This window comes from Ixodes scapularis, unplaced genomic scaffold (assembly GCF_016920785.2).
Source record: "Ixodes scapularis isolate PalLabHiFi unplaced genomic scaffold, ASM1692078v2 ptg004235l_1__unscaffolded, whole genome shotgun sequence".
NCBI lineage: Eukaryota > Metazoa > Arthropoda > Arachnida > Ixodida > Ixodidae > Ixodes > Ixodes scapularis.
Window position 1 is genome coordinate 1 of NW_024610386.1, and position 67,999 is coordinate 67,999.

The 67,999-nt window shown below is 47.3% G+C and overlaps 1 protein-coding gene across 1 annotated transcript; it reads left to right on the forward strand.

The window, feature by feature from the left end:
- Positions 1 to 2,506: 2,506 nt before the first annotated feature.
- Positions 2,507 to 49,789, forward strand: LOC121834707 (maternal protein tudor-like; the record flags this gene model as incomplete). Its single annotated transcript, XM_042288441.1, is given in 7 exon segments — positions 2,507 to 2,639; positions 3,123 to 3,364; positions 12,271 to 12,534; positions 28,554 to 28,682; positions 30,961 to 31,198; positions 44,028 to 44,260; positions 46,643 to 49,789. Coding segments are annotated over 7 exon segments (3,915 nt in total), but the record flags the coding sequence as incomplete, so codon positions are not given.
- Positions 49,790 to 67,999: the final 18,210 nt, after the last annotated feature.

Consider the following 67,999-nt stretch of genomic DNA (forward strand, 5'->3'; position numbering starts at 1 on the left):
AGGAAAAAAGTATTTACAGAAAGAGGGAGTATGCATTGGGTCGAGTGTAGCACCGGCGTTAGCGGAAATTTACCTAAATTCTTTGGATTGCATTGTATCTGATAAGTTGCAAGAACTGACGTCCGAATCCTGTTTTGTGAAAAGATATGTCGATGACATTTTGATCTGTTCTTTTCGGGAGGGATTATCTGACACTCTGGAAGCATTGACCAGATCGGCTGCCCCGGAACTGAGGTTTACAGTCGAACGACCCATGAATGGTAAACTGCAGTTTTTAGAGCTTATGATTCACAATGAAAAAGGGCTATGTTGGGAATATGGAAAAGAAAACGTAAAACCGCTGCTATCAAAAAACAGTTGCCATTCAAAAACAGTCAAAGCAGGTATTGTCAAGTCTTTAATCACAAATGCAATGGACAGATCATGTACTCATTTCTTGGCTGAATCAGTGAAAAGGCAGTGGAGAAGGCTAAACAGTGCTGGTTATCAGGATGAATTCGTAGGGAAACAGTTATCCGTAAAATTCGCAGACAAATGTAGAGCAGAACCAAAGCAAAGGCCAAAGCATAGAACTACTGTAATTCCGTACTATCACAAAATTTCTCACAACTTGAAGGCTTGTGCAAAAAAGTTCGATGTTGATCTGGTTTTTAGTTCCGACTATAAATTTAGTAAGCTCACGCCCTTCCACAAGAGTGTAAGGGAATGCACAAAAATGCATCGAGAAAAGTCTATTCCGTGTGATAATGGAGTGGTATACGAAATTCCCCTGGAATGTGGTTTTAAGTATGTGGGTCAAACGTCGAGGTGTATAAATGATAGATTGACTGAACACAAAAGAAATGTCAAAAACAACGCGACTGATTCGGAAATAGCGAAACATGTTCAAGAATGTAATAATTGTATACCACGCTGGTCCGAAACAGAAATAATCCACAGGGAAGTAAACGACATCAAAAGGGTTGTAAAGGAAACAATAAGAATGAAATCGATGGGCAACTGCATTAGTCAAGTGTCGTTACAGCTTAGCAGCAGTGCAAAAACCTTCTTGCGGATTTGAGAGTTTTGTTAAGTGGTTGTTGATTGTGAAAGGGGTGTAAGTGGTTTCCTCCTTTGTGTCTTTGGTTTGGGATCAGGCGGATTGGTATCTTTTGTTGCCGGGTTGTTTCGGGATTGTGGGCCAGGGAGGAGAGGAGGAGGGTGTGCTATGTACGCGAAGGTCGATCGTCTTCCGGGAGAGAGGAGCTAGGTTGTGTTGGTGAGGCCGGGGGGGGGGGGGGGGGGGGGGGGGGGCTTTGTAGGATTGTCAAGGTCGTTTGATTATTGTGGTGGAAAGAGATGAGTTCTTTGTTATCTTTTGGCTTTGGAGGTCGCGAAGGTTCTGTGGTGAAGATTGTGGAGTGTATATAAGAGGGTGACCGAAATAAACTTGTCTTTAGCTGTGTTAGAGACGTATCCTCGACTGTTCCTTTTTCTTCTACTTTGAAACTTCCTCTTTTCCTGCCTCAGTCTCAGGCTAACATCAGAATGGTTAATTTCCACCAGCTCGCCTGCGCACTCACTACAATATCACTGCTATAACATCTAAGCAATTTTTGCATAGCACCGAGCACGGGAAAAGAGAAAACAGTTTTTAATTCACGTAAACGAAGCAAATTTATATAAAGCCCAGACACTCCGTACGTTCACTCTACCTAAGGTTATCAATAGACTCGACCTTGTCATTTGTCGAAACAGATAAAATACGTTGGCAAAAATGATTACACTGAATAAGGGAATCTAACGCACGTATTTTACGAACCGACGGTCGAGCGCCTTCAATACCATTTCCAATTGTCACTGTGCACCTTGGACACACTTTGGGGAGTAACATATTTTTACATCGCCGCCCGAGGTCTTCATTGAGCGTGTAGTGCTGACCAAAAATAAAATGCTAACTTGACACTCAATCGTTCGCCTCAAAGTATGATTTCGAAAAGACAGTACTGTTTGTCACTTGAGATAAAAACCCAAGCAACCGTCGTAAAAAGGGGACCGACATTTATATTCCTACCTCCGAACAGAAACGAGTGCCACCCACTTCATCACACAGCGCAGAGGCCGGACTCGGCCACCGCTCGTTTTATCACTGACGTTCGCTGCAATGCACACTGAGCTGACTGACAAGACATACCAAACGCGTGCGGGGGGGGGGGGGGGGGGGGGGGGGGGGGGGCATTTTTTGTTGGAGAGGAGCGTCACACGACACGTTTCGGGGATCTATTTCACGCAGCGGATAACGCGGACCTTTTCACTTTTCGATATTGGCGCCATTTAGAAGTCTCACGTTCAACCACGTGACAAGCTGCGCGCCATCTGGTGTCTGAAACGGATGAATAAATAGAGAATAGAGGTACCTCGCCCTCTTAATGGGTTTCTTTTAAAGTTTAAGGAATGTCAGTGGTAAAATATTTTCACCAGATTAACTAGTTGTCAAGGTGGAATTTATGCTCGTCTCGATTCGCAGCTCCTGCCCCGCTTCGCGGAGCTGCCGGCCCAAGCGATCCGCTGCCGACTGCGCGGGGTGGACCCCCCCGGAGGATCTGCAGCCCCCTGGCCCCCGGCAGAGGCAGGAGGCCCGCTGCAGAGCATCTTTGAAGGTGAGGACCTGACGTGCAAACCACACTTCCTTGCAAGTCTCGTTTTCGTACACTTGGTAGATTCAACAACATCCGTCTGCTAGTGTTTCTTTTTTTTTTTTTTTTTTTGCATCTTGTTTAAAAAAAAGCACTAGGGCATTTTTTTTTATTGTTTTGTTATGGGTTTAAAGAGGTGGGCTTGAAAGTCTGAAAATTGGCAAGTTATTTGCATGAACATTCTGCTTCTACATCATGTGTGGGACCAAAGTAGAGCCCTTACCTCTCTTTACAGTGTGAAAGGAAAGGATTTGTTGCATTTTCTTCTCGACTCAAAAAACCCACATCCTGAAACTTCGATGAAGTTTCAGGATGTGGGAATTTTTGGATTTCATAAAATAAAGGTGGAATTAAAAAACGGGGCTCGTAGAATCGTATGAATTGTACGAAAGAATGGATGACCAAAAGAGATGTGGCTCTAACACGAGGGGAGGGCTTTACTCGTAGGGCCACTGTGGTGCCGCCTGGTGGCGCAGCGCGACGGCGTTCACGTGGTCAACCTAGAGCGCACCGGGGGCAGGTCGGAAGTCAGCCTGGTGGATGCGCTCGTGTCCGCGGGGCTCGCCAAAGCGGTGCGCGCAAAAGACGAAGGGGGCTCGGCCTCGGAGGCCAGCTTGGGGTCCAAGCTGCGGGCCGTCATCTCGCCCGCCGAGTTCTCCTTCCAGCAGGGCCAGTTTGTCGACGTGAAGGTGAGGGGATTCATCATTCCTTTGTTTCAAGGGGGGACGCCAACTTTGAAAACCAGAAGAATGCGAAAAAGTTGATTTTTAGAAAACCATGTTTTTGGGTTGTATATCTCATAAACTACCTTGTTTGTAATTATCAGCACCTAATACAAGGAGGAAATATTTAAAAACAAATATTTACGAGGCTGGGTAGCGTCCAAGTGACGGTCAAACGTCAGAATCAACCCCAACTCTACGCTCTCACCATTCCCGACGCGTTCGGATGGCAGACGCCATCTTGGTCTTGCTTTGAAGGGGAATTCTTTTTCTATTATTTTCCTGCCCCCAAAATAGCATTGGCTGCGTGGTTACTGCGTGGTTGCCATTCTTCCATGTTGCGATTGCGAGAAAGTGATTGGATAGAGCGTGCTCTCGATTAACCATGACGCAATTTCTCCGCTCGCAGAGAACTCTCCTCCTCTCTCTTCCTTCTGCTGTTGCCGCTCGCGTCGTCTGCTCTCGGCAGTGGTCTGCTTGCTCATGCTCTCGCTTTGTCAGTTCCATCTTTACGATTGTTTCATGGACCTTTGAGTATTTTCGTGCAGCATGCCCATCTGTTTCCGGGTCGCAAACGATGCGACGTTCAGAGTACGAGACGGTGCACGCGTTTGGCGTGCGGAAGCAGCCCATGAGGTTACCACAGATGGCGAAGCTGGAAGTTTCTGTGCAGCGTGCCGTCAAGGGTGATTGTGTCAACACTTCCAGTGATGGATTTCCTGTGCCATCGGCTGTCATCGAAGAAGAATGCATCGCCCTGCCTAGCGTAGAGTACCGAGCGTGTCGACTGCTCTGATTTCTCCCGAGATCACAGGTCCCAGTGCTCGTCTTCCGCCTGCCACGACGAGTGGGAGCGCGTCGTCCAGCACCCAATTGCGGATGCATTTTTTGACGCTCAAGGAGGGCATCAGGCCAGCAAGCGACATCAAGATAAGTTGGATAGGCGTAACAAGAAGCAAGTGCTCAAGAACACTTAGGACTACTCTGCAGGGTCGTTCTAAAGACTAAGATCTGTGTGCAACTTTCAAGTGCTATTTTCTCAGAATGGGTTTCTTCACTGCCATGGCTGCTCGTCCCAGCGATATGTCGGGAACTGCTCAATGGATTTTCGTGCTGTCTTTTTTTATTCTGTTCCTATACAGCTTTGTGAGAGCATACCAGAGCCCTTTTTTTAGAAAGCGGTGTTATAAGTTTATAAATTATAATAAAAAAATTAAATTTGATCAATGCAAGTTTTTATCGACTACATAAAATTCAAAGTTGTGCTAAAATTTTTCAACGAGGAAATTTAAAAAAATGGCTCTCTTATGCCGTGGGGAACCTATCCAGGGGTCACCATAACAAACTTTATACAGCTACAGCCTTTTTCAAATTCTCCAGGCCTGGGATAAGGAACGGATATGGACGATTTTGGTAAATATTTCTAACTTAAGAAAATAATATGCACAGCTCCATGAAACTTTGTGGTTACGCTTATGCCTGTGTTATAAACACACCCTGTAAATTTTGGGTGTGTTTATAACACAGATATGAGAGTACCCTAAAGTTCCGAGAGAATGTCCGCCCCGAGAGATTGCCCATCCCGTTTTTTCTGGCTAAATATCTATAATATAAAAATTTTAAAACATTGCCTACTCCTCGATTCCCATCGGACGTCACGCGATGGCCGACGGAAATCAGATCAACTGCACAATTCGCTGTACCGGCACGTCTGACAAGTGAGTTCATAGCGGGTGCCCGCATTTTGTCCACAATCGGTGTGTGCGTTTCGGCACCCGTAACACACGAGTTGTTCGAGCGTGTATGTTGCACCATGAAATGCAAAGCATCCACAATCTGCGGTATCCGTTCCTGTGACGTAGCTTGTAGCAGATTCCCGCGTTTTTTGTCCGCGATCTGTGCACGCAATCACAATTTCACACAGGTTGGTCCTGCGTTTATACAGTCAAACCCACTTATAACGATCCCACATGTAAGGACCTATCGGTTATAACGACCAACTTTCAGAAAATATACGAATTCAAGGCCCTGCCCATTAAAATTGGTCCAGATAAAACGACCGTTTTTTAAAGCATCATGCTGTTACAACGAACACAAAGTCTGCTTTCGAAAGAGAGAAAAAAAAATAATAATAACCCGCGCGCAAAAAACAAAAACAAAAAGAAAAGAAAGAAAAAAAAAAAAAAAAAGATTAAGAGAGATCTCGGGCGCGGCGAAAACGCGAGACGCTCAAGGTCATTTTCACAGCATCGCCGGCAGGGGAGAAAACAAAAGCACAAAAGCAAAAACATCCTCTCGGGTCGCGTAGTCTGCTCATTGTGCGCGCGCGGGAAGGAGAAGAGGACGAGGGTCAACTCTCCTGCCGTGCTGCGTTCGTTTGTTCGCGTTAGTTCTATGCAAACTGTATGCAGCTCAAGAAGAGCTCAAAGCTCTGTACAAGTTGGCTAGCCCCATCGCCATTGTTACAGTTTGTTTACGTTCGCCATTTTGGTATCATGCACATTCTCGCGCGTCTACGGACTCGTGTCTGTCATTTTAAGATGGGGGAAAAAAAAAAAAATCCACCAAGAGGCTTCACTTAAACGAAAGGGCATCACGCTGGCGGAAAAAGATGACAACGGAGCAGCACTGCGTGGCTCGCGATCCCAGCCACCCGACAAGCTCGCAAAGTGGTGTTTGAAAGACGACCCTGCCAGAAGCGACGGCCGCGCACTCGTACATGCGCAAGAAGCACGGCACTTAAAAGGTTTTAGACCAAAGCAAGTATTAATTATCTCTGTAGACAGTGAAGAACCATCGTGGGGCTAGTGCTCGGCATTTATTTTTGTGGTGGAGTGCGTTTCATAAAATCTGTTCTATGAGGTATGTGGTCAATATTCATTATTTTACTTGTGCAGTAGAATCGGCAGCAATTTACTTTTTATTTATCGGAAACCTAAATCTGCAATCGCGTTAGAATTGGGACCCGTCAGAATCTTGCAAACAGTTTCTTTAAATAAAGAGCTGACAGAGTGAAACTACCAATACCAGCTTCATTTTCCTTATTTATAACGTTTTAAAGGGAAGTCCAGATATAACAAACTACTGATAAAACGACCACTTTTCGCGGAACTATCACGTTCGTTATAAGTGGGTTTGACTGTATTGCATCGTGAAATACGAATATGCTGCTTTTGCGATATGCAATATTTGTTCCCGGAACATGAGAGTTTAAAGCGGATTCTTGCATTTTTGTCTGCGATCTGTGCACGCAATATTGGTTCCCATGACTGGCATGTTCGTAGCAGGTTCCGGTGTGTTTATTGCGCCATAAAACTTGAATCTGCGGCATCCACGATTTGCGGTATTCGTTCCCGTGAGATGGGAGTTCTCTGCGGGTTTCCGCGGGTCCTTTGCACCGTGAAATGCGAATCTCCTGAATCCGCAACCTGCAGTGTCCTTTCCCGTTAAACAGGAGTTTGTAGCAAATTCCCTCGTGTTTATCTCGTAAAACGCGAAGTGTGATGTCCGCGATCTGCGGTATCGGTTCCCGTGTCACATGGTTTGTAGCCAATGCCTGGGTGTTTATCATTAATTTTTGCTCTGGCATCCCCAAAGATGGTCCACCTGATTTCTTTTCATGGTTAACTGGTTTTCACCATTTATCTTTTCATTTTGGGTGAGTGTTCTTTTGAAACTCTGCGGTAGTTGCAAAGTTTCATGGAGCTGTGCATATTATTTCTCAAGTTAAATATTTATCAAAATCATCCATATCCGTTCCTTATCCCAGGCCTGGATAATTTGAAAAAGGTAGTGGCAGTATAAAATTTGTTATGGTGACCCCTGAAGGTTCCCCTGGGAATAACAGAGCCCTTTCTTTAAATTTCTTTGTTGAAAATTTTTAGCACAAGTTGCACACAGATTTTCAGCTTGAGAACGATCGTGCAGAGTAGTTCGAATAGTTCTTGAGCACTTTCTTCTTGTTCCGCCTATCCAACTTTTCTTGATGTTGTTTGCTGGCCTTGTGCAGGCATAGGGCATCTTTTTGGGCAGCTTGCTGGAAGGCTAGATGGACCAACTGGAGTCCCACTGCAGCCGAGATTTCTGCTGTTGCCCTGTAGCAGCTGGCGCTGAACCGCAACACCGCTTCATACAGTGCAGTTTCGGCAGCGATCAGCGATGCATGCTGTTCCTTAGGCATCAAAGACCACAGAACCGAGTGAAAGACTCGGATGCATTCTGAGTCTTTGCTCCCAAGCAGGGTTGAAGGAGAGAAACCTGCGACAGGCTTTGATAGACGAGCATCATAGCTGTAGCGACATAGTCTGGGAGTTTGTGCTTGTGCTGGGTCTGTGGATCACGTTTTGCTTTGGCAACTCTATGATGGCACCATGATTTAGCTCCCTCCGGGCAGAGTTCATGGTGAGGCTCCTGGTCAATCGACGTGACATGATGGTAGGTGGCCATAGCAGCACGCTGCTTCGCTGCCACGGCCTTAGAGTTTTTTCGGAGGGACCAGCCATAGTAGTCAGTGAGCTTGTTGATGAGGGCCTTCATCAACCTGCCCTTAACGCTCAAAGGATTGTGGCTCTTCTGGACAAGGTTGCAGAGTGTCGTTCCCATCATCTTGGTTCAAACACTCATCTTTCACAATGGCGACTAGCCCATAGCCAATCTCTTCTGTAAGGGCAGAGACGGTCCTGCTGTCCCTGTTGGAGACGAGGGCCGTGTACTGCTAATCATGATTGGAGACGGAGCGCTTGAAGAGCGCTCCGTCTCCGCAGGCCTGCCTCGACCTCCACCCTCCCGGATTCGGCGTCTGATTTCTTATGGCAGACATGATGCATGCACCAGCTGTTATGCCCTCAATCTCCAGGCTTGGGTCCTGTTTGGCACCCCAAGGCACAGGTCGGACAAAACTATGGTGTCCAAGATGAGGGCTGTGTGGTATTTTATGACTGACCTAACTCCGATGTGAGATGTGTGCCCTCTCTTGTGCCATGTGCCGTAGTGCACTGCAGTGATATCCTTGAACAACCCCGGGTCCATCTTCTGACAGGCTGCCTTCACAGCAACTGCTGACTTGGCATAAAACTTGTCCATACACAGGTCTTCTTGCTCTGAAGGTCTTTTTCAGGTGCTCCCAGAAAGTCTTGTGGTGGAAACCTCTGTGGGAGACGTTCATAGCTGCCCAAAAATCATTGAGAGCTGTCTGCCCCTTTCCGATCTGCTTGATCGCCATGGTGGAGCAGACGTTGACTTCGAAGGCCCCCGAGTCTCGTTGGCGTAACAAAGTCCAGGAACTTGCAAGAATGCCGCAATGGGGGCATACATCCTTGAGTTTTGCTGCCAGTTCAAGTTTGGTGCCTTCTAAGACAGTCCATCCAGTTCCCAAGCAATACTTACACACTGTGCTGCAGAGAAGGTTGCTCAAAGCGTCGATTTGAACAAGGCAGAACTTTGCACCTTCGCTCGTATCACAAGTATGCATGGGATCGGGCAGCATGGTTTACAACTTCCTCTGAGCTGCTTGCATAGCTCCACAAGTTTTGCTCAAACAATATCACGACGTCTGGATTCTGCTTCTATCTCCTCGCGCGTCAGGAAACTTGTCCACATATGGATGCTAGACGACGCATTCCTACTCGTCGTGGCAGGGGGAAGACGAGCGCTGGGGACCCACGATCTCAAGAGGAACTGCGGCGTTTGACACGCTCGGTACTTCACGTGTGAGCAGGGCGGTGCACTCTTCCTCGGCGACAGCTGATGACACAGGAAATCCATCACCAGAAACGTTGACACAATCACAATTGACGGCACGCCGTGCAGGAACTTCCAGCTTTGCCATCCACAGTAACCTCGTGGGTCGCTTCCGCGTGCCAAATACGCTCACCGTCTCATACTTCGAACCTCGCGTCATGTGCGACCTTGAAATAGACGGGCACGCTACCAAAGAAGGTCCAGAAAAGGATCGTAAAGATGGCAAAGAATGAAGGGGAGCTGACAAAGCGCGAGCAAGCAGACCACTGTCGAGAGCAGACAACGCGAGCGGCAACAGCAGGCGGAACAGAGAGGAGAAGGGTGCTCCACGAGCGAAGAAATCTCATCCCAACCAACCAAGAGCGTGCTCTGTCCCTCATGTTCTTGCAATTGCAACATGGAAGAAGGGCGACCATACCATAACCGCATGGCCGACGCCATTTTGGGAACCGGCAGATAAGAAAAGAAAGAATTCACCTCCAAAACAAGACCAAGATGGTGGCCGTCGGGCAAAGGCGTCTGGAATGGTATGCGTGCAAAATTGGAGTTGATTTTGGTGTTAGACTGCCACGCGGACGCTACCCAGCCCTCGGAAATATTTGTTTTTAAATATTTCCACATTGTATTAGGTGCTGGTAATTACGAAGAAGGTAGTTTATGAAATATACTACCCAAAATATGGTTTTCTGAAAATCGACCTTTTCGCGATTTTTCGGTCTTCAGAGCCTGTGTCCCCCCCTCAAACGGGTGGCATTTGTGGGATGGATGGCATTTGTCACACTGCTCATTCACGACACAAAAGGTGCGGTGTTTGCAGCAGACGCGATGACAGGATCGTCTGCAGACGTGTATCGTGCGTGTTTGAAGCACGTCCGCTTCACACGTATGTGCTGTGCTTCAAACGTCTCTGCAGCCAGTTTTTGTACACCATTTTGACAGGAGCGTCGTATAAGGGAGAGGTGCGCCTCAGACAATCTGCTTACTGTCTTTTACGTTAGGTATTAGCGGTGTGACCATGGCTTTAGGGTGATTGTGCCTGCGAACGGGACCTCGCCCATGTCAGAAGTATTGCGCAACGCCGATGCCGTCCCAAAGGCGCTTGAAATCCGCGGCGCGTATTGGTCCTTTGCGACGCTTGGGCGTCGCAGATTTTTATATTCGCGAACCTCTCCCCTGCCTTTGAGGATACCAAACCGACATCAAAGGTGGGGAGCCCTCGAGCCAGGTGTTGGGGACAAACGAAACACGTCCCTATTGTTCCCACCCTGTAGGTGGTTACAGCTGCACCTGCAACTCAGGTATGGGCTGGCTCACACTCGAGATTCCTGTACATTGCCCGTTTATTTACGCGTGTGGCTCTTTGTTGGCTCGAAGAGCTTTTGGAAGTGTCAAACGTCCGTTTCTCGTACCGTAAAATCCTGTAAGGGCTCATACGGTACGACGGTACGGTACGAGGGATCGCCCATCCCATTTGTCTGACTAAATATGTATAATTTGAAAATTTCAAAACATCGCCCACCCCAGTATTCCTGCGGACATCGCGCAATTTGCAACGGGAGTCTCATCCACTGCACAATATGCGATACCGGTACCGATGTGCGTGAGGAGGGAGTTTGTGGCGGTTTTGCGCATTTGTATGCAATCTGTGCCGTGCGATATTGGTTTCCGCGACGCACGAGTTCTCCCCGCGTGTTTGCCGCACTTTGAAGCTTAAATCTGCTGCATCTGCGATTTGCGGCATCGGTTCCCACGACAGGGTCCCACATGTTCTTCGCAGCGTGAAAGGTGAATCTGCTACGTCCGCAATTCACGATATCTTTTACCGTGACACAAGAGTTGGTAGGCGAATCCCCGCATCTTTATTTGGTCGTGAATAGCAAATTTGACTTGTTCGCGATCCGTGGCATCGGTCCCCACTTCACGTGGTTTGTAGGGGATGGCCCAATGTTTTATCACTGCGTTTTGTAAAGTTACGCTGTTGCATCCTCAATGATAGCATACCCTATGTTTTTCACCATTTACATCTCTTCGTTTTGGGTGGGCGTACTTGCTGGATTTTGTGGTAGATTGCACATACATTTGATCTTGCAGGTACTGCGAAAGTTCGCTCTAGTGAAGCTCAGTTCCAGGGCCATTCCATAGACGGCGCCAGCGTGCGAGTGCATTCAGCGACGCCTCCTATGTGGCTATGATTGTCACACGAATTGTAACTTTAGGTTGTCAAAAATTGTAGACGAACACTTGCGCTTGGCTGCGGTACGAGTTTCTGTGCCCTTCTTCATTAAATCAAAATTTAGTTGGAGATCAGTTAATTGCCGGAATCGGAGGCTTTTGCTAGGCGGCGCAAGCCGCTGCCAGATTAAAAAGGTTCAGTGGTATCCGTCCATCCATCCTATGGTGCCTTCATGTGCACTTTGCTTGGGCTGATGACATCTGGCCACTTGTTTCGAACGCTCATTTTTCTTTTTTACAGCGGAGGGAGCTGTTGGGGAGGGCTAGTTTCCCCAGTTTTGTATCCGTGGACGAATAAATCCCGACACAAAACCCTGGACAGCTACCGCCATCTATAAGCGACGGCAGCAACCTTTCCAGCCTTTCCACTTTGGTTTACACCAGAGTGGAAAGGCTGAATTTGTCTAGGCGTCATTTTAGAAGTCGTTCTCAAGGTCGTCCGAGATGTCGTCGTTGAGGTCATCCTATACGTCGTTCGAGAGGTTGTCCTAGAAGTAATCCTTGAGGCCATCCTAGACGTCGTCCTTGAGGTCGTCCTAGAAGTCGTCCTCGAGTTCGTCTTAGACGTTGCCCTCAAAGTCGTCCTTGAGGTCGTCCCAACATAGTACAGCTCCGCTGGTCTTTCTTCTTCACGAGAGTGGAAAGGCTGAAAGTTTTTGTTAAAAATCGCATGAATGAGTGTGACTCTGCACGCGCTCGTGGCGCTGACCATGCTACGGCAACATTTTGTTCTCGGCGATTTTTTGTTAATTTTCTTTGTGAGCATGTGCTGTTGGCATCGGGTACTACAAACGATGGCTTCATTCTAAACAGGACATTGAGGCATCCTAATCCATTGATCCACTCTCATTCTTAACCTCTGCTGTCATAGCACTTTGGACGAGTCTCTGGCCGACCCGCAGGTGGTTTCGGTGGCCTCTGCGAAGGAAGTGTGGTGCTGCCTCCCCGAGGGCCTGGACGCCTTGCTGGAGAGCCTGCAGAAGGCCGGGGAGAGCGCCAAGAAGTTCAACAACCCAGTGCCTGGGGAGGCCGCGGTGGCCCGCTGCCCGTTCCCGGGCATCGCGGGCGACTGGGCACGCGCCCTCATTCGGTCCCGGCCATCCCCCGCTAAGCTGGAGCTGTTCTTCGTCGACCTGGGACTCGTCAGGGTCCTGCACCACACAGAGGCGAGTGCTTCTATTCGTTTTTTTTTTAACACAGTACAAACACGGCCGGTAAACCATGTGACCCCGATCCATTTGGCTCTCTATTTGGCAACAGACTCAGTGGCACCGTTTATTGGGTAGCCCTAGCACACTTCCGGTCCGCGTATATAGTTTTTTTTTATACATTTTTTTCTTTAAGGGCTTTTTGCACACTGCCATCACCACGTCTCAGCTTGCTCAAGAAAGAGCAAATACCCCGTTCCACCTTACCATAGACCACAGGGGACACCATATATATCGGGCACGTAGCCAGGGGGGAGGCCCATGGGGCCCGGGCCCCTTCCCGAAATAGTCCCATTTTGCTGGGGCCTCCTCTCCCCCCTCCCCCTCATACAGCATTTTGTCAAAGGCAACCCCCCCCCCCCCCGAAACAAAATCCTGGCTACATGCCTGATATATATATATACTATATACTACATACATACAATCGAGACCGGTTATAACGAAGTCGGTTATAACAAAATAGCGGCCGCAGTGAAGCGATCACGATTTCCCATTCCCTTTTGCACTTCGTCATAACCGGTCTCGACAGTATGTATATATATATGTGTATATATGTATAAATACACACATATACACAAACACCACGCACGGACACACACACATAACTACACTAGCCATCGGAACCAATCCAGCTCTGTGAGCGTATCATTTGTCTGTGCATCCCACTTGCAGCTGCAGGCCAACTGAAGGTCACGTGACAGGCTATTGTAAGGTTAAACGGAGCATAGCCGTCAGGTTCCAGACTGGTTATCAGCAAAGTGCTGGGTTAATCGAAGCTGGGCATTATACTTAAAAAAAGTGTCTCAAATACCGATACCCGATTCCCTCAAAAATTGTGTTTCTGATACCGACGCAAGATACAGAACCGAATTTATGTCTGATACAGGTACTCGATACCTGGATATTTCGCTGAAATACCAATATTAATTAAGCTGGTTCAGTTAAACCTGTTTATCTCAAACTCTCAAAAACCCGTCTACCAGTTCGATATATTGGGTAATTCAATATAAAAGTTCTAATGAATTTGACAACAAATATGGACGCCACATGTAGAAAAGTTGTGTACTCTCACAGGAGCGTCTGTACGTCATGAGGGATGCGCCACGCGGCTGTTGAGTGGTCGTTTCTTGTTTTTAAGGCCCACCGGCTCACCCTCTCCCCGATCTCTCCGCGAAAAAGAATTTTGTAGCGTGAGCTACTTTGGCCAAGGTTGAGCAGTTTCGCGTAGCTTCCAAAGAGCCGTGCTGCGCAAGCGCGAGGACCAGTGACGTCGCACGGCGCACAGCTGGTGCGCCGGAGACACCGCCGCCATGCTCTCCGCTGCCACCGCGCGCACCTTGCCGGTCTGCACATTCTAGAGGAGTGACGTCATAGCCGCGGCAGACGCACTGGTGCTGCTGCGTGCCCAGCTGTCCGCCTCCGTTGCGCAGTAGCCAAGCCTGACGCTGCACCGGAGCCGCTTGATGGTGCCTCTCATTTTGTGCGCATAAGCTCGTGCTACGTATATCCTGGCATAGCCGAGCTAAGCCACCACAATTTTTGGTTTTCCTCCGGGCGGTCGACGCGGCCGCCCGGAAGTAAAAAAAGTAGGGATGGGTGAATATTCGGTTATTACGAATAGCCAATCGAATTCTATTCTATTCGCATTCACTTCGAACAGACTTTAAGTATTCGACAATATAGAATGATTCAACCTTTCTAAATACAGTCAATCCCGACTATATTGAACCCGTTTACATTGAATTATTCCTTATATCGAACAATTTTTGTGCACAGTTATGTTACAGTGATAATATATAGCAGGGGCGGCCAAACCGCGGCTCGCAAGCTGCATGCGGCTCTTTGCTGGTTCAAGTGCGGCTCGCGGATCCCTGGTAAGGGACCCCCCCCCCGCGCCCCTTTCCGCGTTTCCCCAGGAAAAAAAGAAAGAATTTCAGAATAAAGCACGGCTCACGATTTGGCATCCTTGTACCGCCTGTACTACGTACTGACTGTACTATGTACAGTCGTATAGCCTTGTGCCCCCAAACGTACAGTCACACTCAAAAACAAAATTTAAGTTTGCCCCCCCCCCCCCCCGCGGCTCTTAGAAGTTTCGTGGCTTGATTTGCGGCTCTTAGGCCGGGTCAGCCTGGCCACCCCTGATATATAGCAAAAACTATAGTTACATCGAACAAAAATAGCAGCCGCTACCGATATATCGAACTGCCAAGAGCGCCGCTTTGCTCTGTAAGCTGGCTTTCCCCCACCGAGAGCAACCGCATTGGGGGAAAGCCAACTTGCAAAGCACGCTGGCTTTCTTGGAAGGGGGGGGGGGGAGGGGAGGGGGGAGGGAAGGGAAGGGGGGAAGGGCTGCGTCGGCCGCCCGGAAAAAAAAGAAAAAAAGATCTTTTGCGGAGAGAGGGTGCGCTACGCTCCCTCTCCCCGATCCGTCCGCAAAACAGAATATTATTTTTTTCTTCCAAGTGGTTAACAAGGCCGCCCGGGAGAAAAAACACAAAACAAAAGCCAGCTTGTTTTCTTAGTTGGCTTCCCCCAACGCAGCCACCTTCCTTAGGGAAAAGCCAACTTGCAGAGCGAAACGCCACTCTGCAAGAGAAGGTGCTCCTGCTCGGATGTGCTCCGTGCTGTCGGCATAGTTCGGCGCTAATACGCGAGTATAGAAGGCTGCGGCCTCAGCATTTTGGAGTCCGTCGATAGCGTAGAAAAATATCGTTATTGCAGATGCAATAAATAAAGAAAAAGCAGCAGAAGATGCAAGACTACATTGTGTAATATTTCAGCAGAAAGTAAATTTTTGACAGTCAGATTCATTAAAACCTTATATCGAATTACCCGCTATATTGAACTGGTACACGTTGTTTTGCGAGTTTGATATAAACGGGTTTGACTTACTCTACCTTGGATTTCCGGCCAGGTGGCGCTAGCTTCTGACCATTTCGTGCTCCCGGACTCAATACACTTAAAAAATTAACAATTAGAGTACTTCTAATACCAAGTAAGGCAAATATAAAACTATGGTTTAAACGTATCTTGTGATATTTTTGCTTGTACTATTCGAAGTATTCGATTCAAAATTATTCGGCCAAAATCACTATTCGCTTCAAATTCGATTCGGACCCAAAATCCTCTATTCGCCCATGCCTAAAAAAAGAGCCAGCTTGCAGAGCAAAATGACGCTCTTGGCAGTTCAATCTATTGAGATAATGCAGTTTTCGGTCGATGTAGCCGCATACTTTGCTATGCATTTTCATTGCAGCTACTAGTCTGTTCAGAAACAGTTTCATACAAAGGATAGTCTGAATTAACCGTTTTCAATATATTGTAAACTTAATTTTCGCGAGGACCCAATTTTCGCGAATCGCTTAAAAGTCGCGAAAAATAGGTCCCACAAACAATTCCGTTAAAATGTAAACACATTGGAATCTATATTGAGATCCCATGGCCTTTGCGAAAATTAGGACCCGCGAATTATTAAAAAACTTCACCTTTGACCCAAATCACGAAATATTGAGCCCGCAAAAAATAAGTCGTTTACAGTACTTGGGTTCGACTGTAATATGATTAGCTAAGTTACAATATTTATGCGAGGTTTCAGGAATATTTAGTGTATTCAATAAAGCAAACTGTTTTTGAGGGGGCTTGGACGAATGCGGCCATACGGATTCCTTTAGGCTCCCTCCACTTACGGCGCAGCTGGTTTCGTTGGAACTTTAGCAATGGGCTCAAGCCATGGCGATGCTTAAACGATCACTTCCATAAGCAGCGTGGCCAATTTTGTTTTAACTGGTGTTCTCTGTGCGAACCGGTCTCTGGGTACTTGACTTTACACACGAATAAACTAGGAACTTTTTCTGATGCTCTTTGTTTGTTACTGCTGTATTTACTGGGTTGCCTCTGCCTTTGTCCTGCGCTGAAAGGTTCAAGTTCCGTGCGCTTAAGAAAGCCGAACAGTTACTTCCCCAGCACTTGTGTTTAACAGACGTATGAAGTTGAACTTTCTTGCTTTAAAAGCTAGAGGAAAAACAACAAAACTAAGAAAACTGAAAGTGTTGATTATGCAAAACATCTCGCTAATCTTTTTTATTCAGATGTTACCTTTACTTGAAGGTTTAGGTAACAACATCTGATCGCGCTGCTGGTCTGAAAGTGCCACGCGATGCGGCCGTGCTGCAAGCAAAGCAAATGAAAAAAAGCCTCTTTGCAGGAGCTGACGATCACGTTGCCATGGTGTATTTGATAAAAGTAGCTTTTATCAACAGATAAAGAATAAAAAAAGGATAGTCGCATCCTTTTTTACCACCTAAACGGTGGTAAAAAAAGATATTCTAAATATGTATTTTCGATCCCAGATACTTTCATTTCTGGCAAGTGATACATAATACCAACATACAACTAAGCACTTTTTCCCCGAACACTGCTGTGGCCCAGTAACCTTAGCCCCAAAATAAAATAAGCAAAAAAAAGTCTCTGTGTCCTTTGTCCACAACAACTGTTGAGCAATCACACTTTGGACACCTTACCTTTGTTTATCTTTTTCATTGACAGTTATTGCATTGCCTTTTGTTTTTTGCCTTTTGTTTTTTGTTGCCAGGATTTAGTGAGGTTTCTTTTTTGTTGCTTGCTTAACTTTATTCTGGTGATCGAGAGTTTTTATTTATGTGCCTCGCTTTTTCCATTCTTTCATTTTTTTTTTTAATATTTTCGTGTTTTGTTGGGGTGATGTGTGGAGGTCGTAGCCTGGCGCTAAGCTTTGCTCTATTTAGGGCTCTTAGAGGCTTTATTTGGTAAGGTCCTGTTTGTCGTGGCCTTCGGTTTTAGCAGCGACGTGCGGAAATATCAACTCGAGCTTAATTTAACATATTTTTGTATATCAAATTAGAGTCAAACCCGTTTATAACGAACAGCAGGAAACGCTACGATCAGTTCGATATAGCAAGTAGTTCGATATTCGCAACTCCAGCGCGCCGCTCGCCCTCCCGCGGACGAACGGAGAACCAGAGGAGCGGGGACGGCAGCGGCGACGGCGGCGCGGAAACGGTGGCAGGGATTGTCGGCCTGATGCGTGAAGCCGTTGTAACGAAAAAAGTGAGCGCGTTAAAATAGGAATTCTTGTGCTCCGCCTTGCAACAGCCTTGACAAAGGACCGGGAGGTCTAATTTTATTAGGGACTTTTCGTGTATCGCATACGCTGCGGATTTCTGGTCTTGTGCATGGCCGCCAGCTCAATACGTGCTCAACGTGACGGAGAACGCTCCCGCTGATAATGAAGAACTCTATAGTACGGTCTACGGAAAGTCTATTGTTTGCCATAAGTAAAAGAAAGCTCGTCGCCCAACGGTATGTCGAACAATACAAATCGGGAATGCGTTCACGTTTTAAGGCCGTTACAAGGAACATGACCATTTATTCCAAGCACTTTAAAAAGACAGAATGCCCGTACTTGTTTTCAGGTAATTACAGAGCAAATAAAGATTCTCGAAGCATTTAAAGCGCGTCTGTGTTAGCCAGCCGTTTGTGACGAGAGCTTAGAACGCTCAGTTTTAGCCAGAGGGACCGCAATGTTGCAAATAACACGGTACAACAAATGTGTGGTATATTAATATATTTTTTATAGAGCAATAAATAAATAAAATTTCTAAACACGCCGATTATTTTAATAGGCAGTTTTAGCATGGCGTACGACACCCCTAAACTTCAGTTGGATGTACAGCGCACTGATCGACGTTCAACCGGCGCTACCAACTTTCACGAGCTGCTTAATAGCCGAGTTGTGCGACTTATTAAAATAGCTTAAGTAAGTGTAAATGACTGTAAAAAAAAAAAAAAAAAGTAATCGGGGTTTTCTTGGCCCTCTTGCAAAACCGCGGTGTTTTTTGTTCTGTTTTTTCGGTACTCTTTGATGCGTACTTTAGTTGTTTAATATCTTATAATGCGCCGTCATCAAGCCTCTCGTAAAAGTTGGGGCCGTCAGTTTGACGTCAATGGGCTGCACGGCGAACTGAAGTTTTGAGGTGTCGTATATGTGACAAGGAATGTAGGAAGTACAACATCTTTTTTTAGAGTTACGAGCACGGCAACGCTTCTTGCGCGCACTGAAAATTGTGCTTCAAAGGCGCAGCGCGAGCTTGCAGTTGTAATGCTACACCGCACGGTAGCCTGCGGTAATAAAATTTTTATTAATAACCATAAAGCAGTTTGATTACGTGTTGCAATACACTAAAACCGAGACGGTGAGCAGCGATTTGAGAGGCTGTGACGCGAAGACACCAATACTGTGTATTGCTGCTCCTCCGAAGCTTGACGGTCACCGTTCGCGGCTCTCCTTTTAGAGCACTAATAGCCAGGCAAAGCGCAAACATATCTTCATCACCGCCAAAAATATTCTGTCACAAACAGTAACGTGGCCGGTGCCTAAAACGCACTCGCTCGCCACAAAGCTTCGCCCTTTGAGGTTTCTGCAACTTCTAAATAACACCATAATCGTTTCCCTAACGTGCGTCGCCATCTCCGTCACCTGTAATATGATCCCTCCCTAACTGCTTCGCATTTGTAGACAAATAAATAATTTTTAGCGCACTGAACAGCGTCAGCGAGCAGGCGCACGGGTTATCCTGGAGAATTTATCCCCGTCTCTTCCGCCATCTTGGAACTACCGCCCCGCCACCTATAGGGCGTTGGAGTTGCGAATAGCACAAACCATTTACAACGAACTTCCAGGATGCGTTCGTTGTAAGGCGAGAGCTTCGCTTTCTTTCTCGTCTCTTCACCTCCGCCTTGTAACAACGCGCTGTAGAAATTTTTGTTTGCATGCGTGCAGAGTTTTTTTTTTTTTTTTTTAGCTTATTTTCTTTTCTGAATCGCTTCTCTTCGGTTAATTTTGTTTGAACCTTGAGCGTTTGGAAATTTCTTTCTTTCCTACTTCTTGGGGGGAAGGGACAGGCTAAAAGAGTGTTGTTTGCATGTTTCTGGAAGCCTTCCCGGGGTGAAAAAGTTTGATATAGCCAATACGTTGTTTGTTATAAAAAGTACATTTTACGTGCATTTTTATTTAAATTTTTCGCGAGTTCGACATAGACAATAATTTGCTGTATGTGGGTTCGTTCTAAATGGGTTTCACTGTTGCAATATATCAAACTATTTTGCGATCCCCTTTGAATTCGATATATCCGGGTTCAACTGTATCCAGTTTTACATTCACGTGCATCTTGGCCCCCAATTTACAGCTCCGCTTCACAAGTCGTAGCCTGCAACATTTTCAGGGGTGGAACAACTGCGCCATTTTGCGCCAGACGCATTTGTTTGCGCCATCCTGCGCCATGTCGCGGAAACTGCGCCACAACCAATACCATGCGCCATTATGCACCAAATCGCAAAACGTGCGCAAAAAAATTGTGTTTTGTCTTGGTTTCGCTTTCTATCGACTCGATTGGCAACAATGAGCGCGTTGGTCGATCTTGCAATCCTTTGTTCTGTTCTTCTCCCTGTGTATCCCAAGTCGGAAGCTTGCGAAAAAACTCAAGGGTCGAATTCTAAGCGCTACACCACTTGCGACTGGATTGTTATTCTTTAACTGTAAGCGGTTAAGCAAGTCGGCCGAGGTGAGGTCGAGTCGTTAAGCGTCGGATTGCCTGAGGCTCTGCGGCCCGAGATCCGGACGTCAGACAGTTGAAAACGAATGAGCAAAAGATTCCTTTTAGTGCTTCATCGTTAGAAGTTGAAACCGCATTCCCGTAAGATAAATCGTGATCTGATAGAACTGAAATGCGGTTTGATCCGAAACCTTGCCAGCCAGCAGCTCTCACGCGAGCGGTGGATCTGCTCGGCGTACTTTAGCCTTGCTCCTGCTTATCGCTTCGAAGGCAATAACTCCGTTAATCATAGTGTGCTGCTTCGATATTGAGTTGCACAATAGTATAAACTCGAAATTTGTTGCCCTGTTTATCTCTGCAACTACACGTCCGTTGCTTACGCACATTGCGTAGTTCGCACATATAATTACTATGTCGAGCACGTGTGGGCTGTGCGATAAGCAGTGCTGGTTTGCATTTTTAGCAGCTGAAAGCCACTCAGAAATTATCAAGGACACTATCTTCAGAAACATATGGTACTTGCTTTTTGGTTCTCTTTATGGCTCACAAAGTTTCAAGTTTTCGCATCTTTTACACTGTTATCCCATCTACCTAAATCCCTAACCATTTATGTTCATCTGTGCTGCTAAGCACAATTGAAATTGCTCCCGTGCTTGTCTAAGACACAAGCTGAAGTGCAGTGAAAGCTGATCTGAACTGTTCCTAGCCTGGCTCCAGAATGTAGTTTTAGCTGCTCCGAACCTGCTCCAAGACAGCTGTTTCAGCTGCTCCCGTGGCTGCTCCCAAGTACATTTCATGAGTTCCACCCCTTATTTTACTACTATATTGGAACATTGTGAGACTGCTCCATACTGGACAAATTCACATCTGGACGGTCAATGCAGTCCGCTTAGCTAATGTTGTGAATATTGCATTTCACCAAGATATTGAGCAGTGAGGCTAGGAGCAGTTGCCGATGTCCCGCTAATCGGCTTAGCTTCTCACTCTGGAGTCTCTCTCAGCGCCACCAGAAGTTTTCTTTTCATGTAGATACCTCCCTCCCGTACACGCCTGTAGTTCTGCGTATCGTTTGGCCCAGCTAGAAAGCAGTGATGCGATTGCTGCGCCAAACTGTGCCCAGGGGCCAACCCTGCTACATCTATCTACATTTTGCCAAAATATGGGTAATCTGCGCCAAGCCTGTGCCAAAAAACCAATTTCGGTCGCCTTTCAGAACCGGAACTAAACTGAGTATCGTAATTGAGCATGCGTGCGTTTGGCACAAGCGACTGCCCGGCACAAAGTTCCCTGGATCAATTGTCCCTCCGGTCTTGCATGAATTTCCCTCCGTCTCGCGTTTCACACTCTCATCTTCTCGTAAATCTCGTCTCGCATCTATTTCTTTTTTTTTTTTTTTTAACGATAGACGCAGGTGTGTGCGGATGCTAGCATGCCAGGTACCAGCCATGCCATCATGCTGTGAAACGAAACCATGTTTTTGCGTGGTGGGAGTTACTTTGTGTGCTGAAGCACTTGCTCCTGAAAGCAACGTCCGTGGGAAAACTATATTTGGTCCCTGCTTTCCACTCACCGTGGTCGCGCGACGTCGGGTGTTGCCGTCCCCACGTCGCTGCAGATATGGAGCTTCCTAAAATTACTAAGTATCGCCACATGTTAATCAACATTCCTATTATTGTTTAAATCATACGTTACTACAAGAAACCCTCTTTAACTCAAAGACTGATGTGTCAAAGTATCTCGATGGGTTTTCTCTCGAGATGGACCCCAGTACGTGAAAATTCTGCCGCGAAAGAAAGTTGGTGAAGAGAAGTGAGCTAAAGCAAAGAAGGCAATGTCTGCACGCTGAGTCCGCAAAGCACGCTTGTTTGTCTTCAGTTCAGTCATTGCACAAAGTGCTCCAAGAACTTTTTGAGCCTGGCTCGCAATGTCTCGCATTGATGTGCCCAGGTACTTTTTTTTTTTTTTTTTATAGTTTGCTTGAATTTTGTTTGTTGGCCTGGCAAGCGCACGCCGCTGGGCTGTTTTTTGTGGTATGCTCGACAGTTACATTTTTTATACAATTTTAGGAATCAGTTGGCGAGGGGCGTAATGGCATCGTTTCGGTTTTGATCGAACAGAAGTTGTCTCTGCTCGCACGACAAAGCACGCGCAACTGCAAGCCTGCCGAAGTTGCCCTGACGTGCATGCGAACATGATTGCACGACAGAGGCACCAGTTTGAGATGCTTGCAATCCATTGTTTTACGTTTGCTTACTTATGACAAAAATCTGGCACGTCGGGAACCAGTAAAACGGTGGCAAGCAGTTTTTTTTTTTTTTTTTTCGGAATCGCTTGGCAATGCCTACGGCACTGTACACTTGTGGGATGTCTCAGCAGTAAAAACACAAGCAGCGAGTACCGTCACAACACGTCAACATCACAACACAACGCAAAGTGCCCTTCATGTGTACAGCACTTAAAACTAATATTTTTATTTTTCTAAGAATATCTGCACCAAAACGTACATTTGCTGCTCCAAAACACTGTTTTGGCTGCTCCGAAAGGTGCTCCAAAATGGCTTAGACCAATCACATCACTGAAAAAGTCACACTTAGTTCTTTCAGTGCTTCTTTACTCGGAGACAACTATCTGTAGCAAATAAAACTAAAGGCATACTTGGGTGTTTCACCAAACTTACCCGTAACATGCGAATAAAGTCTCATCTCGAGGGAGCGCTATCCTGGTGTGAGTGGAAGAACTGCTCCATCACTAGGGTTCCGCATTTTTGTATAAATCGGAAGAAATTTGAAAAACGCTGACCGGTAAAATTTTTGTCAACTCGGATTTATCCTAAAAACTTCAAATCTCAAGCTCACGAGAGCAAAATAAAAAGCATATAATGAATTTTATAAGAGCACAGGGTCGGTGGGCCCCCTTTTGTCAGTAGTCTCGGACTACTGACAAAAGGAGGTTTAGCCTTTAGCTCGTCAAAGTTTGTTCAGGACAACGAGTCGTGCTACCACTGGTTCACGACAAAAGCTATTGTTGAGGTTTCAAGCTTGATCCATACTGTTTGTACTTCTTAGAAGAAGGAAGGGTAGTGTTTTTATTTCTTAGAAGAAGGAAGGGTAATGTTTTTATAAGGGTGAAAGCTAGAAACCCCTATATTTCAATGGACGCAAAGTGCAGCTGAAGCTTCCGTGCTTCCCTGTGACCGCGTCGAGTAGTTTAATTACTTTTAAGGCAGTGGTTCTCAAATGGGGGTCCGCGAAGCCCTGCCTCATAAGTCAAGCCTTGGCAATAAAAGTTGTCTTTTTTCAGATCGAGAAGAAATGTTTCAGTTTTCGGGCCAGTTTTTTAGTCTTTATGTCCAAAAGAGAAGTCTTTTTCACACTAGCCCTTAGTTATATCCATTTATTAAATCATTATTTTATGTAACCTACACCTTTCCCGTCCCTTGACCCCGAACGGGGTCCTCCATCATCTCCGCCGATTCCTAGGGGGTCCGCGAAACATCGACGGTTGAGAACCACTGCTTTAAGGTATCGACAGTTATTGAGGCGACACTTCTTTGCCGTACTTGTTGCGGGATAGTTAGTATTGCCAATGGCAATGGCACTAATGCCAAATGTAACTGCAGAAATATCATTCGATAGTGGCAAGTTCTGATGAATTTGGGGCATGTTTGTGTCCACACTTTATTTTGTTTTGAAACACTTAAAATGGGAAATGCTGTAAACGTGAACTCTGAATTTCAGAGAATTGGCGATCTACTGATTGTAAATTCCAATAAGCCCCGAATTTTCTACTAAGAATGAACTCCGGAAAACACCCTCTGCAATTCACGAGAAACAAGCCTCGAAAACAGGGAATTCTGTTTAGGACGTAGCGCTCAATGGGACAGCCCGAGGAGGGCAGGCCACTCACTTGGCCATAGACAAAGCAGGTATATTGCCGGTTGGGGCAATCTATACCTCACAGGAAGCTGCATAGGTGGCTGGAAACAGTCAGCGACGGGATGATTGAAACGGTAAGCATTTGCTGTTTGTACTAAATGAGGCGAAGAACCAAGACCGCCTTGTAAGCAAAATTTGTCCTCGGTCCAGCAGCCACCTCGGCCATGAGCCTCCCCTGCTGGAACTTGCACACAGTGCTACGTAACGAGAACAGTTCTTTAGCTGCTGCCAGGATGGCGCTTCCATGAGAAGGCGCCGTCGGTAGTGGCGTCACCAGGGTCTGCGGCAGGGCCGGCAACACGGGAAGTCAGAATTTCCCTAGCGAGTGCCCGAAATTCCCTATTTCTGCCAAAGAAAATCTGACGAGGGGAATTCGGAGATTGAAACTGACGAATGAAACCCTATCTTCAGTTTAGATGTTATGCATTTCATCGGAACAAGGTACTGCTTAATAGCTTCATCAATAGCACTTTTTTCTAATGGTCAGTCCAAAACAAAAGGCGTAACACAAGCGAGTGTTCTCAAACTCAAACACAGGGAACATGACAGAATAACTATACCATTTCGTGCACATCACTTCACAAAATATTATTATTCGTGGTTAGGGATGCCGCGAACTTTTTCCGAATCGAAGTTTCGATGATCGAATCAAGCGGTTCGAGAGGTTCGAAAGTTTCCGAATTTTCGAACTTTTCATATCGTCAAATTCGACTACCGTCGAATTTTCGAACTTGTTAAACTAAGAAGTTCGACGCTTTTCGAAATTTCGAACTTATTACGCTGCAAAATTCGATGCTCATCGAATTTTCGAACTTGATAGACTAAACAATTCGATGATTTTCGAACTTTCAAATTTATTGCACTAAAAAGTTTGAAGCTTTTCGAACTTTCGAACTTCCTGCGCTAAGAAATTCGATAATTTTCGAACTTATTAATCTAAAGAATTCGAAAATTGTCGAACTTCCGATTCCTGAAAAGTAGAAAGTTCGACGAACTTCGAATTTTTAGGGTAAAAGTTCGAAGTCCGTCGAACTTCGAAAGACGGGCGGGCGGTTTCATTTGGATTTAAGCAGTGAGGTACATTCGTAATTTTTTTTCTCGCATTTTTACATCTGGTGTTGCATTCTTGGCGAAAGACAATGCCGTTTATTTCAATCATCTGGCATGCTTGGATTTAAAGGAATAGATTCCCGAAGGAGCGGGGAAGGACGACGGGTTTTTGACAATTTTCGTTTGTGCCATATTTGAAGCGCACTGTAGCCGAATATATTTATGGTAGAGATGTTACACTTTTTAAGAATGATCAATGTATAACCTAGGTAAGTGTCGTCTTAAGATATGATTATTGTTGTTCAAGACGAGTTTTGAAGAAACATCCAAACATGTACCTATGGGCAATTATGCCCTAAACTTGGCAATATTTTTCGTCGAAATTGTTTGAGGTATCGCATTTAAATTAACACCACAGACAGTACTTATCATTACTATCTCCAGAATACAAATTAATGTATATATTGTTCTTTTCACGTTGAGAAATAAATTAACTCAGGGGAAAAGATTTCTAATATTGTTCAAATTCGGCACGTCATTAAAAAAAAAAAAAAAAAAAAAAATTTTTTTTTTTTTTTTTTTGCGTTTTACTTTTTTGGGACGTGTTTCTTTTAGCCTGTAGACATTTCGGTAGATGAAATTTGTTTCGTAGTTCTGGGCCTCTGAATATGCAAGAATACCACACTTCCGGCGGATTCTTGATAGTTTTTTTTTCTCCAGCTTTTTTATTTTTTGCATTTATTGTTATGTTTATTTATTTCTTATTTTTTTTACCAATGGCACAGTTATTTAGGTCGAAAAGACACAGCTCTGAACTTCCGAACCGCTAAGCATGTGACGAGTAGTGCCTTCTGACAACGAGTTTCTAACAATGACCAACTACGCAATCTTTTATGCAGTGAAGAGCGACAGTAGCTATACATATGCATAAATAATTTCAGATTAAAATGAACTCGACCATGCTCTCTTTCCCTGTATTGTTTCCTTTAACAGTCCGAAATATCTGGGAGGGGGGCGAGAGGCTGGAGCCCCCCCCCCCCCCCTTCCCCCCCGTTCTTCCTCTTCCGACGCTGCTGGTATGGTAGAACGCTCCTCGACCTCAAGTTGTGTCGACTTCCGTACTTTTTGCTCGGCGTTTCTTCAGTCTCCGGGAAAAAAAAACTCCAAAACAATTACAAACTAAAAAATTGTCAAGGTGCAGGCGAGCTGGTGTATGTTGATCATGATGCAAAATCCCGAGCCTGGGAATGAAATTCGCATGAAATAGTGTAAGAAGAAAGAAAAAAGGGGACAGGACAAAGTCTCAAACTCAGTTGAGTTGAGTTTGAGACATTATTTTTGAGCTGAGTTTTCAGCTGAGTTGAGTTTGAGACATTGTCCTGTCCCCTTTTTTCTGTCTTCTTACACTTTTTCTTTCAAATTTTATTCCCAGTCTCAGGATTTTGGATCATGTACAAACTAAACTTATCATATGCCAGCGTCACTCGGGCGGCGTTCCAGCGGATTACTACCAGCGTGCAAGGGGGTGGGGAGGCAGTTTGCCAGATCGCTTCAAGGTTTTTCTGAGCCTCAAGTAACCCTCAACCACCTGCCTGCCCCTGGCCGTTTCGAACTGGACGAGTATCGTTAAACAGTGTGTTCGCGTGATCACTACTGCGTGATGCACGTTAAAGAACCCCCCCCCTCCCCGAGCTGGCGGCCCAATTACTGATCTGCACAAGTCACTCTGCACTGGCAAATAATCCAGCACATCCGGGACACTCGTCGTCTCATTTAAATGCCTGACCAACTTCGCGCAATCTGAATATCACACCCGAACATTTCTAAACCTGATTTAGTGAAAACTAGTGAGGCGTGAAAACGTTATTTGGAACTGAAACTGTGGCGGAACATGAAAACCGGACTTCGAACTTTGCGCACTTGGACTTTAAAGAAATTCGAAACCTAAGTTTCTTTTTCGAATTTAGCGCTAAAAAAGAATCGAAACCTTCGAACCTTATGTAGCAATAAATTCGAAATCTTCAAATTTATCGAACTTCATGTCTATAAAAATTCGAAACGTTCGAATTTTTCGAATTTCAGATCCAAAGAAATTCGAAACATTCGAATCTCTCGAATTTCAAGTTAGGAAAGTTCGAAATCTTCTAATTTCTCGAACCTCAAGTAAAAAAATATTCGAAATAATCGAACCCGAACTTCTATAAACCGTAAAAGCTTCGAACTTTTCGAATTCGAAACTCCACGATTTTTTAAAGTTGCGAATTTTTCGAATTCGAATTTCTGTACGGTCGAAAATATCGAAACCTTTCGAATTCGAACATCAGTTCGGTTCGAAAATATCGAAATCTTTCAAAATCGAACCTGGGGTGGTTCGCGGCATCCCTATTCGTGGTAAGTCTGTATCTCCAGACATAGCAGTATTTCTTTTTCGAGAAGGCACAGCAGTGCTCTTAGAAAGTTCCACTTGGCTGATCCCTTGCCCCATAGCTTTCATGGTGGTAATGAAAACGGATGAAAATTGATTTTGCCGAAAAAATGTTGTTCGAGTGCTCCTCAGTGTTTCCAGGTGGGTGTGGAACAAGCCGGCAAACGGCTGGAGGGAATAACCTGAATCTAGCCAAAGCCACTAAAATTTTATGTTTTCTCAAAATAAAATCATGATTGACCTATAAACTTTCAGATCCATACGGTGCCCAGAATTTCCCTCAAGCTAGCAAGAGTTCCCTTATTACCACATAGACCAGAATATTACCTTGATCTAGGAAATTTCCTTTAAGTTGGCAGCCCTGGTCTGTGGCGCCCAAAGATATAGGCCGCCACAAATACCCCCCCCCCCCCTCCCCCAGTTCGCATGTTCTGGATGAATATGGTGAGCACTGTGTTAAATGGGACATGCTATGGTTTTTGTACTTTCGATAAATATTTCACTTGGAACTAATCTTCGTCATTGATGACCTGCGGAACATGCATTAACCACTTGGAACTAATCTTCGTCGTTGATGACCTGCGGAACATGCATTAACTTTTGTTTTGGCACCCACGACACTATTGAATCTAGAAACTTCAAGTGGAAAGTCACGGTGCAAAGTGTTGGCATGCCATCACACAAAACGACGACACATTTACAAACATGCAGCCTTGTTTTGAAACATCAGACACAATGAAGTCAGTTAAATTTTTTGGACATCTGTGTTGTGTTTGTCCTTGTCCCCACTCTCCAGGGTTAAATGTCTATCAGACAATTTTACTTTGCAAGCAGTGCAAGAAATGTTCCAAGGACTGGTGTTTTTTGTTTTGTTTTTCCGTTACTGTATCTGTTTTAGAACATATCCATGGCCAGAAAGCTCATGAAATAGACATATTTGGTAGACCGATCTGTTGTGGGATGCTCCGCGTGCAGGTGAAACAGATTCCCCAGGAGCTGACGGAGCAGCCGGGACAGGCGTTCCAGTGCAGCCTGGACTCTGGCTCCAATGTTGACCCAGGCCTGCTGTCTGCCAGGATCCTCGGCAAGGAGTTGGTGCTCCAGGTGAGCACGTCGGGAGGTGCAGAACGGTCGTTGGTGGTTCGCAGAGTGCCACGCGTTTCAGCAGATAGTCTGCTTTCACGATGTGCCCGACACTCTTCCGAGAGAACCTGGACTATAGTTGTCCATAAGGGTTCAAAGGAAGGACCGATTTGTAGTGGCAAAGTTTTGAATCTACATTTCTCGGGCTGTCGGTGGTTCTCGCAACCCGCAAATCTGCTCGCGGTTCATGCTCCAGCCTTGGCTCTACGCCGGCACATTTGTAAAGCGGGGGCTTTTTGGCCATGCTACCTGTACAACACGGAATGTGTTTTACGAGTTGTTTTCTACAAGAGTCGTCGCGAACAATCGTCAACAATGAGTAACTCGCAGGGAGCGTTGGGCGTTAGGGTTATGTATAAAACATTAGCCCTGGCAGAGCTTGAACCTGGGTCGGAAGCCACTAAGTGACTATGCAATCGCCGCCCGATTTTTCGAACTTTGCAGGGACCAGAAAAAACATCCGAATAGTAGAGTAGTCAGGAAAATCAGCAGATTCAAAAACTTGCCTTTATTACATCTAAGCGGGCTTAAAAAAGAGCCGCCGGTAGTGCCTTGCTTCAGGTTATGCCTCTGCTTGTGTTTGGCCACGTTCTATGCGGAGCGCAAGTTTGTCTGCCAAACCAAGCTAGTCAGTTTGGCAGACGAGCAAACAAACATGGAATCTATCATGGTGGCTTCTCTGTGGTGTTCCTTGCTGATCGCTCGCGACAATTGTGTCCAAAATATCGAACAAGTCCTAGTTATCGGCGTCCGAAAAATCGGTTGGTGACTGTAGTTGGTAAAAGTCAAAAGTTCGGGGGAAGCTCCTCTCTCTACATCAGCAGAGAAAACGCTGAAGCGGCGAACTACTCTCCAGAGTTCGCTCTGCTGAGGTGGAAAGAGGTGGGAGGAGCTCCCCCGGAAACCTTGGATGTGTTGCCGGCCGTAGCGCATCTGGTCTGGAGAAGTAAATGCTTTTATTTTGAATGCAAGCATGCCGGCAAGAGTGGCAGGTTTTGAGATGAAAATAATAAGTAAACTGAATGAGAAATGAAGTTAATGAAATATATCAAAATATAAAATAATAAAAATAAGTGACCTATAAAATATATGTAAAATAGAAAAAAATGAAAAACCCAGTGCAAACCACACGCCTTGTTTGGCTTCTGCTGCACGCTGTTTGTGCTCCCTGTTTTTTTGTTGTTTTTTTTTTTCAGCACGGTCTAGTTTCTGTCATTTTTCCTCTTTCCCGGTGTTATATTCTGCGCCGACGCGGCGGTGCTCTAAAGCCTGGCTACATTGGACGCAAGCGCCGGTGACTCACGTTCGACGTAGCCGGGAAACTACATGCCCCGAGCGGACCTGGACGGTCGCCGGAGCGAGAAGAAAGGACAACCAACGGATTCAGGAGCGGGGCGAACACTGGCCGATGAGGCCGCAGATCACGCGCGGCTCATGCCGTCGCGTGCTGTCCTTTTTATTTTTTATATGGATGCACGAGATGGCTACTTTAAAAAGGAGATGTCAAGTAGCGCCATCTCGTGCAAATCAAAATACTACACCCGGGTTTAGAATAAGTAGGAGAGAATAGATTTTTTGGGGTTCTTGTTCGCGGAGGATGCGTCGGGGTCCCAGGGGTTGCAAAAGCGCTGGGTAATGCAGATGGTACCGTTCTGTGCAGGACGTTAGCATCGTGGAATTTTTGAAAGAGAAAAAAAGCTGCAATGTTTTCAGAGCGTGAGACCAGAGTCGCTCAAAAGTATCCTCGCTTTTCAAGGTGCAAGAAGGCAACACTGCAAGACCGCATCGGCAGTTGTCGCTTTCGTGCCATGCATGAGCGATGCAGGTGGAAACATGCTCGACGAAACTAAAAATAATCCGCGCATTTGTAGAAACTTAGTTAGAACTGCCCTGCATCTTCTAGTAGTACCGTTCGGATCGACCGACATTCAGGGATGTCTCGTGGGCAGTAAGAGCATGGTTTCATTTGACAAGAAAGCAATCGTAGCCGGGGACGGGTTAGAGACGCAGTAGACGTTTCGCCTACAGCACAACCTTTTTTTCCGCCCTTGATAACACTTCGACGCGCACACTGCCAAAGCCCATCTGCTAAAGGCGCAGCTTCTGCCGCCGATCACGGTGCCGGTTCCTTTCAAATCGCCGACCCTCTTGTGGCGGTGCCTCGTGATACGGCGAGGCCGCAGCGTTCGTTGTGACGAAGCTACGAAATGTAACACGTCGCGTTTTGTGTACGACCCAGGTGCGCGAGCAGCTCGACGTGGCATTGGTTGCCGGATCCCTCTTCGACACCTCCGGGGAAGAGGAGGTGAACGTGCTCGATGCGCTGTCCCCTCCGCCAGTGGAAGCCGCGCAGGACGTGGCGAAGGGCATCGAAACGGAAGAGGCGGCCGCCGCGCCGCCAAAGCCCCAAGAGCCGGCGAGGGCACAAGAGGCCGCACGGTCCAAGGCGTCGCCCCCGCGGCCGCAGTTCAATCGCAGTGAGTATCGCGCGGGAATTTCGATCCTCCGGCGCTTTCTGTGGTGCGAAGACGAAAGTGGGACGGTTCGGTTCTGCCCATATGCCTAGAACGCGTCTGCCGCCAGTGTGATTGCCCGGTCCTTTCTTTCTTTCTTTCTTTCTTTCTTTATTTGTTTTCCTTCGGGCAGAGCCCGAAAGAAGTGCCAGTGCAAGATGCAAAAAAAAGAAGCCTGACGTGGCTCCGGTCCCTTACAGTCCACACATAAAAAATAGCATGGAAGTGCATTCCATCTAACAAAGTAATACAGTATGATAAAAGCTTTTACAGAACTGAAGCGCAGATACATAATAGAAATGCGACAATGAAAGCCATGTATATAAGGATAAAAATGCGTACTGAATGCAAAAAACGAGAATACAGATTATAATCAGCATAAAAGAAAAAACAAGTCATCTAAGGAACACAAATAACAAACATCATTATCGCTCACTTTATGGAAACTAAACAGTATATACCCAACAAAATATAACAAGGCGAGTCGTGCACATAAAATAAAACAAGGATGAACTTTGAAGGTATAAAGTATAATACAACGCTTTATTGTGATTATAAATTTTATATCGCTGCCTACCAGCAGTGCTTTACATTCTTTTTTAAAGGGAGCGATTTTGCATAGTTCATAGAGGGCATGTTATTTAATAGATTACAGTCAAACCCACTTATAAGAATGCAATAGTTCCGCGGAAAGTGGTCGTTTTATCAGTAGTTCATTATATCTGGACTTACCTTTAACCCATTCGCTTCCGAAGACGGCGTTCCGCCGTCCGCGGGAGAAAGGGCCAAAGTGCAATAAGACGGCGAATCGCCGTCCTCCGCAAAATAATGTTTCCAAAATATATTGATAGATGGCGACACTTTACAGGCTGTAGGTGTTTTGATTAGTACTTTTGACACCAGATGGTGCCACGTACGTGATTATTTTATGAATATTTAGAAGTGAAAAAGAAGTTTGCGGTTCTTTTTGTATGAAAAGATGGCGTCGCGGAAGAGGAGGTGTCTCACCAGCGAGGAAATTCTTAATCTGGTGTTTAAAAGTGATGATGACGACTGGTGACGACCTGAAATTCACCATGGACATCGAAAGCAGTGATTCGGACAGTGACAACGATGCTGAGGCTTCGGACTCAGAAGAACCACTTGAATCTTTGGTGTCAGTCGCGCCACCACCATCGAAAGCTCCAAGGCTTGACGCCTGGCAATGGGAGGACGACGACAGCGCCGACAAAGTCGCGAAGATCCCTTTCGCCGTAGCACCAGGTGTAAAGAGAACTATTCAGATAGCTGTAGGAAACAGTCCTACAGCCCTCTCAATGTTCAATGCTTTGATAGGCGAAGACTTCTGGCAGATGCTTGCACGTCACGATGCACGATGCTTACGCACTTGAGAAGCAGGCCTCCTCTCCGGACCCTTTGTGGTTTCCCACAACTCCAGGTGAGATGAAAGCGTACTTTGCCCTTTGCATTCTTATGAGCCAAGTGAAAAAAAGCAGCATTCAAGCCTACTGGTCTCAGAGAAGCGTCATTAGCACGCCCTTCTTCGCGTCCGTGATGCCCAGGCAGCGGTTTTGGGCGCTCTCACGATACCTTCACCTGTGCGACAACAGCCTGCCAGTTGATGACGACCAACTTCGAATGCTGCGTCCAGTCCTGGACTAAGTTTTGAAGGTGTTTGGCGAGTTGTATTCTCCAGGAGAGGGACTGGCGGTAGACAAGAGCCTCATGAAGTTTCGTGGTCGTCTGTCCGACATTCAATTCAATCTGTCGAAGCGCACGCGCTTTGGAATCAAATTTTACAAGCTGTGCGAGTCGTCAAGCAGATACTGCCTGAACTTTTCTATTTACACAGGCAAAAGTGAGAGGACCCCGGCAACAGCTGGAATGTTATGCAGCGAGGCAGTTGTAATCGACCTTGTGGGAGATCGTCCTGGAAATGGTCACACCATCTATACAGACAACTGGTAATCGTCCCCGCTACTCTTTCTTCACATCAAGGAAGCGGGGTCTAACGCTGTCGGGACAGTTCGGGTGCATCGAAAAAACATGCTGCAGGAGCTGAAAAAAATCAAGCTTCAAAAGGGTGACTGTCGCAGTCTCTTTTCCCGTGGACTGATGGCTGTGACATGGCAGGACAACAGGCCCGTAACCTTACTTTCAACCTCCCATGACGCAACAAACCTGACAGACGCAGGAAAACAAAGAAATGACAACCAGCCAATCCTCAAACCTCAGGTTGTGCTTGATTACAACAGAGGTATGGGAGGCGTCGACCGTGAGGATCAGCAGCTGCCTTTGTTTCCCATTATGCGGAGATATGCCAAAGGGTACAAAAAGATCTTCTTCTACGTCATGGATATAGCTGTCTACAACAGTTATACAGTAGACTCTCATTAATTCATTCAGGAAATCAGATTTTAGTTTGAATTACCAGAAGTTTGAATTATCAGAAATTCATCTAAATATGATATTAGACAACATTATGATTTTTTACATGGATAGCTACACACATACAAAACAGATTTTTGCCAGTTTCCTCTACATAGAATAATTATAAGCAAGTACAGGCGTAACACATTGGGGAAAGAACTGTGACGTTAAGTTTATTCATCCGGCAAAAAAGTTGTCGATTGTGGACTGTTTAGTCAGTACACGAGATCTCGAAACGAAATTTTCAATACCAGCCAACGCAAGTGGCTCTTTACGGAACTCTTCCTTTGCAGACAGAAACTTCCGGAGCTGAGCGATGTGCTCAAAGGCCTCTGCGGCTGTGACAGTTGGTAGTGGGTCATCCCTTTCTTCGTCGTCATCTTCACTCTCACTGCTGCACTGTGCTGGCATTACTTCCTTATGTCCTCTAATGAGTCATTACGACAAACACACTTCGTCGTCAAGACTAGCATATTCCGCCAGCTCGGCGTTTCACATTATGTGCTTCAAGGCCAGAAAGCATGATGCCAGTGAGCTGTTCCTCATCCTCGATGTCGTCTTGGTCATCATTGCTAGTCTTGAAGCACATAATGTGAACGCCGTTTTCCGCTAATGTGTGCCCGCTTGAGCCCCGTTGAGTGCGCTTCTTTCCAAGCACCGGTGCACTGCGGAGAAGCAACACGCGCGAAAACAAGCTCCGCAGGTATTGCTTCTCTGCGGTGCACCGGTGCTCGGAAAGAAGCGCACTCAACGGGGCCGCGAGAACAAAAAAGTGTGAATTAAGTGAAAACGCCGTTCGAATTAAGTGGCTTATAAATACATTAAAAACATAGTGGGACAACCAAAATTTTCAGATCTGTTTGAATTAACCAGAAGTTTGAAATATTCGAGTTTGAATTATTGCGAGCCTACTGTATACTTTGTGGAAAGACCACAGGCACGAAGTCTAGCTACACAGACTGGAAAGTCGACCTCGCCGAGCAGATCGTGGAAGAGACGGTGTTGCCCGGTTACAAGCGACGGGAAAAGCCATCAGTGATTGCCTCGTCGATGCGTCTAGAGGGATGCGAATGGGCGCATTTCACTCGCCACATCCCAGCCAACGCTCGAAACCAAACCCATCTAGGCGGTGCCATGTCTGCAAGGTCCAGGGCAAAAGATGTGAGCCGCTGGGAGTGCAAAAAATGTGAAGTCACTCTTCACATGCCCGTTTGCTTTAAGTTATTTCACACTCGAAAGTCTAATGAAGCTGGTATTGGTAGTTGCACTCTGCCAGCTCTTTATTTAAAGAAGCTGTTTGCACGATTCTAACGTGCCTCTAATTCTAACATGCTGGCAGATTTAGCTTTCAGATAACGAAAAATAAATTGCTGCCGATTCCATTGCACAAGTAAAATAATGAAGATTGACCACATACCTTATAGAACAGATTTTATGAAACGCACGCCCACACACAACGCACGCCAACACAAAAATAAATGCGGTGCACTAGTCCGACGATGGTTCTTCGCTGTCCATAAATCTAATTAATACTTGTTTTGGTCTAAAGCCTTTCAAGTGCCGCGCTTCCTGCGCATGATGAGTGCGCAACCGTCGCCTCTGGCAGGGTCGTCTTTCAAACAGCGCTTCCGGAGCTCGTCAGGTGGCTGGGATTGCGAGGCCACGCAGTGCTGCTCCGTTTTTATCTTTTTCCGCCAGCATGATGCCCTTTCGTTTAAGTAAAGCCTCTCAGTGGATATTTTTTCCCCCCATCTTAAAGACCGACACTAGTCCGTAGACGCCAGAGAATGTGCTTGATACAGAGATCAAAATGGCGATCGTAAACAAACAGTCACGATGTTGATGGGTCTAGCCATTTTACACCGAGCATCAAGTTACAGAATTTGCGAGCGTAGAATGCACAAACGAACGCAGTACGGAGAGTTGACTCAATACCACCTAGAAGACAAAGCCTGCGCGTTTCCTCCTCTGAACGTCATCACTAGTAGATCCCCTCAGCGTCCCCTAGGTAGCTCGGATGAGCACCATCGTCTGCGACATCGTCTGCCCTATCGCCTGCTTCATTGGTTTGTGTAACAGACAAAGAAACAGATCCTCACGCCTTGTTTCCGTTGCGATAGCATACAATGAAGTTAGACGTTCACGTGAAGCGTCAAATGCATGAGTGAAAATGCCTTACTGCTATGCGAAGGGCTGCAAAGCCCTGCGCTGGACGCTGACACTGGACGCCATTTTTGAGAGCTCGAGGTGGTTGCTTTGAAGCGTTCTTCCGCAGAACGAGCACGTGCGCTCGAAATGCACTTCTCAAAGCCAGGAGCACGTGCTAGCTTGCGCTCCTGGCCGAGGGAGTGTTCGCGTGCACGTTGCAAATAAACTAGAACCTCGCTATGATCTTGTGCTCAGCAGTCGTGCACACAGCTGTGGCCGCCAGTGAATACGACGCAGCCCCTACTCTCTTTAAGGGAACAGGGTAGGCCCTATTCTTCCCATGGGTTTCAGCCTATGTATGTGACCCTTTTTCTCAGGATCTGCTAGAGTTAGAGGATTCATGTTGGTATCATTGTATTTAGCTTTCTGTGTTCTCTTTACTGAACTAGATTTATTGTTATATATATTTTAGTTCTTTTTTGCGTTTGTTTTTACTGGACCCTTCTAATTTTAATGCCAAAATAGACAATAAACAGCTTGTCAAACAAAATTTCCTTGATTAATTTCCATAATTCTAGTTCAGTAGACTCCCCCTTGTGTTGTCTTGTCAGTGGAAAAAAATGATACTTCTAGTTTTTATGGTTTCAGAGAAAAAGGGTCAAACGTCGCAAAAAAATGATGTTTTGAGATAATCGACTTTGAAGTGAAAAAAGGCACTTTATAATAAACTTGCACTCTAGAAATGCATGCTGACGTATCCGTTCGGTAGCCACCATACAGGTTGTCACCTTTATAGTCAATATTTAGTTTCTTGTTTGCTGTCTTGCTTTTTGGGCCTCTTTTGTGACGAGCCGTGTAGCCCTGTCTGCCAAGTAAAGTCGTCGCCGGTCAACGTCCCGCAACCACTGCACCATGAATCATCCTGGTAAAACGCCAAGTAGAGGCTCGAAGTTGTCCGTTTTGATGTCTCTCTAATCAGTGAGTCCAACAGCACTTTTCACAGTTCAGAAAGTAGGTGCAGGTGACGCCAGCTCTTAGTGCTGCTTTTTTAACCAGCTGCAAGTCACCACCACACACTTTGCACACCCAGCTTTCGGCGACGGTACAGGACAGAAGGTCGTTGCCAATCAGTGCACAGTTGCAGTCAATAACACTTGCCTTGAGCTCTTCAAAGCGTGCTGCCGAGTGCGACAGCTTCGAAGAAGACGCACACATGGTAGCCGCTGCGTCAGGCATCAGAATGCGTTGCGGGGACTCGGCGGCATAAGAAATTGACCTATGCCGACTACTCTGGAAGCGATGCTTTTAAAATATCTTCTTCGTCTTCATCATTTTTAACATTCCAAACCTAGTGTTAAAGCAAACAATAAATTACCTTGCCCGTGGAAGCATGCCGAAGCAGAAACAAAATTATGCGCGTCGCGACTGACACCGGCAGTGTCTGAGGATTTATGGGGCTAAAAAAATAAAAGCTAGACAGCTTTTTGCTGTTGCTGGACGAGCAATAAACATTCCGCTAAACCTAGTGAAAATCTGGTTTTTTTTTACGGTTTTTTTACAACATAGGTAGGGTTCGGAGTTCTCGGTTTAAACCGATAAAAGTACGCCGAATTCATTTTCGGAAATTCGGTTTTAACCGAAAAAGGTCAGTTCTTAGGTTCGGCATTTTCAATTTAAACCGATAAAAGCACGTCAAATCCATTTGATAAAATTCTGTTTTATCCGAAAAAGTTCACTTTAACCTTCGAGTCGTACCGCAGAGCCGTGGCGAAAAAGTTGAACGACACTGTCTATCGAAACCTGTCCGTATCATGAGATACACGGATGCCATCAGGACGTTTTGGTTTAATGTGTGCATCATCGATCGGAACGTCAAGTCCGAAATTCCCCATGACTTCGCCATGTACTCGTTGTAAGGAAGATTGACTTGATTCAAGCTCTGCATGTTGTGTTGTGCTTCAAGACGTCGCACCATGTCTCTTTTGGCGGTCAGTGCCAGTCCCAATTGGTTGATTGGCCGATTTTGGCTCAGGCAGCGCTTCATCTCCTCAGCCTGCCAGTGTCCAGTGCTAGCGTTGAGAGGGCATTCTCTAAGCTCAGGGCCATATTAACAGGAAAGAAAGAGTGTGGATCAAGGAGGAGAACCCGGGAAAGTGCATGTGTGTGTACTATAATAAGATCACGTCATCCTGATATACAAAAGGTGAAGTTCCATGTTTTTTTGGGGGCATAGGCTTCATATCTCACTTGTTTGTACTTCTGTGTTTTTTTCTTGATTCCTTTACAGTTGCACACATTTGCCAAATAAAGTGACCATTTTTTTTTTTCAATATACCTGTGCCGTTATTTTTTGAGTGATCACAAATATCAGAGGTAAAAGGATCATCTAATCCGGAGTCCGTTGGTGTTTATTTTATAATCACCGAAAAAAGCCGATAAACTTTTGTGCGAATAAATATACGCCGAAAAAAACCCGAAAAATGAATTTTAAAATAAACACCGAAAAAAGTACGCCGAATTTTGAAAAAATAGAAACCGAAAACGCGGAACCCTAAACATAGGAGAGATACAGATCGTGCATAGGTGTAAAAGGGGGCGTGGTCGGTCACCACCTAGGTTTTGGAAAAGGTCATTTTTCCTGTAGATAAATCGCGCACGCTCAAATTACACAGTGAGCATTGTTCAGGAAAGACTGGGAAATCCAAATCCCTAAAAAACAAAAAGTCAAATTTTTTCAAAATTTTGCCCTACCCTGTTCCCTTAAGCTTCGGGGTGTTTGCCACTTGGGACGGGTCGGGGATCTACTAACGAAACGTCGTGCGGAGGCCTTGGTTGACTTCCTCCTTCTCCTCCTCCTGCGATCCGGGAGGGCATTTTTGCTTTTGTAGTTGTTTTCCAGGCAGCCGTGGAAATGACCTTGAGCGTCTCGCAGAGCGCCACGCTCAAAATAAAGCTCTTTTTATCAACATTGTAAAACACGAGACGTCTCGGGTTTTACAATGTTGAAAGTTCACCAGCTCGCTTGCATCTTCTCTGTAATTTCTACTCTTTTTATCCCTTTTTTTTTTTTTTTTTTTCGAAAGCGGATTTGAAATGTTTGTTGTAAACAGTATGATGTTTTGAAAAACGGTTGTTTTATCTGGACCAATTTTAATGGGTAGGGCTTTGAATTAGTATATTTTCTGAAAGCTGGTCGTTATAACCAATAGGTCTTTATTTGTGGGATCGTTATAAGTGGGTTTGACTGTAATTGTTTTGATAGTGTATACTCTGCCTTCCGTAATTTGTTTTTATATAGGGTTCCCTTCTTTTAACATGACGGAACAGGGACAATTCTTCTGTTGCGACTGGGGTGGCGTATAACCTTTTTCGATAAATTAATTGAAATAATTTGAAGTAATATACTTGATTTGCCTTTAAGATCTTGTATTTATCAAAAAGTGGTTCCGTCCGAAGTTCTCTTATTCTCCCCCCCTAGTTTTCGAATATACGTAGAACCTTTTTTTGTAGGATTAGTAATTTATAGTAATTGGATGCTGGAGTTTGCCCCATATAAGAATCCCTTAACACATTTTGGCAAAATATAAGGAGTAATACAATGTTTGTAGTAACCACCTTGGGGTGCTTAGTTTCATGCCCCATGACATCGTAGGAGTGTCGTGCCGTTGCCTGCTGCGGTCTTAACGGCGGCGCGGCAGCAGAATTGGAAGTAGCGGACGCCCGTTCTGCCGCCGTCACTCTGCGGCTTGGTGGCCCACGGAAGCTCTTTCGGCAGCCGGGAGTCAGCATGCGTCGGCTCATGCTTTTTGTTGAAACTCCCGAGTCCGACCTCCTGGGTTGCGACGTTTGACGGCACGACACACCGGGCCTGTGATGTTGTTGGTGATGGAAGTGCCACGCTGTTGCACCTATTTTCGCTACAAACAAGAGCCTGCTACGTCTTGCGTCAAGGCACCGTTTTTGCTAAGACACCTGCATGAGGTGGGCTTAAATAAAGCAAAACAATTTAAGGGGGGACGCGGGTCCTAAAAATGCAAAAAATCGCGAAAAAGTTCATTTTTCAGAAATCCTGTATTTGGGTGCCTTACATATCCAAGCACCTCTCTTCAAAATATTATAGCGTCATTCAAACTCAAAGTATAAAAAAAACGATAATTACGTCGCGCGGAACGCGCTAAAAATCTTCCCGAAAGAGGAAACTGATGTCAAAACGCGTGCCCTCCGCGCGCCGCCGGTGCGCACGCATTTGCGGCCATTTTGGTCTTGTTCGAAAGCTTGCTTCTTTGTCTACATTTTTGGCGCCATTAAAAATGGCGTCTGCCCGGGGAAAGCACAGAATACCGCGTTTCCCCAGAGAAAGAAACCGAGCTACCGATTGGCTAAGAAGCACGGGCCGCAGCGAGCGCTGTCGCTATTGGCCGAAGCGCATGCCTCCTCTCCTGAAATATGTCATTCTCCTCCCTCCTCTCCTTCCTCGCGGCGCGGAAGCAGTCGAGAGCAGCCGATATCGTTGTTTGTCGTCTGCTAGCGGTTGCGTTTTGAAACTTCAAGCACGTTATTTTTTGGCGTTCGCCTGCTTTGTTTAGCTCGACGTCTTTAGGAGACATCGGTAGTGATCGCGATGCCTAGCGTGAAGCTTTCAACGCAGCGTGCGTACGGCAAACGGAAGCGTCGGGCGTAGAACAAGGACTTCGCTCGCATCGCCAGTTGCGTTGCTTGCGGCGGACATGCGGCAAGGTGTCAGGAGATGCATCGTCTTCCGAGGTGCCCGCCCCTGATGTGAGCAACGAAGAAGACGACGGCTCTGACCCTGGTGCGTCACGACTCGACTCGCATTTCTACACGGCAAGCGAAACTGCTCAACGTGCGGCGGGGGCTGACGAGATGAAGGAGGATTTGACCGCGAAGAAGTCTGCCACACAACGGAAGTTTGACCTCCTCAATGTCTCTGTCGAGGATAAAGAGACAGATTTCGGCACGCAATTCGTGATCGTGGATTTGAACGGGCTGAACGTGTTCTTCGCGACCGCCAAATGTGAGCAGTGCGGAATGGCCGCGCCCATTCACAAGCCGGTGCTTTGAAAACGTCCCCACGTCCCCTAAAAAAGCCCTTCTGAGGGCTAACCAATTGTTGCATATGGGTCTGCTTTCCCTACCCGTGTCTCTCCCTTAGTATGAAGTCCAAACCAAAGGCATTCCACCCATCTAAAGCTTCAATGTTGTTAGTTATGCATACCCAAATTTCAAAGTCGATTTTCTCAGCTTCGTTTTTTTCAGCTTCTTCTCCGGCCAGGAAGGCTTTTTGATTCACTTGCGCTCAACCGATTTTCATAAACTTGGTACCATATTCTTTGGAATGAACTAGACTGCAAGCTAAAGCTATTTTTATTATGATATTTTGTGGTATATAAAACTGGCATTTCATTATTAGACATTGTTATAGCCCCTATTGTATGTCTTCTATTCACTTTAATTCTTTTACGTGTTTATATGGTGCTAAAGAAATAAAAATAGCTTTAGCTTGTATGGCATTTCTTTAGGAAGCAATTAATACCTTTTTTTCTTTAAAATTTTAAGAAGAAGGTTATTAAAACTTTTCTTTAAATTAGCTAATTAATATTTTATTTTGTTGATAACTTTTGACAAAGAAGAGATATCTGAAATCTGATTGCAGTTATGAAATCAGCACAATAAACTACATGCCTGCACACAAAATCATCGAGATAGACCAATAAACAAAAAATAGTTTTTAGGAACCCACTTCCTCCCTTAAATCTTTTATTATCGGTTGATCTTAGTACGAGAATGAAGTAGGAGGAGACGAAAACGACGCAAATGTCTGTTTTACAGCATCTACCCACTGTATAGTTTGTTTCATCCGAGGTCAGAGCACAGTTGCAAGCTCAAACATATACTGTCGTAAATATACATGCTAAAAGTGCATGTCTAGGGGCATTCTCTGCACTCGGTTGGTTTAGCCGATGAATGCCACCATGTTGTGCTTTTGATGCTGTTCGATTTGTCCCTTTGGCTCGTTGCGTGGCCTGCACTTCGACTTGAGATAAAACAAAGTATAGAGATCACCTGTAAACCTCGCTGGCCCCGTCATCTCCTGAATTTCCAGATAATGTGGGCGATGTCAAAAGCTGAGAGTCGCAAGAAATATTTGGAAACATAGGGTATCGCTAAACCTTTGTGATGCAGTTAGGCAACGCAGTTGCCTAGCAATCTGCCACAAAATGTTCGTGTCTCTTCCGACACGAGTTCCTTGTTTACCTCGCAAAAAATGTTTGGCATGGCAACCCTGAAAAATCTCTTGTTGAATGTATTGGCGAATGGGACTGCCTATAGTCCATTGCAACTCAAGAAGGTAAGGCGAGGGAAAGGAAGCCCGGGAGGAGAAAGCAGACGGAATGCTGGAGCGGAGAGAAGGAAAAATCCTCCTCTCTTTAGCTTAGAGGCTTAGAGCGTAGCCAGCGCTTAGTCGTGTGTTCCTTGTGTTTGTGTCAGCTTAGAAGTTGCCACTGCAAAAACACGCCGCGTTTACATGATGCTGGATTCAAAAGAAAAGTGATATTGTGTGCAGAGAGCGATGGAAATCGGGCCACATCATGTGCGTTTAGTGTTCCAGAAACTTGCGTGCGGGACTTGCGCAAGCAGAAAGAAAGGATTTTGACCAGCAAGTCGGTGCGGAAGGGATTCAGTGGACCGAAGAAGGGCCGATTCCTCGAAATAGAAGACCAGCTTGCAGAATATGTATAACAGCAGCGAGCGGCAGAGAGACCCGTGACGACAGCTGCTCAAAATTCGGGCGATGCAGTTAGCGTTACAACAAAGGCTAACATGGAGAGACTTTAAAGCCAGCAGGAGCTGGGTGACGAACTTCATGAAAAGAAAAGGCTTTTCACTTTGACGACGGACAGGCATATGCCAGAAATTGCCTGTGGAGTTTGAAGAAAAGCTGCACGCTTTTCAGCGGTACGTTTTGAGTTTGCGCCGCGAGAACCACTAGCAGCTCGGGCAAATCGGAAATGCCGACCACACGCCACTATACTTCGATATGCCTGCCACCCCAACCATGGAAAAGAAGAGAGCAAAGGAAGTTTGCTATGCTTTGCTGGACTGCTATGCTTTGCTCGACTGCGGACGGGCACAAACTGCCTCCCTATCTTATCTTCAAACGCAAGATGCTTCCAAAAGGAGTTCTGTTCCCTAGCGGAATGATCGTGCAGGCAAATGAGAAGGGGTGGATGACCACGGACTTGGTTGCAGATTGGATTGACCACATGTGGCGGAGGAGACCCAGAGCAAGCTTAGGCCTGCGCGCGATGCTTGTTCTAGACGCGTTCAGGTGCCACCTCGGCGAGCACATCAAGAACAAGCTTAGCGCATGCCACACCGACCTTGTCGTGATTCCCGGCTGCATGACATCGCAGTTGCAGTCGCTGGATGTTTCTCTTAACAGGCCGGTGAAAGACTGGATTCGGGCGCACTACACTGAGTGGCTTGTTGATGGCTGCCACAAATTCACGCCCAGCAATAGGATAAAGCGTGCCTCGCTGCAGGACTTCACCGGATGGCCGAAAGATGTGTGGTGCACGAGCCTGTCTGCCTTTGGTTATCAAGGCCTTCAAGAAGTGCGGAATTTCTAACGCTATGGACGGCACCGAAGATGAAATGCTTTGGACCGTTGTCAGCGACAAGGAGTCGTCCGACAGCGATGACGGGTGATGCATACCGCCCTACGGGCGCTGCCCTGGACTGGCGTTGTGACGACGACCTTGCCGACGAGAAACAGCGCCGTTCATTTCATCGCAAGATTGAAGCATTTGAAATAAACCTTCGTTGTTCCAAGTAAGAAAAAGTTTCATTTCTGAATCCGACCTACAAAATCTGGTGCGCGTAACAACCAAAGTCATCGCAAGGTTTTTTTTTTTTTGTTTTCAAAAAATGGTGCACGTTACAATCGAGGGCGTATTAGATTCGAGTAAATACGGTAAGTGACTGTAATTCTAAAAGGCATATCAACCTGCCTTGTCCTCACGGCTGGCAGTCTGTTAAAATAAATCAATAAATAAAGTACAGTTTCACGGCCACTGTTCATTTGTCAAAAAAGAAACTGCTTTTTCAGCCACTGGACGGCACTGAATTTTGAAAATGGTCTACTTAAGTGACTCTCTGAAAGCGTCCGTCCCCCTCGCTGCCGCCGCTGCAGGTCAGAGCGGCCACGTGATCCTGCCCTGCTACCCGCCGCTGTCCAAGATCTCCGGCAAGATGGCAGTGTACGTGATGCATGTGGATGACTTGTGCTGCTTCTACGCCATGCGCATGGATCAGGAGCAGGCCCTGGACGAGCTGTCCGCACGCCTGCAGGAGCGCTACGCCACGGGCCAGGACCCCAGGGTCCAGCTGGTGCCTAAGCTTCCTTGCGTCGCCCTCTACTCGCAGGTGAGTGGCTCATTTCGGGGCACGGGCTCTGCCATAAAGTTCCCACTTTGAACTGGAGCCACTGTCTGCCTCTTTGTTTGTTTGGCAACAAATGCAGTGGCACCACTATCAACTAACCTTGACACACTTTTTTTTTTTTTTTAGACGGGGTTGGTTTTTTGTATTCTCAGGATGTGGGTTTGAATACCGCCAAGGTGCTGCAATCTGACAGGCTCAATATTGAGAAGGCGCTATGTAACCAAGATTTCTGTTGCGCGTCAAAAGGATCTGCGGGTGGTCGAAATTAGTCCCAAATTAGACTTCCTTCGCGCATCATTCTTTCACGACAACAGCAAATTACATTGGACGGTGCTACAGACGATAATTTTAAAAAGGCTGTGCAAAGATCCGAAAGAAACTCACCGTTTAGTTAAAATCTGGAAGGTGTGTAAGAGCTATTTTCATGCCGGTGCCTCTACGAGGTGTTTCCGACGTAATGAAAAGGACAGGTAAGTGTTTCAGTTGTCCCGCCTCCAGCGCGAGCTTTTTACCGTTTGCAACGCTCCAGCACCTCGGGAACCTTTTGTCCTCTTGTTTTCAGTCTGTCGTTATTATAGAAACACGTGTTTGTGTGCCTGCAGCTTGTGGGCGCAGTCATTTCGGTGGAGCCTTTCCTGACTCCGTCTGCGACAGTTTCGGTGCAGAAATGCAATTTGGCTAGCATAGACGATCACGGCGTCGGCATGCTTTCTTTAGGTCGGGAGACACCACCTGCACATTTAGAACATGTGCCAGAAGTGAACCAGCGCCGGCGTCTGCCAGATTTTATGACGGGAGGATGTTGAGCGAAAACGAGGCCTGTAGACCATTTCCAAAAGCTCCTTTCGCAAGCTGCCGTTTTTGTCCACTTGGCCGTGGGCAGAGGTCGGCATTTTAGGTCGCCCTCCCTCACCCTCACCCTCACAGCCACACTCACCTAAGCCCCTCACTCACCCTCACCCTCACAGCTACACTCACCTTGAGCCCCTCACTCACCCTCACAGTCACACTCACCTTCAGCCCTTCACTCACCCTCACTGAACCTCACGGCCCTCACGCCCCTCACCGCCCTCACAGCCCTCACGCCCTCACTCACTCATGGGCCTCACGAAACTCACCGCCCTCACGCCACTCACCGCCCTCACGGCCCTCACCGCCCTCCACGGCCCTCACGGCCCTCACCGCCCTCACGGCCCTCAGGCCACTCACCGCCCTCACGGCCCTCACCGCCCTCACGGCCCTCACCGCCCTCACGGCCCTCATGCCACTCACCGCCCTCACGGCCCTCACGCCACTCACCGCCCTCGAGCCACTCACCGCCCATTAACAATACTAATGCACCTTTCTGAAACAGTTTATTTAAAAAAAACGATCGATTTCAAACCAGAACCGTCTTTCGGTGTCGTCATCACCGGCACGAAGTATCACGTGAAAATTTTGCGTCCCTGATTGGATGCAGCCGCTTCAAACGTATTCGAATTGCTCCGAGTTGCTTGCTTATTTCGAGCCGGACCCGATCTCAGCAATTCGTGTCGATCTAGGGAAAGCTAGAGAACAACCCGTCATTAACACCAAAATTGCTGAGAAAGATGCTCGATCTGAAGGGGGCCTCACGCACTCACCGCCCTCACGGCCCTCGCACCACCTCATGCACTCACCGCCCTCACGGCCCTCACGCCTCTCATGCCACTCACTGCTCTCACGCACTCATGGCCCTCATACCCCTCACGCACTCACCACCCTCACACCACTCACGCGCTCATGGCCCTCACGCCACTCACCGCCCTCACGCCCCTCACGCACTCATGGCCCTCATACCCCTCACCGCCCTCATGGCCCTCGCGGCCCTCACGGCCCTCATGGCCCTCACTGCCCTCACCGCCCTCACCGCCCTCACCGCCCTCACCGCCCTCACAGCCCTCACAGCCCTCACAGCCCTCACCGCCCTCACCGCCATCACAGCCCTCACGGCCCTCACTCACCCTCACACTCATGAATTTTCCTGGTTCAGAAACTCACTCACCCTCACGTCACCTGTGAGGATGAGGGTGAGTGAGGGTGAGTGAGGGCCCTCATGAGTGAGGTTTGCCGAGGTATGGCCGTGGGACATGTTCAAGCTCTGCAAAATACGAGGTGCTGTGCTTCCGTCGACGGCCCAGAACTCTGCATTCTTCGCGGCAGCGACGAGCACCAGACTGGTGTATATTGGGGCTATGCTGCGGCAAAGGATGGTTAAATGCGTTTGTTGTTTGGCTTCTTCATTGAAGTCCGGTTCTCTCAAGCGAGGTTTTTTCGTGGTCACGGATTCCCACGTACTGTGTTAACGTGCCTTCAGTTTGTTCACTGTCGTCATCTGCTTTACAGGACAACCTTTGGTATCGCGCCAAGGTGCTGAACGACTCGCGCGTCCAGTTCGTGGACTACGGCAACGCCGACGAGGTGGAGGAAGTGCGCGAGATTGGCCCCGAGTTCCTGGACGTGCCCCCGTTCTGCTACAAGTGCAAGCTGGACGGCGGCCGAGAGATCGGCACGAACCCGGCGGCTGTCAAGGAGTTCCAAGAGCTCGTCCTCGACGCGGAGCTTGAACTCGAAGTCGTCACGTGGGGTCCTGAAGTGACGGTCCGGATGTCCAAGGGAGGCCAGGACGTGGGTGCGCTTGTGAAGGCCAAGCTCGCGGGAAGCGAGGATGCCGCCGAAGACACACCTTCGGAAGACGCCGCCCTTTGCGTGTTGCCTGCCGCAAAGGTTGTGGAAGGCTACGTCAGCCATGTGGACCGGCTCGACTCGTTCTACGTGATCACGACAGAGCGGGACGACACGCTCACGGAGTTGTCGGAGAGCCTGCAGGAGAGGCTGGGTGCAGGCGAGGCAGCCCCGCTGGAGGGCCCCGCCCCCGGGCACCTGTGCGCGGCGCTCTACGCGGCGGACGAGCGGTGGTATCGCGCCCGAATCGAGGGGATCGGCGAGGAGGGGACGCTGAGCGCGCGGTTCATTGACTACGGCAATGCGGAGACGGTGGACTCTGTGGTTGCGCTCACAGACGCGGAGGCGGCGCCGGAGCCATTCTGCTTTGAGTGTCGGCTGAGCGGCGTCTCCGCATTGGACGGGGACCTCCTGGACAAATTCAAGGAGGCGACTGAGGATGCGACGCTACGGGTGGAGGTGCTGGAGGAGGGCCCGCCAGCGACGGTGAGGCTTGTCGACGCGGACGGCAACGACATTGCAGAGCTGCTGGGGGTGAAAGTGCCAGAGGAGCCCGCCGTAGTCGAGAAGTCTGAAGGGGCGGAGTCAATCGGACAGGCGGACGCACCGAAGAAAACATACGGCTCCATTTCGGTTCCGCTGAACCAGAAACTTCACGTCGAGATCTGTCACTCCGAGGGTCCCACCGATTTCTATGTCCAGCTGAAGGACCGTCGCACCGAGCTGGAGTTCGTCGCGACCACCCTACAGGGTGTGTCCGGCGACGGGAAGGTCTTTGAGGCGAGCGAAGGTGCGCCTTGCGTCGCGCATTACGACGACGGGGTTTACTGTCGGGCAACCGTGACAAGCGTGGACGCTGCGGGAGCGCGGGTCTTCTACGTCGACTATGGCAACTCCGAGTCCGTAGAGCTCAAGGAAATCCTCTCGCCGGTGGAGGCATTGTTCGAGGTTCCGGCGCTTGCAATACGCTGCACGTTGAATATCGTGGAGGCGGACTGCGTCATGGAGGCGACGGAGAAGTTTCAGGCGCTGGTGGACGACGAGTCACGTGTGCTGCTCGCCGAGTTCCTCGGGGAACGTGACGGTCGGCACGTGGTCCGCTTGCTTGACATGGGCATCGACGTCCTCGGCAATCGTGCCACCGGCGACTCCACCCTGGAAGTGACCGCCGAAGAGAGCCCAGTCGTGAAGGAGCCCACAAAGAACTTGGAGACCTCCTCACCTAGCGACGACGCCTCACGTCTGAGCGAGACGGAAGAGCTGCCTAGCAGTATTCGAGAGGACGGCGAAGAGGCAGAGTCTATGGAGAATTTTGAGACTTCGACTCCGAAGGACGTTGCCCCGCCGTTGAGCAAGCCCGAAGAACTGCTGAGCAGCATCGAAGTTGAAGATGTAGAGGCTGATGTCGTTCCGCTGCCGGAAGCACCCGAGGACTCGAAGGATGAGGGAGTGGAGTCTGATGGTGAGGTAGCCGCAGACGAACCGCAAGTTCTGGTGGCCACTGCTGAAGAGCTGGATGGATCTTGTGCGGCAGAAACTGATCTGAAGACAGTTCCAGAACCGGAGACTGACACATGTGTAGGCACGGACACAGATGCGTCTGCGGAACCGAATGTACATGCAGCTGCAGAACCGGTCGCTTGTGTGGTGGCAAGGGAAAAGGGCATGGTGGATCTTCCGAACGTCGAGGACGAACAGTTGGAGTCCGAATCTTCTGCCACAGCAGACGAAGCGGTGAAGGACCAGAAGCCAACGGAACACGAGGTCACCGAGAATTCTCAAGAACAGTTGGAGTCCGAATCTTCTGCCGCAGCAGACGAGGCGGTGAAGGACCAGAAGCCAACAGAAGACAAGGCCACCGAGAATTCTCAAGAAGACGTCCAAACAGCCGAAATTAAGGAACAGGGAGAGTTGGAAAAGGTGCTGGACGAACCACAAGTTGAAGTCGTTGCCAAAGAAGCTGAAGTAGACATCAAGCCCCCAAAAGAACCAGCGGACGACACCGAGGACGCAAGTCCAGAGGTGTCTGCGGTCAAACAGAACGACGCAAGGATTCCTGAGGTTTCCGGAGACGAAGCAGATGGTGCGGAAGACAAGGAAGAGGCCGCCGAAGTGCGGGAGGTCGTCGACAAAGTTTGTGCCGCAGGCGCAGACACACCGGCAGCTGAGGTCGGAGGCTCGGGTGATACGCCAACCACCAACGGTGCCGTGGGCAGACTGACACCGTCACCACCACCGAGTACCACACACCGCAAGAAGAGCCTGGACGACTGTATTGTCCCAGGTGTCTGCACCAACGCCGAACTTGTGGAAGCACCCAGCGCGAGCGGCCAATGAGAGCCTGCATCTCTGCTCCAGCTGTGACTTGATTGGCTCGGGGAGTGGGAAGGACGTGGCGGAATGGTGTTTGGCGCGGTTCTGTAGTTACTCCTGGAAGTGCCTTGTGGTAACGTGCAACGCTTTCTATCGTTTGTTGTTTTATGTGTTCTGTTGCCTAATTTTTGTTTTGTTTTTCTTCAATTTTTTTTTCTTCATTGATGATTCTTATATTCTTTATGCCTGTGGTAATTTTTATTGCTGTGGCTAGTGCTCCGACTTAAAGTGATAATGGAGTTGCCTGTTTTTTGTATGTCTGTGTTCAATATTCTATATACTTTCACAGGTTCATTTTGGAAGCCATACCGCAGAACGTCTGGGTCTTATAACTAGGCTGTTATTCAATTTTGTACCTGGTGTCGAATAAATGATACTATGTTGGTTGCAAGAATAAAATGTATTTTCTCAGTGTGTACCACTGAACTTAGGTCAGAGTTTGGTTTGTTGTGTTGCTATCTAGTGGAATACACAAATTTTTATTTGTGAGGCAGACTCTCTTTTTTTAAAGACTCTGCAAATAAATGATTTTACTGGGACAGTGTTATTGACCATGGCAGACATTAGGTAGAGTGATGGCAAATTAATTCTCTAAAATCCCTTGCATGTACTCCTCTGCTCACGCATTCGATTTTGCACGGGGCATGGAGCAAAAGGGGAGCGCGGACTATCTCCAACTTTGCTTTCGGGAAAAGTGTTTGTGGGGTAAAAAATGCTCAAACAAATATAATGGCAATAATTCCTCCTTCGTGTTTATTTGATGGGATGTGGAACTTAATATCAGTTATATATAGAGTGGATATTTCGAAACATTTGTTGGGTGAAGGATGGCAATTTCAAGGCAAAGTATAACCAACTATCCTCACTGAAATACACAGTTCAAACTAAAGCAACGTAATGAAACGAACACATGGTGATAATAATATATATAAAACAATGTCAGTAAAGTAATATTAAAACAATTTCACTGCAAGCAACTGGTGGTGCTGTGCTCACGCACATCTTGAGTACTGATCAGAATCAGTTGCTTAGTTGCCACTCAGGAATTGAAATGATTCTGGAATCATTCCGCACTTTCGCGATCCTGGAATGGAATTAGAAGCTCTTTGCTCGGAATGGAATGGAATGGGCTCGATTCTTGTCAGCTGTGTTGATTTTCATTTAGGACCCATGGGCTAATGGTGCAATTCGTTAGGCCATGGTAAGTGGCTTTTGAAGCCCCATCATTGCACTGAAGGTGTCTGATGGCTTGATTGTCTCACTTGCGCTGCCGAGGATGAAAGTGGCGCGCCGTCAGTGAAGCAACCAAGACTGGTTTTAGACGGACAACGTGCCTCTCCTCGCGCCGCGAAACTCGACGAAGCGGCTGTTGTAATCATGCGCGATTAGCGTGTACAGTCGAACCTATTTATAACGAACAGCAGGAAACTACGATCAGTTCGATATGGGAAGTAATTCGATATAGCAAAAAGCATTTACAACGAACTTCCACAATGTGTTCGTTGCAAGCAGTTCTTTTAGCTTGCCTCCCCTTCTGAATCGCTTCTCTTCGTGGTAACTGTTTTAGGATGAAAAGCTTTTTGCTTTTTTTGTGCGTGAGTGCAGTGTATTTTTTAGCATTCTCCCCTTCTGAATCGCTTATCTTCGCTCAATTTTGTTTGCAACTTGAGCTTTTGGAATTTTTCTTTCCTGCCTTGTTTGGGGGGGAAGGGACAGGCTAGAAGACGATTGTTTGCACGCTTTTGGAAGCCTTCCCTGGGGGGAAAAGTTCGATGTAGCCAATATTTTCGTTATAAAAAGTATGTTTAACATGCATTTTTTAAATTTACCGCGAGTTCGATATCGACAATAATTCGCTGTTGGTCGGTTCGTTCTAAACCGGTTTCACTGTACCTGTTAAAGGGGTGTCCAAACTGGATACCACAAAACGCAAGACTCCGACAAATCGTGCGGCGCTCCGCTTCCGGCTGTTCTTTCGGGGGTGGAAACTTCGCCCCGTCAAATCGCGAGGGGGGAGGTTTGACAGGGTGGAAGTTTCCTCCCGCGATAATAAAACCGCCGGAAGCGGAGTGCCGCACGATTTGTCGGAGTCTTGCGTTTTGTAGTATCCTGTTTGGACACCCCTTAACCAGGGTGTCAAACCGAACCAAAAACCGGAGCAAAGACGTTATTTTAATTGCAACAGAACAAGACTAACGGAAATCAGACATTTGATATTAGCAGAAGCTCTGGGACCGGGGGAAGGGAGGGAGAGGCAGGGCAGTGCAGTGGGAACATGCCTTACACTCAAAGCTGTTCCGCGTTAGGATTTGAAATAGCCAACCGCCAAATTTCGACGCCAAATGCATAACAAAGTAGTCCAACCTGGCACCATTTGTCAGAGAGATCTGGGGTCACGTTGGGCACAATAGGGAGTTTTAGTAGATCGTTTTCAAAGGCCCGCTACCGCTACGAGCGCGCGCTTCAGAGCATGCATTGAAGTGGTAGCGCGAGCTCCCGCTACGATTAGCGTGCCCTGAAAACACGATCTACTAAAACTCTCTAATGTCGTTTAAACTTTTTATGACAGCTTTACCAATATTCCAACGTGCCCCCTCCTAGTACTTATAACCTCCTTGCCTAGTTGTGTTTAAAAAGAAAAAGGATAAATATTGCCATTTCTGGCATCCCTCAACTCTCTTCCAGCCCTCAGTGTCACACCTGGTCCCCCTTCTAGTGACGTAATTCGGGGTGCCGTGTAGGTTCCCGTGTGCTCTCTCGGAGGACGCTTCCTCTTCCTCTCTCTGCAGTCATTAGCGGGCGTTATGGTGCAGCTTAGAGCCGACCGAGGTCACGTAAGCTTTTCGCCGTAGTTCCTTCGGCTGCCGCTTGCGGCTGCGGGTGGGGGAAAAAGCTAAACTTTTGCGATCATGCGGCGGAATCGCTACATTTCTTTTTTTTATGAAGGAGATGTTTTCTGTATCCTCCGGGTCACGATAACAACATAAAAATGACGAGATGCAAATTATTTTAATCTTAAAATCGTTGCACCCCCCCCCTTTTTTAATTTATAATTTTCTGCACTGCGCTTCGTCAGTAGTCATTGATATGCAGGGTTGCAATACGTTGCTTTTTTTTATTGTAATTTTAATATTGGGGGGGGGGGGGGTGTTTAAGGTCATGGTTTCAATTAGAAAATTGCTCAGCATCATCGAAAAACACTAAATCAACAAATTGCAGAACGATAGAAGGCACACGCAGCACCTTACGGCTTTCTGAAAAACCGCACAAATTCGACGGCTTTTTTAAGTTTCGGTTCGCCATCGGAGCGCAACTCGGCCACGACGGAGCTGTAAAATGCTGCGTGTGCCCTCTATCGTTGTGCAATTTGTTGATTTTGTGTTTTTTGATAATGCTGACTAATTTTCTAACTGAAAAAAAAAAAATGTGAGATAACAATGCTGCTAAAACCCATTGTATGTTCCTATAATCCTGCTATTTTTGTATTGAAAATGGCGCGATAGTTTCGTGGATAAATCGATTTATGTGCGGATCATTCGGAGGGGCCGACCGGGCGGAGCTGAAGGCTGGCTACGTAGCCAGCCTCCCGCGCGGTGTCGCCTTGCACGCACTCGCACTAGAGTTCCTGTATAGCTACCTACGGTAGCAGAGTTGCGCATTCAGCCTCGGCGCGTGGCCGTAGCGCCGGCTTTCCCGTACGAGCTGGATGCTTTGCTCCTCACGTGACTAAATTTGGCGAATAGCGGCGCCGCGCGCGCCGCCGCTCATGGAAAACAGGAGAGGAGGAAAGGGAGGCGGAAAGCAGGGAAACATACGCCGGGGCAAGAGAAACGTCGGCGGAGCGACCGTAAAGGTGGTTTTCTTGCACGCCACCGGATGCTTTGCTCCTCACGTGATGGATCTCGGCGAACAGCGGCGTGGCGGCGCGGGGAAAACAAATGCGCAACTCTGGCTCCCGTAGGGAGCCTATACAGGAACTCTAACTCACACACTTGACTCTCTTGGCGTCTCGAGCTTCAGCTTCCTCGTTTACCTTCCGCGTTTTGAGCATCCGGTCCGTGACGATTACGTCTACGGCATCACTCACCTTGTCAAAGTGTTCGACATTGATCGCAGCAGCGATGAGAGTGATTGTTATCAAGAGATGTTGGAGGCTGTTCATTTTGACTGCGACCCGCTGGCGACCAGCTCCAGCGACGGCGAGTTAAAGGGGCGGTGCAACGATTTTATGATTAAAAAAATTTGCATCTCGTCATTTTTACGTTGTTTATCGTGTCCCAGAGGATAGAGAAAACACCTCCTTCATTAAAAAGGTCGCGATTCCGTTGCGCAATCGCGAAGAAAAAGTCGAGCTTTTTCCCCCACCTCCAGCCCCAAGCGGCAGCCGAAGGAACTACGGCGGAAAGATTACGTGGCCTCGCTCGGCTCTAAGCTGCAGCATAGCGCCCGCTATTGTACGCAGAGAGAGGGAGGGGAAGCGTCCTCCGAGATTGCACACGGGAAGCTACACGGCACTCCGAATGACGTCACTGGGAGTGCGACCAGGTGTGACCCTGAAGACTGGGAGTGAGTTGAGGGGTGCCCGAAATGCCAATCTTTATCTTTTTTTTACGCAACAACTAGGACACGCAGGCGAAATCGGTTTTCTGTTCTTTACTTCAGAAATGTCAGGGGGCAACTTCCAGGAATCTTTGACCGAAGTCCGAAAATCATTGCACCGCCCCTTTAAGAGGGGGCGCACCTCAGAGCCCCATAGAGAATACATGAGGTTTTTCACCAAATTAAAAAAATTCTCACATAATAACGGCTGCGCGGATCTTCTTGAAAATTTCGGCTTTAAAGACATTGAGTCATTATTGAGACACTAAGCGCAACAAATGTTTCATCATAAATTTAATTATATTCTTTAAAAAATCATGAAAATGGTCAAAATCGGCTAATTCGGCACTCTTGCGTTCGGAGCGAATGTACAAAATTATCTAAATTCAAACATAAGAAGTATTGCGCTTAATGTCTTCCAAATTTATTACGGAATCGAATAATATTCAACTTATTCATGTAAGTCGATTTGTTCCGTAACTACAGCAAATATAAAGAACCAAGGTGTCGGTGCTTGTTTTCGTCGTTTTTAAGGTACCTCTCTCTCCCGTGCGGTGGCGCTCGCTGTCCACGAAATGCGAAATCGTCCGTTCGGAGATCGGCCGGATCGGCACTGTGCGAGGTGTTCTTCCGCGGCCGTATTCCGCGCCCGTATCTTGTTTCATTCTGCACGCCGAGGCGTCAGTGTGCGTGTCTTGCTTTCCTGGTTCTCGCTGGGTAGGTCTCCGTGTTTTCGCAAGTGGCAAATTCACCTTGGAGCTATGGGTCGAAGACAACCGTCCTGTGGCAAGCGGACCGCGAGGTGTTCCACAACCTCGCGGTCCGTCAACGCGTTGTGCTTGTTTCTACTTTTTTTTTTCTTTTAAAAACGGGCTTTTTTTCTTTTTTTGACGCAAAGTTTTATTTTATCGTTATCCTTCACACAAACGTCCTTCGGCCCTGGGGTCGTGGAAATCGGGGATGAAGCGTGCACAGAGTAGATCGTTGTTTTCCTCCTTTTTATTTTTCACGGACGTCCTGTGACCTCCGTACGGTTCGTGGTCACCGCAATCTAACGCGGGGAAAAACGGGTCGCCTGCTCTGTAGTCAGGGTATTCCTAGAAGAGGGTGATAACTCGCTGTTCTTCTGGAAATTCACATATCACCCAAAAAGGTGACATGGGTAATGATTACGGTATGTTTTTTCCGGTGTTTATTTTTGAGCGGAAATCGGTGCATGTTTTTCGGTGCTTATTTTTTAATCACCAGTGTATTATGGGTTGAACGTCTTGTGATGACGCTAAAAAGCGTTGATAACCAAAGAAAAATGCGATTGGACAAGAACATTTCAAATTTCGAATTCTATTCACATATCCATTACGCTCTTTTCGTGGGAGCATCTATCCTGACGAAAAATGCCTAAGTCATTGAGCTGTGAACGCACACTCAGTGTACAATCTTTCGGCCTAGAGAGGTATTGCGCACGCTCGAACGCGCTTCACAGCCCAGTAGACGAAGTTGGTGGCACCCAGAAGGCGAGTTTTTGAATGGTCTGTAGTAGGCAAAAGAAACAAATAGCGACCAACGCATATCAGCTCTTCAAGCGAAGAGGCGCGTTTCTAAGGTCAATGGTTCCGGACGGCACTAATGTTGTTGGCGTTGTCGTAAGATGACGTCAGTTCATACGAACTGACGTCATCTTACGTGATCACGTGACACAAACACGTCATCTTACATGATCTCGTTACACGAAATGACGTCATCTGATGTGATCACGCTGCACGAAATGACGCCATCTTACGTGACCACGTAACACGTCATCTTGTAAGTCAACCTCTCCCCACAGCAGCGCGCTCCGAGCTTTCCGGGCCCGTGCAGTGCTGTAGTCAAAAGCAAGCTCCCTATGGCAAGCGAAAGCTTCTGAAGTCACATTGAGAATACTCGCAAGCGACCGTCTGTGGAAGCTTCGCACTTTGAGGTTTTTGTTGAGATCGAGCCATCGTGTTCCATTAAAACTATAGTTGAAGTTATCGTTCAATAAAGCCCTAAAAAATATGAATGTAGTTGGTGTAGACATCACGATCTAATCAAAAATGCGGTTTGACGTCGTTTAATTAACGTGTATATACAAGTGTAGAAAAAAAATGAGTTATTTGTGCATAGATGTTTAAAAAAGTGTTTATTATTCGACATAGGACTTTGGGAGAAGGATGTGTTCAGATCTTTCTTCATGAGCGCAAATATACCTGACGCAATAAATAGTGACGATTTCATCGTCCCAGTGGTGAGCAGGTGATTTCTTGCTCGAAAGAATGATGCCATTTCATAAACCAAGTTCTGTGACATGCTTTTCCAATGTCTGGTCACTATTTTGTAAACCTTTCAGTCCAAACGAGTATACTTCTGTTTGTTTTTGTTAGCTTAGGAGGGGGGTCACAGAGCCTATCTTTTTGTCTTCCTCTAGGACAGACGTACAGAGTTATACCGCAACACGCATCTGTGGAGCACACAGAGCTATCGCTCTCCTGTTGGCGGTACAGTAGCATACGACACAACGCAGCTCCGTAGTCTATCGAGGGCACGGCTAGCCGCGGCCCGTGGCGCGACCGTTCAGACTAGGGAAATGGTTTTGAAGAACCGAGAAATGGTATCTTGTGTACAATAATCATATGTCGTTAGTATACTAGTATTCTACTTGCTAAGCCAAATAAATATTTGCAGCTTGTGAGAATATGTTTGCGTGACGATTTACCGTTCACACTCCTGACGGATGTTAGCGAATCCTTCATGTTCGTGGCTCGCAGTTATCGGTACCCCCTCGGAGTGACTTCACCATATATATTTTTTTCTTGCTTGCAGGACATCATAAAAATCACAAACACGCGAGAAAAAAAAATCTTACGAGTAGGCGTGATTTTGAGCTTCGCAGCTCTAAAGATGCCCGGTAAATGTCGTCCAGCTTGGGAAGACACTAATCCTTTTTGTTGGAGTTTGACTATCGTATGCTGGCAGCTCGTTTCCGGTCTGCTTTGTCTATGCTCCGTTTCACCGTAATTTGGCCACCCTCAGTCAGAGCTGCTGTGAGGGAATAACAGTCGCGGAGCAAAGCACGTGACAGCTACTTTTAGGAGTAGTTCTATGGCACCTGCAGCGCGTCTCCGACTGGTGTGTTTAGCGTCTTATGCTGGCCATACATCAAAAGTGGTCCCGAAGTGCAACAAATGACGTCACAGAAGACGGAGTGTCACGCTGTTGCATCTCGCGATCCTGGCAATTCATCGTAAAAATGCTGGCGAAAACCACGAGGGAACACGAGTGTCGCTGTCGTCATGGCGTCCCAACGAAAAGCAATTATACAATTTCGACGTTTTTTGTAATTCGGTAATTTAAATTACTGTATACAGTTTTTAAGAAAGTAAAGACATCATAACCAAATAGCAACTTCCGTGCTAAAACATGCAGTACGAAGTGAAGACAACTACTATCTTTTTTTTTCTTGATGTCCACAAAAAAAAAAAAAAAAGGCTATGCAGCATCGATCCTACCGTTTTTTTTTTTTTTTTCGCACATTATGTGATGTCCTCTAACACGAAAGTACCGACGTAAAAGCGCTGTAGAGACGATATAAAAACAAAAATTTAAGTGAATCGAGCTTTGTAGTGGAACGGAAAAAAATAAATAATTAACGACTTTTTACGGTAAACACTTCACCTCTAAGTAGAACTTCAAAAAAGTGACGGTTACGCGCTTTCATGCCCATTTCAACAAAGTTGGGAGAACGATGTATTGCATCTTGTGAATAGACATGTGGAGCAGCATGTTTATGTTAGAGGCATTGTGTGTAATCGCTGCGCAGTACCTGCCAAAAGAAGATATTATTTGGGCACTGTCTCAACCGTTTCCGTCTGTGTGTGCTACGAATACAGCAACTCTTTTCGTAGAAGAAGTGATGAGGAAATGGCGTGCCCTTGATGATACGATTGTGATTATGAAATAAAATTTTTAATCAGCCAATAATTGCGACCTGTCCGGTCGCCTGGAACCCCGACAACAACTATCGTTCTCTGGAAAGTTCATTCTAATATTTACACGTTTTGTGGAGTTCATCGAGCGAATAAGAATGTTCCAACAACGAGCTAAACCTACACGAGTTCCCGAATCCAACACGGCGCTTTTGAATTTTAGCGCCGTAGATAGTTCTGCGAACAGTGTATACTTCTGGGGCCCTAAACTCGTGAAACACAAAGTTCGGGCGGAAAGTTCGCGGAGCGCGCCGATTGGATGCTGGCGACAAAAGCGCCAAGTCATCGTAGTGATAGTCCAATCGGCGCGCTCCCTCAACTTCGGCCCCAACTTCGGGTTTCACGAGTTTAGGGCCCCTGTGGAAATATTCGTCTAAAGCCGGGAACACATTTGCGAAAAAAAGCCGAATTTTGTGCGAAAACCGCACACGAAAATCGCACGGCAGCTAGGCTCCTCCCCTTTTCCGAAAACCGGGAGCGGTTCGAAAGATCTGCAGCGCCAGATATTTTCGCACGGCGCCTCTGAATTCGGGGCGGAGGAACTCGGTGAGCGAAAGCCCGGAACAGGACGGAACGAAAAGATACGATCGGCTCGCAACATGGCGGCTCACGCAGCTTCGGAAGCAGCGCAGGCAACATCGTATGCCATCCCTGCGTTCTCATCTCAACCTTCATAGAAAAGCCCTTGTCTCTATCAAAGGGTGGTGGTACAAAGGCTCGCGTGGCATTCAACGAGGTTTTAATAGCTGAAGTTTTTAAGAGGCGCGAAATATGGGACGCCAGTTCGCCAGACTGCCGAACAGCCTCCTGAAGTCGGAGCACGAAAACCGCACTGCATTGCGATTTCCGCGCCGCGCATTCCACCTCATGTGGCTCGTCTTCCGAAAATCGCAAGCTACGATTTTCGCAGCCTCCGATATCTCTCCGATTTTCGGTTCGTTTTTTCGCAAATGTGTTCCCGCCTTAACAGTTTTGCAACGTTGGAAAGCATCGGAATGATTCAGAATCACTGCGGAGTTGATACTCGGGAAGATAAGACGGGCACTTGGGAGAAACGGACCGTGGCATTTGAGACAGGGGCACAACCGGGGGACAAACGTGCTACAATCGCATACCCTTCCAAGGTCATCGCTTGGGCGACCGCGCGCGCGCCCAAGAAACCTTTTTTTTTTTCTTTTTAGGGGTGGTGGGGGGAGGAGAGGGGAGTGGTGTAGGCGCTGATTGTCTTCCTCCTTTGTGGCTTTTGACAGACGCACAACGACACTGGCAGAACAAGCGCATGATTCATTTCTTTCGATGGAGGCGTTCTGTCTGTGTATGCGAACATGATTTTTTTCCCCTTTTAGTAGTTAGTTGTTCTTGCCTTGACTCGGGTCCCAGTGGGTGCGTTGTCGTTGTATGCCCACTATTCTTTTTTTTTTTTTTTAGTTTATGGTAGTCTTTGCGCTGATGGGGTATCAAAGTAGACAAAAATAAAAAAAATAAAAAAATAGCGCCTCGACAAAAAAAAAAAAACGTTGTTGCGATTAGGAACGTTTTCAAAGCGATTTTAGGAGCCTGCAGTGTTACCACGGGTGCAGGATTGAGAGCGTAACCCACGCACTTGAAGAGAAGGGGAAGCTATCGTCTTATTGGAACTCTCTTTTATTTGTTTCCACGTCGCGATTGTCCTTCAAAATCAACTGTCATTTATTTCTCGCTCGTGGCTTCCAAGTACTGGAAGCCACGACTCGAGCCACAATAGTTTTGCGAAATCAAGGTTTCGCTAAAATGGATCACTCTCACGTACAGTTCGACGCGCAATACCTTTGCCGTATTGACTCGTGAGAGATGCCCCCAACACGGCTGAGTATGGCGGTGCTCCAGACCTAACATCTAAATTTTGTTGCCTTACCTGTTATTATTTCGCGCCCATTTTGAGCCAAATCAAAATGAAAGCGCATGATGAAATAAAAATGACACTCGTTTTCCGCTCGCTGGAAATTTCACGCCAGCTCGTTGTCTTTGCTGGTACCTTGAGCGTTTCCCAACAATGCGGAAAGTGAAAAAAAAAAAAAAAAAAACACGTACGATGGCATCCTTTGCACACTCATTACTTCTATAGGTTGTATTCGTGAAGCGGTGCATGCTGGGACCAGCGCCATCTTGCCGTCCTCGAGAGCAGACAGCCGCGCGCGCACTCCCGTAGCGCCCAGCGACAGGTGACGGACGCGTTACGCACGCACCGTTGCAGTGCGACGTATTTATGGTGTTTGCTCGCCCGCTAACGTGAAGATGTCTTCTTCAAGTGGTTGTCCACCGCTGGGTTTATACGGCCTAAGTTTAAGCGGACGGGAACGCACACGTTACGAGGAAAAGGTTAAAATGTGCGGCGCGGATCCGTTCGCGCTGCCGCCGATGGACCTAGTCCGGAACAGCAACCTATGGCCGCAGGTAGAAATGGGCGACATACACAACTACCTGATCCTCAAGACAAGTTTCGTGACGCGCAAGCAGCTAAAAGCGTACAAATCATTAGACGCCCATAATTACCTTACGAGCGGATGGGTCCAGGAGCCGGCAATGAAAGCAGCGAACGCGGACAGCGTGATCATCGTCTCGAAGGTGAGCCTAACTTTTCATGTTTTTGCGGACGCGTATCTTCGCTTAATTTCGTTTGAAACGGCGAAACGGTCTGTTTCAGGAGCGTGTAGTAGCCAGTGATAGTGATAGCGCGAAGGAGATGATGGTGGCCTAGCGCGTCTTAGATCGGAGCACGTGGAAAGCTCGTGCTGCAGGACCCAAACATCGTACCGGTGTGCAGTCGTGCATCGCTACTGCGTGGTGCACCTAGTAAAGACTCCAGGCTAGCGGTCGCGCTGCACTGGCGAAATTTCTCAACAGCGTGCGACATTGTCGCCAAAACCAGACAGTCTGGATCTGTCTAAAACAAGGATCTTTTTTGTTTGAAAAGGTAGGATGCGGTTGTCCGTACGCGACTGTGCGACTGTCTGCTCCCGAGGACGGCAAGATGGCGCTGGTCCCAGCATGCACCGCTTCACGAATACAACCTATAACACTGAGCCACCTCGTATCCTTTTGTTTTTGTTTCATGGTACTAATTTCTTTCTGCGCATTACGGCTGTTACGACGCTAAGTCTGTCTGCCCTTCGAATTTGAACTTAGGCTCAGATCAGGGACGAACCAGTTTAAATCAGGAAAATATAATTAACACTGTAGCAAAGTAAATCTATCATATCGATCGGAAATACAATTTCGCACATTCCATCTGAACACATATTGCGCACAGCGAATGTAATAGCGAGTCAGCGTGCAAAACGCCGCCACACTGAGCTACCATAACATCTCAGCGATTTTTGCATAGCACCGAGCACGGAAAAGAGAAAACAGTTATTCATTCACATAAACGAAGCAAATTTATTTAAAGCCCGGACACTCCGTACGTCCAATCTAGCTAAGGTTATCAATAGACTCGACCATGTCATTTGTCGAAACAGATAAAAGACGTTGGCAAAAATGATTAGACTGAATAAGTGAATCTAACGCACGTATTTTACCAACCGACGGTCGCGCGCCTTCAATACCCTTTCCAATTGTCATTGCGCACCTTGGACACACTTTGGGGAGCAATGCATATTTACATCGCCGCCCGAGGTCTCCATTGAACGTGTAGTGCTGACCCAAATAAAATGCTAACCTGACTCTCAATCGCTCACCGCAAAGGACGATTTCGAACAGGCGGTACTGTAGGTCACTTGAGATAAAAAAAGAAAAGAAAAACAAGCTATAGAAACGAGCGTCGTAAAAAAGGGGACCGGCATTTTTATTCCTACCTCCGAACAGAAACGAGCGCCACCCACTGCATCACACAGCGCAGAGGCCGGACTCGGCCACCGCGCGTACATACCAAGCGCGCGCGAGGGAGGGAGAAACTTCCTCCGCCGCGAGATCTATTTCACGCAGCGGATAACGCGGGCCTTTTCACACCTCGATACTGGCGCCATCTAGAAGTTGCGCGTTCAACCACGCACTCTTAGAAAAAAGGGTATGGATAGTCCTCCCTTAGGGGAGGAACGGTCTTGTAACCTATGTTCCTTTAGAAAGGGAGAAACGTTCGTCCCTGAAGCAGGGGAGCAACGTTCCTCCGTCGCTTGCATCTCAATATGGCGGCCCCGAATCGAGCAAATCGAGCCCAATAAGGCTTAACCAGGACGCTACGTCTCTTGTACGGGACGAGAGCAGCAGCAAATAAAAGCGTCACACGAGCTTTCCGCAAACTGTGTTTATTTCCGAAGCCAGATTCCCCCCACACGTACAGAAACTTGCGTTTCGAAAGCAGTTATTCAGTCTTCTCGTCGACAGCACTGCGATGTTAAACGGAGACAACCGATACCCAGTTACTTCGCGCACTTTGAGTCTTACCTTTGGTGTTCCTCGAGTCACAATTCCTTCGTCAACCGCACATCACAGAGAAGGGCAAACTCAATCCGCGAAACCAAAAGCCGCTTTGGAAAGAACAAACTCGAAGCCGCTGTTTATCGCGTAGCGTGAAAGGTTAAATCGCTAGCCACCAGATGGCGGGGTCAAGCAGAGTAATTGCAAGCAGCTAGGCTAGGTGGCGCTAGGTACCGCCCAATTCATGTTCCACAAAAAATAATTTATTATCTTCAGGCCACTACTGCGCTTCAGAGCCGCTCTCCTGCGCTCGGGGATCCTCTACTATACACACACATTACACTTATTACAAGCATTAGGTGAACATACATTGAGCACATACACAGCACACACACATGAGCACATACACAGCACACACACAGCACACACACAGCACACACACAAATATCAATCATCGGAACACCACACTAACCAGAACACTACAGCCGTGCTCCGCGTTTCCGTCTTTTATACTGGTCGTTTTGAACGTACGGAACTTTTCGGTGACCCACTAAGCAATAAAAAATATTCCCAGCATGTTCATTTTTTCCCAGCAATGTCATACCTCTGAATGTATTTTAAATGGCTCAAGGGATGAATCTCTTACAAAAGTAAACGCTCGATCAAGCCGTAATTATTTGAAAGCCAATAAATCAGGCCGCCTTAATGCGGTTCGAAGCCATGAGTTTGTTTCCCCACACGGCACGTCGTAGCCTGTATTCCTATTGTTTTTTCTATTTGTGCTGTTCGCGCAAAGCTGCAATTGCCGTCTTGAATTAATCTCTGTAGAGCGGATATTTACTCAGCTGGAAGTGATGCTTCACATGCTGAGAAATCGCTTTTCGATCAACTTGAATGCAGTCAAAGCCGCGACTTGCGGCAGGTGTTCAGTGTACGGAGCTACGCCGTGGCGAGCCCAAAAACGTCTAGCGCTCATCCCAGCGCGCCACTTGGAAGACAGTTTCTCCAGGCACCGTAGTATATTTAAACAGCAAAATAAAAGGCAGCTTTTTTTTCGATTTTACCTTCTATTGTTCTTTAATGCCGAAATTCCATACTGTAAATATACGTACTTTCCGTCACGATTTCGTACTGTTCAGTCCTTGCCCCAGAGCGCAATCGCTCTCGGGGACGAGACAATTCCGACAGTCATATTGGCCATTGTACGACAGCGATAGGAGCTTCTACTGTTCAAACCAGCGTTCCAACATGGCTATCCGCACGTTGATCGATTGCACGTAATCCCTCAAGTGGTATTAAACTTTTTAATGTAAAGCGGAATGTCAACCTGCGACACCCCGCCTCATCACGGCCCGACCAACGGTATCAATGCCCGACAGTTTCCGTCATCTCATCTTGTTGTTACACCACTGACACGGGAACACACGGTCACATCGGCGATAATTCCAGTCTTCTGTTCACAACCCACAACACTGCCATCACGATGTTGCAGCTACGTTGCTGACACGCACAAATCCAGAACCACGTTGAACGCCGGTTGCACTCGGCATCGGAAAACAGAACCGAACTCAGCGCGGAAGGCACCCAGGCAGCCGGCAGCAAAACCTGCCTGTCTTGGACGCAGTTCCTGCGGTTTCTATAACGTCGAAAACGTCGACACAGTTCCGCGTGGTTTCGCTACTGTAGCGACTGTAGTTCCGTCGGTTCGCCGCGCGCGCGAGTCCCGCAATCCGGAGACGGCCATCCCCCAGTGTACGTGGCACTGCTGGCACTGCTCCGCAACTTCGCTGTTTCTAGCGGCTTCGTTTGCTCGTTTGATAAAATTAGTGATAAAAGCGTCATTGCAACCGAAATGTTCTGCACGTTTAGACTAGAAGACGGAATTACAGGCGGCCTTCACTGCCGCTGAAGCTCAATGAACTCAACAGCTATTTATTAAACAACATGCGCGACCTGCTCGAAAAACGAAACCGAAAGAAGATGAGTCGGGAGGGCGAAAGCTTTCTCCCGTCTGCCTGGAGAAGGAGAAAAACGTTTCCTTCCTCCCCTTTTCTCGTGTCCGCTTGGGGGCGCGTCAGTAGAAGGGAGGAAAACGCGCCGTTGCTACTTTTTTCCTCCATTTTTTCTTAGAGTGCGTTTCGAGCCGCGCGCCATCTGGTGGCTGAAACGGACAAATAAATAGAGGTACCGCTTCTTTTTGCGCCTGTAGGTCGTGCGGCTGCGGATGTGACGTATGTTCGTGACGTCGCGCCGCTTTTTCGCTCCTTCCGGGCGCGCACAAGAAAGTTGGTTGATTTCAACTCCTTCTCAACGCGCACAAAAACGCGCGGTGACGTAGTAGGGCGCTCCTGTGGCCCGGCCAATCGGTGGAGGGCAAGCTAGTTCCGGCTCCGCGTTTCTCGCCGTCTGGCTGCCCTCTTCTCCTCCCCCCCCCCCCCCCCCCCTTTTATTCTCTTCCAAGATGACAACGCGATCTCTCTCTCTCTCTTTCTCTCGCCGTCTGGCCGGCCAGTCTGTCGCAGTTGCACTTTGCTTGTGCGCTCGTGCCTGCGTGCGCGCTCGCCCGAAGTTTCGCCCGTCCAAACCAAAGCGCACGGTTCTGACTCAGAAAACGCGCCCGGAAACAGCAAAAACGCCACGAAATGCGTCACATCCGCAGCCGCACGACCTACAGGCGCAAAAAGAAGCGTTGGTTTGGATCGCGCTTTACGGACGAACTCGCCGTGGTCACCGTCGTCCGGAAATATCTCGCAGGTGCATGCAGGGTGGAAGGTCAGCGGGCTGGGGGCGAGATTAGAATAGCTTTCTGGACTTCGGTGGCTGGAACGACTAGGAAATCCTCTCGACGTCAGCCTCGCCGTAGCTTTGCTCGTCCCGAGACAACCTACGTCACGATTGCGTCGGATGTCACGTGGTCTCCGCTGGGCCTTCTCCGAGCGCTTGCCAGAGTGGGCCGTTTATAACGAAAAATACAGCCACCAGGATCAAAATACAAACGTGCGATTGTCATTTACGGATATTGTGGATCATATTCAACCTATTTTTGAGCACGGCGGTAATATTTCAGATTTCGTTGAAGTATCCCTTTAAACACAATACTGAAAAAGTTAATTACGCAAAAATAATTAACGATCTAATTATCCCGAACTTTAAAGCGTTGAAAGAAAAAAAAAAAAAAGGAATAGTGTAAACGACAAAACACAGGGCAGGAGATGTGGAGTGTGAGGGAGAAGTCGTTTACAGTATTCCGTTTGAGTGCGGAGGGGCGTATGTGGGCCAAACAAAGGCGGTGTATTAATGATCGTATTGCTGAGCACAAGAGAGCAGTCGCATCTAACTCGCAAAATTCGGGGATTGCGAAACACGTAGGGGAATGCGACGATTGCAAGCCTCTGTGGAATAAGACAACGATGTTGGCGAGAGAGAGAGATGCACCTAAAAGAATCCTTATCGAAACTATTAAAATAAACAGCACAGCCAACTGTATTAGTAACCGGTCAACATTTCTAAACGAGGCAACAGAGATTTCTGAGCCTTTGAGTGTGTTTTGTTTGTGTGAGCCAGGGTTTCCTGGTTTTGTTTTGTTTCTGGAAGTATGTGTTTGCACGCATCTCTTTTAAAGGGATTGTCCGGTCGCATATTGTATTCGAGAAAACAATTAAATATCATTGTTACTGCCTCGAGACGCATCGTACGTACAATATCTGAATTTTATATGCCCCTCTACATGAGTAATCGAATTTATACTGCTCCAATCGCACTCTAGCGTAAACGCTGTTTTCGGTGGCAACATGGGAGCTCTGACGTCACACAACACAAAGCGGTCAGGCGAGCATTTCTGTCTTGTTGTTTACCTGCGAGTGAACGCCTTAGCGTGCTACGTTTATGTTGCAGTGCTCGACTTGTTTCGTGGTTGGGTGAGATTTTTGTTGCGCGGTTGGGTGCCACCGGGCAGCACATGCAAGCCAAAACATGACGTTCCACACTTTTCCGCGAGGCGTGCAGTGACGAGCAAAATGGATCGTCGTTGTGCGTAGGGACTGGGTTCCCGTCAAGATCGAGATCCCGCTTATGCAGCAGTCATCTCACAGAAGAGAGCTGCGAGCTGAGCTCTAAACGGACAGAAGGCTCGTAAGCTGAGGTGTGATGCTGACGTCTATCCACTCCTCGCCCAAATCAGATCAATCAATTTGTTTATGCAGCGAAACCGAAACCAACTTCTAGACCACCTGGAAACGATACCAGAAGTTGTATTTAGCACGCGTGCAGCCAAATTCTGTTTGACCCGCACGTGCAAATAGGGCGTGGTTACGATTCACCAAGCTCGTCCAAGTCAAGTGACGACATGCATTTGAATGATTCGCCGGTTGCTTTCGACCCGCGGTCATCGCCTCCGAGGGAAAGACCCGCAGCCTCATCACCGATACAGTGGATCCGCCGATATGTGCTCCTAGACACCGCTTCGTGTACCTAGTTGCCGCTTCAGAGGCGAAATTTGCATCCTTTGCTTTGCAAGCGCTGCTAATTCGATCGGTGGCCGTCGCAGTTGTGTTTGCGCGAAACGGCATAGGTTTGCTCGAAGCTTATGGTTGTTTTTCAGTAATATCCTGCTAAAAGGCGTGACTTTTTTTGCACACGCTTGGGAGCTGCAATAAAAGAACCGTATTTCAGTAGGGTACAGCCTAGGACAGTGGTTCTCAACCATCAATGTTTCGCGGATCCCTTGTGGATTGGCGGAGGTGATGCAGGACCCCGTTCGTGGTGAGAGGAGAGGAAAGGCTAAATATAATAATGATTTAATAAATGGATATAACTAAGGGCTAGTGAGAAGTAGACCTCTCTTATTGACGTTCACACGAAAAAAAACTCGCCCGAAAACTGAAACATTTCGACCTGAAAAAAAAAAAAAAAAAGCTACTTTTATTGCCGGGTTTGACTGATGAGGCAGGGCTTCGCGGACCTTTAGAAGGCCTTCACGGACCCCCATTTGAGAACCATTGACCTAGGAGACTATATAACTCGAAACAAAATACAAAACATCCATCGACCAAAGCTTGTTACCCCGACTATCCGACAAACCTTTGCGTTTTGTGACGTCACGCAGCAGCTACGAATGTCAGCCATTGACACTGGCGAAATTCGGGGTGCAGTTTCGTACATACGCTCATGGAAGGTTTAGTTAATAACGGGAGATAATATATCAAGATAAAAATGTTGTTTATCTACATGAAGGCTCCCTTGACGTAACGAGCGCAAAAACTTAAAGGGGGGGGGGGGGGGGTGCAACGATTTCCGGACTTCGGTCAAAGATTTCTGGAAGTTGCCCTCTGACACTTCTGAAGTAAAGAACAGAAAACCGATTTCGCCCGCGTGTCCTAGTTGTTGCGTAAAAAAAGATAAAGATTGGCATTTCGGGCACCCCTCAACTCACTCCCAGCCTTCAGGGTCACACCTGGTCCCCCTCCTAGTGACGTCATTCGGGGTGCTGTGTAGCTTCCTCTTGTGCTGTCTCGGAGGACGCTTCCTCTCCCTCTCTCCGCTGACATTAGCGGGCGTTACGCTGCAGCTTAGAGGTGAGCGAGGTCACGTAATCTTTTCGCCGTAGTTCCTTCGGCGGCCACTTGGGGCTGCAGGTGGGGGAAAAAGCTCG